A 72089-nucleotide genomic window follows, 5' to 3' on the forward strand; every position below is an offset into this window, starting at 1 on the left:
TAGTCACCACATCAGAATAAAAAACTTTAATTATGTCCACGTATTTACATGAGAACCTTCTCTTCTCTAAAATATTCTAGATTAGCTCTCTAGGGACTCTGTCGTAGGCTTTTTCTAGATCTATAAATACCATAAGGTCTTTTTGCCCTCTCTATATCTTTATTGCTCCATTGAAGATCTTCCTAGCATAAATCCGAATTGTTTTTCTAAAATAGTAGTCTTCTTTCTCAAGTGAATTTCAATAACCCTCTCTCATAACTTCATCGTATGGCTCATTAGCTTTATGCCTCTGAATATCTCCTTTGTTTTTGTAAGTTGGGACCACAAAGCTTCTCCTTCATTCATTCATCTAGCATTTTCTTAGTGCTCATAATCTTATTAAACAACTTGGTTAGCTAGGATAGACCACAAAGTCCAACGTTCTTCCACACCTCAATTGAGATCTAGTCTAAGCCCGAAGCTTTGCCGACCTTCTTGTTGCTTTTTTTACTTCAACCATCTTAATTTTGCATACATATCTATGCGAAGAGAAGTCCCTATGAATGACATTTTCTGCAGTTGTTTAAGTTTCTACAATAAAGAATTCTTCTTGTTACCAATCACTGCAACTCTTCATAGTATACAACCATTTTGCCGATAGTTTTCCTTCACTGTGGGTGATGAGAATCTAATCATTGGGGAGTCATTATTCCCTGTGCTCCCTGTTATACGAAGTCTGAAATGTCCTTGGCACTATTTTAGGAATCCCATTCAACCACCAGAACTCGAAGATTAAGAGATTCTCCCTCACCATGTGTGAAGGAAAACTTGGTTCAAAATGATGTTCACATTCCTAATAAGTTATTTTCTTATTGTTCATATGTAGCAGTAATAGCAATAGAGAAACGAAGTACTCCTTTCACCAAACTTGGTTTTCAATATCACATTTTGTTTTATATGAGTTTATTACCATGACATAAGACTGCTTGGCTGAGCTTGAATTATCAATCTCAAAAACCCACTAATCCAACTTTTATTTCTTAATCTTTCTTTGTATAGCTTATTATTTGTATTATACTTTAGTTGTTCCTTCATTTTTCATCCCATCAGCCATGGAATTGACCAATGTAATGATAAGTTTGGGTAATGCAATGGCATCATCTCCTGCGTTTCCAACATCATTAGTCCTAATATACCAAACCCAACCTACTTCACCCGCTTCCATCTCTTCTCAGTCATGAAGTTATGACATATTCATTTAAGAAATAACTGGCCTTGTCACATATATCAAATGATCTCTTTTATGCTTATCAGGGATTTTCCTAAACATAAATGCATATCTATGGAATCAACTGGAGTGGATCTAATCATAGTGTTTAACAACCTTGGCTCTACTTTCTTATTTATTTCTTAATTTATTTGTATTCATTCTAAACTCATCCTTAGAAGAATTTAGTTTGATTGACATGGTTTTCGATATCCAATCTGATGGAGGAACTGCCTAGTTTGGCTACATAATTTGCCAAAATTGGGTCCCAGAACAAAGGTGCTTTAGGGAATTAGTCAAGTGGTTATGACTGTTTCATATGGCTTGCTTTTAGGCCTATTCATGCCCAATTTATCAATGAATGAATTGTGATGACAAAGCAATTGTCCCTCTGTATTCATGTTTTATGATCCTCATGCTTGAGCATCAGAAGCATTGAGTATGAGGAGAAATCCAGCTCAAAGAGTTAGGCCAATAAAGTTCCATTTTCTGTTGATCAGTGAATCACATTGATAAAGAACAAAAATGAGAAACTAAGTTCCTTAATTGAAATGAGGTAATCATAAAATGAGAGAAACATAACAAGGACTGACACCACAGGGAGGTATTAAAAGAAAGATACTGTGTTAATTAATGTGCACTAGTCATACAAAGGAAGAAACAATGTTAGGTACAAGAAATAACAAGGCTGCAACATGCGAAAAAAAGGTAACAACGGGCACAAGTAACTTTTCTATGATCATCTAGTTGGCTTCATGATGAAAAACCGGAATATGAAGAATCAAAGAAATGAGGAGGTGACTATGTTTAATCAACCTATCAACAAGCTCTCTGAGATTATCCATCATCAAATGCTAGTGTTGTTTAATGGAATTGATTTTCATGTAAAATAAAGTGGTTTGAAACCTGACCTTGAGTGTGTGTACTAACACAGAAGTCCAGACTGCAGGTCGAATGTGCGTATTAGCCAAGAAAATTAAGGTCAATGCTGGAACTAAAACTGCAAGCAGTGTTGGTACTTGGCAAAGTATTAATTATATATTCATTTTAGTTTTCTTTGTCTTCTGCGACATTCAAAGCAATCAGAACATGGGCTGAGAGATTTAATTCTTGAGTTGCTGACTTGGAGCTTGTTATGTGGAACTTTCAGTTCTTCCACTAGTATCTGACGAAGCTTTTCATTTTCCTCCATTAGCTCTTCAATAACTTGTTGATGCTTCAATACCTGAAAAGATAGATATCATATCCCAGTTCGCTGATACTATAACACATGATGGAAGATTAATAGAATGATGAGACATGATGGCTGACAACCGACCATATCTGCCAGAAAAGGGGGGGGGGACCATGTCCTACCACCTGGCGTATGGAACCTTCCCCAACAGGTGGGATGATGGATTCAAGGGGACACAGAAAGCATCTAACAATCTTTTTATCCTTTTCTAGGTTATCCTACAGTGTGGTGGTGATCTAAGCTACTCATTGACTTTACAGTGTGAATATTTGCTCTGATTGAGTATAAGATATTATCTGAGAAAAATGTCTGTATACAGATTGAAACATTGAACAGTGAGTATATTGATGTTCATCACTTCATCTAACTAGCCATTTTTCTGGGTAGGTTACCATCCACATTGTGTTTCAAGGGTTTAGGTAGATGTGATTAAAAAGATGTCATGTTCTAAAGAGAAAGAAACAAGTATTTTGTTCTACTTCATTTTTATCTTTTGCAACTGAGTACTACTCGGTGATATTCATCTAACTTGCTGAGTTTGAAGAAAATGTCACAAAAACCACATTGTTTTGAAGGCCTATATGTAAACAGGAAGTACTATTGATTCAAATAGACTTCAAACACTGACAAGAGGATATCAGCCAACAAAAGCTCACCATTTGAAGAACATTGTTTTCTGAACGCAAGCGCCCAGCCTACACAATAAAAAAAAATCCAGGCATAAGAATATCATCTTCTCATAGAAATAATACACCTCATGTCAACTATCGATAAGCTTTGGATAAAATGAAACATTGTTTCCCTTATTAATTTACAAACCTGTGGTACCTATACCCTGACTAGAGTGGACCAAGGGATTAAAGGGATTGCAGAATCTGTAGACAAATTAGTTTTTTTTGCAGATTTCCTTGTAAAATGCAAATATGCATCTCCAGTTAATGAAGATTCAAATTGAAACTGATTCCAAGGTGATTTATGTAATTAAGAATGTGTGACAGACCAGTATTAAGGATGTCTTAGAAACATAGTTGTCAAGGCATCACCTAGGGGTCTAGGTACCTTCGGGGTGTCGAGGCGATGCCTCACCTTACTAGATGTAGGTAAGGTGCCTTGGGTCACCTGGGCATTGCCTAGGCGTCACCTTAGATGCCTTGGTCTGTCTAGGTGGCGGGGCTGGTGCCTCATGCTGTTTTTTTTGTGTGTATGTGTTTTTTTTTTAGTTATATGTAGATTCTTTTCCTAACCTTATTATTTGACAGTGTACAGGATTATAATGCTTGCGATACATGGAATCAATGAATCTTAAACCTTGTTATACTGTTGTATCTAGTTATACAGTGACAGTTTATTGCTAATTCTCTCATAGAAACTATTCTGATCCTATGTGACATATCAAATATCATTGAACTAAATTACTGAAATATCTTCTTTGTTCAATTTATATTTAACTGCTGGTTTTTACAGTTAGTTTATTGTGAACAATCAGTCAGTCTTATAATGGATGTTAATTTATATGTGGTTCTGTTTAATTAGATGTTAATTTACTTATAATGTTTGTAATGTGTCCATACTAGATATATACGAATAGGGGAGGGACACTAGGGTGCCTTGTCGCCTAGGCGCCCCTCCACCGCCTTGGGTCGCCTTGACAACTATGCTTAGAGCAAAAAAAAAGAATAATTTTGTTTAAGGATTATTTTCATGTCAGACAAATTAATTTTCATTAAAAAAACAGAAAGAAAATGTCAGATAGATAACTGGTTTAAAGTTAAAGTACCCCAGCCCTGACAGAGATATACCTTCCTATTTTATCACACCTTTCTCTCTCAAGACTTCTCATTCCTAGCTTGCGTGATCAGAGAAAGTAATTCTATCCTAACACAGCCTGGAGCCTTGGAGAGCTGTCTTCCTTTCAACAGTTTCCCCTCACAAAAAAGAAAAGGAAGCTCACATGGTTGTTTAGACAATAAATGAAGAAGAAACCTCAAAAAGGGTTCAACAGGGATTGAAGATCCTACCCAAGGTAGCCCATTGAAAAAACACAAACTGATAAGATAAATGGGTTTCCTGCATCAGAACTACTTCTGACCAAATAAAAGTATACTCTACAGTCAAGCTATTGCAAAATCATGAACACCTCAAACATGCCCTCATCAACAATGAAAATCATGTCACCCGATTACCCCTAGCATCAAATAAAGTGATCGCCAAATGTCTATGAATGTCATCTAGCCGTTTCCAAAAGTAGATAAAATTGAAAATATATATACACAAATGCTAGACAATTTTAGGAATCTGATGTGTTAATGTTAACCTGAGGCATATGGTTCATAAGGCAAGGGGTAATTTGAGGTGACAGAAGATCGGGAGGGTATTTTGGAACATACTAAAACCCTAGGAGGGGTTTGTGAACCCTAGAATGGTGAGTGAATCGTCCTCTATGGGTGGAAGAAAACTTTGTCCTAATGGGAATGTAGTGAACAATAAGTACAGATGAAACCACAAAGTACAATATTGTTTGTGTCACATACCAATTCATTAAGCTCCACACCCTCTTTCAGAATGGGGTTCTGCAAGAAACTGCTGACAACTTTTTCTGACTGAGTGCCAAGGAATGTATCCACTGAAGCTCCTTTAGATGTAAAAGCTTCGTACTTAGTTCCCACCCTTGATAAGCCTTGAGAAGTGTGTTCCACGGTTTTTGATGCTGATTGTATGATATTTACAATTGGATTTTGTATTGAGGTCTCACCTACCATGCTCATGTTATTTTGCAAGGAACCCAGGAGGACATTCTGACCAACTTGTAAGCCAGGAACAATCCCAAACTTCAGCATCAAGCTTGCCATTGCTTCCTAGAAAAAAGGAGATTAATTACAGCTATATGAATGGAAAAGTGATGCAGGGTATGAAACAAAATGAGAGAGAATCGCATACTCCAAAACAAGATTGAATATGTTGCATAACACCAGGCTTTACAGCAAGGCCTGCCATAAATAATAAATATTTTAGCCCAATCGATAATAAACTGAAAAAGTGAATCTTATTGTATAAATCAGTGGACGTCAGAAAAGGTTACATATTGACTTTGCATCAAAAACAAAAATAAGTTGTATTGATATATGTTATAAGGATAAAAGGCATACAAAATGGGAAAAATGTCTTTCCCAACATATGAACTACACTGTACAGTATATAGGTGTAGTTTTGTTAAAGTTTGTATCATGGGGTGGTGTTCCATGGACATCCATGGAACAGTGTACCGTAGGATCATATCTAATAGCTTAGTTGTCTTTAGTTGTTATATCTCTCTCTAGTCATTTCCTTCTGATTGGACCACTGTCACCCTATGGGAATTCTTCTTCACACAGTTTCTTCCAGAGCTTTTTATAACTGCGGTTCGAACAGGCAATCCTTGGTAGCTGATATCATTTCTGATAATGATCAGGACCCTCCCCCCACTTTTCATCTTGTTTTTAATTCTGTGTGGGATGCCCTGCCTTCCATCCCTAGAAAACCCTCTGGGAGGGATAATTGTGTCTTGTGGGCCCCCGCAACCTCCAGCCTATTTAGCTCCAAAGCTGCTTGGGATCTCATTCGTGCCACAGGTCCTTTGGCTCCTTGGAGGAAGCTTCTCTGGTTCAAGCATCACATCCCCAGACACTGCTTTACAGCCTGGTGAGTCTTCGCTAATTGCCTTCCAATGCAGTCATTTCTTCGCCATAGGCACCTCTCCCTTTCCATTTGGCAAGGCATCCTCAATAAATGCTGGCCCCGTAGGCGGAGAATCCTTCCTTTTGCAAGAGAGTGGATTTGGGTTGATATGACTTTTGATGGTTCTTCAATCTATGACACTGGGAAAACTTGCCTTTTGTGATGTAATCAATCACATCTGGATGGAATGTACCATCAAGAAATGAACCTCCAACTCTCGGTCTCTTGTCAGATTTGGGGGGCCATTTCTTTCGATATTAAAACAAAGCTCTCTGCTGTCCAATTTTTTTATTTTGATACCCAAGGAACAGGCATATTGTTGTATCCTGGGGCCTTCCCATTTCCTCTCTCCAACCCCCTTCTTCCTCTGTTTGAGGTCGGGGCTGTTTGTGTATTTGTGATTTGTTTGTTTTTCTTTCCCCTTGCTGGGGTCTTTTGTAGTCCTCTTTCTTCTTGGTAATGAATTCTTTTTTTCCCCCCAAAAAAAAAGTTATTTGGTTCTATTGTTATTAGTCATATATTGTAATTACTAATTAGTCATCCACTCTTAGTAGGATCCCTACTAAGAGTCGGTAGTTTATCAATATAAAGCTATAGCTGATAACGACAGAGGCAGTTCTCTCTATCGTGTTCTGGTTCTTCTCCCTCTCTCAGTTTGATGTAGATCCCTTCATTGGGCTACAATACTGCAGGAAGAAGAAGCACCAGACTAGCAGCTGGTCCAACCGAGCCTGGGTTAGGTTGGTCCAGCCCAGCCCTTCTAGAAGACCCAAGTTGAAGACCAAAATACTGTTCACATGAACAGTGTCAGCCAATATTTGCCTTGTTTGAAAATGATTTTTAGAAGATCTTGTGGGCCCATTGGAGATATCAAGTCGAGTTTGACTGCAACACAAGCAAGAGTTGATTGGACGGCTTCTAGAAGATCTACCTTCTATTTTTATACTTTCTATTTTGAGTCTTCTAGGAGATTTCCCTCTATTTTTTGTTATTTTCTAAATTTGAGTCTTGCCTTAGGCTGCAAGTATTTAGTTTCCTTTTTATGTTTGTTCTATTTTTTAAGTTTCCTAAGTTGATGTAACAATTGCTTGGATAGCAAGCAATTCACTTTTCTATTCTCAGCAGTCAGCACTAAGGATCTATATAATGTAATGGTCCTTAGAGACCCCCGATTTAGTTGAATGAAAAAACTTGGTTTTAGCAAATTGATTGTCCTGAAAGAGGCTGAGAGACTGAGAGAGTCTAACTGGTGAGAGACCAGGGTTGAGAGAGCCACCTATCCCCATCCCCTTCTCCTACTCGATCTCCCTTCTCTCCCCTACCTTCTATTTTTGGTTTTTTGTCCTAAACTAAGCAACTGAGCTCTTTTGTGTGGAGTTGACAGTCTCCTGTAGAGCAAACACCAACCAAAACTCGAAAGAAAACAAAAACAGAGCAAGATGACATGGAGATTTAACGTGGTTCACACACCAGTATGGTGTGCTACATCCACGGGCAAAGGCGAAGATGATTTACTATGCAAATCGGAGAAAATTACAATGGAAATCTCTCAAAAACACCCAAAACGGCGCTGCTGCTCTCTCCCAAAAACTCTAAAACGAAAACCCCAAATCTCACTCATCTTTTCAATAAAAGCAGGTAAAGAACATAAACACTCCTCCATCGGATTCGGGTCGATCACGGGGCTTCGCCTCCGCACCCCCAACGAGATCAGTGATTGGCTCCGTGCTTGGGCCTATCCCTCCGCTACCATCACAGATCTCAAAAAAAGTTCCATTCGGGTAGCTACCAAAAATGTCGGAGCGGGTCATTCTTCAAAACAGGTCTAAGAATTCGAGACATACATAACATCTCCTTTGAACTTCAACTCGAGGTTATACAATTGTTGAAACCCAGTTGCTGATCTGTGAAGTCAGAGATACCTGCAGCCGGCTAGTTTCTAATTTAAAGTTGTTGATTCAACTTGTCCGGTCTCTGCAACCAGGGCCTCTTTTGAGCTGTTGTTTTGGGATTCCATTCCTGTTGGTTGAACCGTGGGTTAAAGAGAGGAAATAAAATAATTGAATGGCTTGTTATATTAATAGGTAAGCCCCTCTATTTATAATAGAGGGGAAATTACAAATAGTCTAAGCTAGGCGATGTGGGACTAAAACCCACATAGCCGACATAAGATAAATACACTTAATAACATAAAAACTACCCCAAAAGGACCAGAATACCCCCACGGTATTCTGGAGTATATATTCCAACACTTCCCCTCAAGCTGGATTATACAAAGAATTAAAGAAAGAAAATCCAACTTGAACTAAAGGAAAAAAAAACTTCATAATAATGCTAACACTCCCCCTCAAGTTGGCGCATACAAGGTACTAATGCCCAACTTGAACAAAATGGGAAAAAATAAGTTGTAGCAAAATCCAGCTTCAAGACGAATGCAGCTCCCAAATAAACCTTCAAGAACTTGAAAAAATAGATCTTCAAAACTTGGGCAGACTTGATCAGCAAACCGGGACTGGAATGTCTTCCAAAAAAGGCAGCTTTCACCAATCTTCTATTGCTGTCCAGTGATGAATCTCTAAATGATAATCTTGAAGATAAGTAACTAGGGTAGCGAGCAGATGAATCAAGCAGCAAAAAAGATCAAGCAACGGAAAAAATCAACCCAACTATAGAACCTCATATAGGCAGGCAATAACCAAACATCTTCAATATTTAATACCAATCTCCCCCTTACGGCAAACTCACCCCAATAACAAAGTAGATACCCATTGGCAATGGTGAAAACTCTGATCTTCTATGTTTTGCACCAAGTGTTCCTGCAAGTTTTGCTTTCTACAATGGCTGCAGTATACTGTACATAATCCCCCCCTCACGTGTAGTACACGTGGACATAACAGAGATGATGTACGTGATAGGGCAAAAACATAATATTCCAGAATTTTCCAAAAGGTGCCAAGGGCAATGGAAAGAGAAGAAATGGCAATTTAGAGAATACCATAAACTTCCAAAGAGGGTATGGGTATATGCCAAAGGTATGGTTTGAGAGGTGGTGAAAGGAAAAGAAGCAGTGGGATAATGAACCATGGACAAAGCAACACAGTAATTTACAACCTTCTTTCAATCGATCAAACTAATTCCAAAACACCAATCTCCAATGATCAGATCTGAATTATAAAAAAAACAGGTCTAATTTGTAGAAGGAGAAGGTACCATTCTGCATAAACTTGATCGATCTTCATACAAGGAAGTACTAGTGTGCAAAATTCCAAACTATAAACTCCCACATGCTAAATAGAACTGACAAAGATATTTGGACAACAAAGCTTGGATCAGATCTGAATTTGTGAACAATGCTAGGATCAAGCTCTCAAAGTAAGCCGGATATGAACCAGAAAAGCTTCACATAACTGAATAGGTTCATAGTTGCAACCAATAACCTGGGAACATACTGTTGTAATCCCAAATAAGCTGATCTCCAAGGTAGTAGATTCGAGTCTTCAATAATGAAAGAAATTCGATCTCCAATAGTAGGATACTCAGTCTCAATAATAGGGCAGCAGTAGTCCACATAAAGGTAGCAGTAACATGTCAACCAGTCATGCTTACAGAAGCCAATCAATAGAACCAGCAAGGTATGTAGTTGTTAGTTATATTGGGCCACAATACCGTGGGGTATTCTGGACTTTTTTCCTTTATTATTTGTTAGTTTCTTATGTGGTTTAATCCCACATTGCTTATGTAATTATTTTTACTATTTCATTATAGTTATAAATACAATGTGCTTGGGATGAACTAATCATCCAAGCATTAACCTAATTCAAATCTGTTTATACATGGTATCAGAGCAGATTTCAAACTAGGGACACCAATTTTTCTCGGTTTTTGTTCTTCTTCTTCTCTCTCGATCTTCTTCTCTTCTAGTTCTCTCCTTCTTCTCCCTTGTTCTTCATTCCCATATAGGGCAGCACTGATGAGGTAATCATGCGATCCAGTTGCTACCCCCATTACCTCATTTATGACTTATAATTCTGTTCGACAGACTCCAATCAACACTGCTGCGATATTGGTTCTTCAGTTCCTTCTTGGAGATTGCTTCTACATCAGATACAAGGGCTCCTCTCCTCTCTTTGAAGACCAGAAGCTGCTGCAGAATTGTTGTTTTATTGGTTCAGAAATTATTCCTCAAGATTGAAGACTTCCTTGAGATCAATTCCTCCATTATCAGGGTTTTTTTCAAAACCCTGACATCTATCGATCTTAGGGTTATTGCTGCCCACTGTTGCTGATTTTTTGCAGGTGTTTTCTTCACTTATAAGGGCTCCTTCGACAGCTATATCAGCTTCTACAGATCTGTTTTTGGTGTGTGAAGACCTTGAGATCGATCTCATCATTACAGGGTTTTTAAACCCTAATTCTATCGATATTGGGCTGCCGACTGTTTATTTTGGATCTGATTTTTCTCGAGATGTGTTTCTCTTATTAAGGACTTCTCTACCTCAGTTTTTCAGCCACTTTGATATTATTTATTGCAGCCTAGGCTCATCCATCGATTCCATCACTTTAGGGTTTTGTTCAAAACCCTAAAAACCATAATCGATCAAGGTTCCTTTTTGGCTGCTGGTTCTATTTGTTTGGGCCTTTACTTGAAGTTGTTTGGCCTTTCTCTACTGCCGGTATGGGTGACTACCAACTCTACTGCTACTTCTGTTCATGATGGCAATCACAAGACAGATTATCACAGCTGTCCACCTAACCCCATCAAACTGGATGGCTCAAATTACCTTCTGTGGTCCAGATCAGCCTCGTTTGCCATTGCTGGCCGTGGCCTCACTGACCATATTGATGGCACTATTGTTAAGCCTAGTGATAAAGGCCCTGATCAGACTAAGTGGCTGGCCAATAATGGTGTTCTCATGTCCTACCTCACAGGCTCTATGACTTGACTTTACAAGATAATTTTCTTCTTCTGATATCTGCCGACCAGATTTGGGCTGCTTGCAAGGAGACCTACGGACAGCTTGGCAATGATGCCCAAGTTTATGAAATTCGAAAGAAGGTCCTTCACACTACTCAGGGAGACCTTTCTGTTTCGGACTACTATGCTTCTCTCCGTAGCCTGTAGCAACAGTTGGATCATTACTCTGATTTTCACCCCTCTACAGTTGCTGATATTGCCTCTTATAAGAAACATGTGGGCAAGATCAGAGTCTATGATTTTCTAGCTGGTTTGAATATGGAGTATGATCCCATTCGTGTTCAAGTGTTGGGCCATACACCTTTTCCCACACTTGAACAATCTTATGCATTGGTTTCTTCTGAGGAGAACCGTAGGGCTGCCATGTTACATCCTCCTATTACTGACAGATCTGCTCTCAAGGCTGTTGTCCCCATCACTCCTACACCTATTGGCACTGCTTCTCTTGGTGATTCTACTACAGGGACTGTTGTTTGTGAGCACTGTCAAAAACCATATCACACCAAGGAGAGGTGCTGGAAACTTCATGGGAAACCAGCTGACTTTGAAGCAAAACGGGCTGCCAAGACCAAGACTAAGACAAAGCCCAAGGCCCATCAGACTGAGACTGTTACTACAGACCCTACTACTGACCCTGGTCTATCCCAGGATGAGCTACAGGCATTTCGACGTATGCTGAGGTCTTCTGCTGCTGCTACCTCTACTACATCAGCTACTGCCAATTCTTCCGCTCATTCAGGTTCACACTTTGCCCAATCAGGTATTCCTTTTGGCGGTCATTGTGCTTCTGTAGCCTCCCATCCTTGGATCATAGATTCTAGGGCTACAGATCATATGACCGGTTCCTCTAGTTTGTTTCATCGATACTCTCCTACTTCTGGGAAGGACAAGGTCAAAGTAGCTGATGGTTCTCTTTCCTCTATCTCTGGAAAGGGAATCATCAACTGCACTTCCTCCCTTCCATTAACTTCTGTTTTGCACATTCCTAATTTTACTACTAACCTTCTTTCCATTAGTAGTATTACTCGTGATCTTAACTGCAAAGTTACTTTCTTTCCTTCTCATTGTGTGTTTCAAGATCTGGCCTCTGGGAAGACGATTGGATTGGGTAAAGTGCACAGTGGACTGTACCTGCTTGATGATGGTCGCTTCTCTCCACCACCTAGGGGTGCAAGTTTGGCCCTGTCGGCCCGAACCCGCCCTAGCCCACCCTGAGCCCAAACAGGGTCTGGGCTGAGATATTTGGCCCTGAGGGCGGGTCAGGGCTGGAAATTTCTGGCCCTGAGTTAGGGTCGGGTCGGGTTAGGGTTGAGGCCTTGAGCTAAGCTTGGCCCGGCCCGGCCTGACCCTGATTTAAGTTATACTATAAAATATATGTTGATATAATTTATACATTATAAACTTTAAATTTCACCCACATTTTTTTATATAATATACTATATATGAAGATAATAAGTGTTATAATATAATTTATTATATTATTATTTTATGTAAAATTAATAATGTTCTTCCTAGCCCATTCCAGCCCATGCATTTCTTTTCCCCTCCCCATGATCAAGGCCAATCAAGGTCGGCCCGGCCCGACCCTGAGGGCGGGTCAGGGTTGGATTTTTTTGGCCCTGAGTTAGGGTCGGGTCGGGCCTGGGCCCAGCTAAGGGGACTTAGGGTTGGGCTACCGTACTAGAAAGCCCGGCCCAACCCGACCATGTTTCAGCCCTACCACCACCATTACCTTCTCCACTACACCAGAACTTCATGGTCTCTTCTGAACTCTACCAGTGGCACTCTAGGTTAGGTCACCCCCCTTTAGGAATTTTAGCACATTTATTTCCTAGTTTGGTCACCCTACATACTAAGGATGACTTTTTTTGTGAGGCGTGTGTTCTGGCCAAACAGACACTTTCAAATTATCCTATTTCAAATAAAAGAAGTTCTTCTTGTTTTGAGTTAGTGCATTCTGATGTTTGGGGCCCTAATCGTAAACCCTCTATTTCTGGCCATCGGTGGTTTGTCTCTTTCATTGATTGTCATTCTAGGAACACATGGGTCTATCTCTTGCACACCAAAAATCAAGTTTTTTCATGCTTTCAACACTTTCATAAAATGGTCCAAAGTCAGTTCCAGGCTACTCTCAAAATATTGAGAAGTGATAATGGAACAGAGTATAAAGAATCACAATTTCAAAAATATTTGGCTGACCATGGAATCATTCATCAGACTAGTTGTGTTGATACCCCTGCCCAGAATGGTGTGGCAGAAAGGAAAAACCGCCACTTGTTAGAAATGGCCAGAGCATTAATGTTTGCGAGGAATGTCCCATCTCAATATTGGGGGGATGCGGTTATCACGGCAGCCTATCTCATCAATAGGCTGCCATCTCGGGTACTTCACTCCCGTAGCCCCTCTGATGTTTTAATTGGTAATTCCTCCTTTACTATGCCTCCCAAGGTGTTTGGTTGTGTGTGTTATGCTCGAGATACTACATCTCCCAGCAAACTTGAACCTCGAGGACTCCATTGTATTTTCTTGGGTTATTCTCCAACCCAGAAAGGCTATAAATGTTACCATCCCCCTTCCTGCCGTACCATGGTTAGCATGGATGTTGTTTTCCATGAGTCCCTTTCTTATTATTCTTCGCCACCTCTTCAGGGGGAGAGTGCTGGCGAAGATGTAGCTTTCGAGATTCCTCTACCTGAGGAGCCTCTGGCTGCCCAGCACTCTTTACCACCCACGGCTGCTGTCCAGCCCCTTTTGGATGCTTCCCATCCACCCTTGGATGCTGCCCATCCTACTTTGGAGACCTCCCAACAACCTCTGGCTGTTCCTTCCTCACCTAATGGGAATCCTTTACAGGGGGAGACCATAGAAAACAGTGTTGTTAATATTCCTACTCAGGGGGAGCAGACTCCGGTCCAGAGAACTATTGGTGAATTTCAGAAGAGAATTGACAACTCCAACATGATCACCTATACAAGGGGAAGGTCCACAAGAGGGCAGTTGCATCCCACTATAGCACTAGTACCCATCCAATTGCCGGCTCCAGACATAGATCCTACATCTCCTGGTAATCCATCTCCTTCCGACCTACTTATTGCACTTCGCAAAGGTACTAGGACTTGCACTTTACATCCCATATCTCATTTTGTTTCGTATAACTCTCTTTCTCCCTCTTTTTGTGCATTTGTATCTTCTCTTTCCTCTGTTTCGGTTCCTAGAAATTGGCAGGAAGCATCTACAGATGGAAAGTGGAAGACAGTAATGTTGGAAGAAATGAGAGCACTACACAAAAATAATACGTGGGATCTTGTGGCTCTTCCTCCAGGGAAAAAACCAGTGGGTTGTAGATGGGTCTTCGTAGTAAAACAAAAGGTTGATGGTTCGGTGGACAGGTACAAGGCACGTTTGGTTGCAAAGGGGTTCACTCAGACTTATGGAGTTGACTATCAGGAGACCTTTGCACCAGTGGCAAAGCTCAACACTGTCAGGGTGTTATTATCTTGTGCTGCAAATCTTGGGTGGGATCTTCAGCAGTTAGATGTCAAAAATGCCTTTCTCCATGGGGAGCTTGAGGAGGAGGTATATATGGACATTCCACCTGGTTTCTCTGATGACAGGACTAAGGGCAAGGTTTGTAAATTGAAGCGTGCCCTTTATGGCTTGAAGCAGTCACCCAGGGCCTGGTTTGGCAAATTTCATAAGGCTATGATTTCAGCAAGTTACAAGCAGAGCAATGCTGATTACACTTTGTTTATCAGACGACTTGGTGACAAGGTTACTCTTCTCGTAGTCTATGTGGATGATATTGTGATCACTGGTAATGATGATGCTGCAATCAGGGATTTGAAAATTCTTCTTGGCCGTGAGTTTGAGGTCAAAGATCTTGGTCCCCTAAAATATTTTCTAGGGATAGAAGTTGCTCGATCTTCAAAGGGCATCTTTCTTTCTCAAAGAAAATATGTCCTTGATCTATTGACTGAGACAGGGCTACTTGGCTATCATCCTTCATATACTCCTATGGAAGCTACTACAAAACTTAGGGAGAAAGAGGGTGAGCCGGTTGACAAGGGTGCCTATCAGCGGTTAGTAGGCAAACTAATCTACCTTTCCCACACACGCCCTGACATTGCAGTTGCTGTGAGTTTGGTGAGTCAGTTCATGCATGATCCATATTCCTCTCATATGGATGCGGTCCGTCGTATTTTGAGGTACTTGAAGTCTACTCCAGGAAAGGGAATTCTTCTATCTGCCAATGGTCACTTAAAGGTTGAAGCCTATACTGATGCCGATTGGGCTGGTTCTCCTGACAAGAAATCTATCTCTGGCTACTGTTCCTTTGTGGGTGGAAACCTTGTCACATGGCGGAGCAAAAAGCAAAATGTTGTGGCAAGGTCTAGTGTTGAAGCCGAATTCCGCGCAATGGCACAAGGAATTTGTGAACTTCTGTGGCTTAGAGGGTTATTGCAGGATATTGGTGTTGCTGTCCATCTTCCAATGATGCTTTATTGCGGCCATTAGTATTGCTCATAACCCTATCCAGCATGATCGCACGAAACATGTAGAGGTTGACCGACATTTCATCAAGGAGAAGCTTGAAGCTGGCCTTGTTTATGTTCCCTTTGTGAAGTCTTCTGATCAGCTAGCTGATGGGTTCACTAAGGGATTGAGTAGCAAGATGTTTCATCCTATCTTAGTCAAGTTGGGCATGCATGATATATATGCTCCAACTTGAGGGGGAGTGTTAGTTATATTGGGCCAGAATACCGTGGGGGTATTCTGGACTTTTTTCCTTTATTATTTGTTAGTTTCTTATGTGGTTTAAGCCCACATTGCTTATGTAATTATTTTTACTATTTCATTATAGTTATAAATACAATGTGCTTGGGATGAACTAATCATCCAAGCATTAACCTAATTCAAATCTGTTTCTACAGTAGTAAAGCTCAACAAAACCAGCAATATAAGATAATCACTCAGCAGATCCAATAGGTAGTTGAAGCAGCCAGCCACATAAGAACAAGGAAAATAGGTTGATAATTGGAAAAATCGAGCCATAAGAATGAACCTGAATTTTTTCCAAAAATAACTGATGAATGATGCTGAAAAATGGGTTGAATACTCCTCTGATATGTATAAGACTCTCCTCAAAATATGAGCTTGATAGGAAGACCCTAACCCTAAAATCGATTGTTGTCAAGGTTTTAGAAAACCCTGAAATTGAGATCAATTTAGGGAAAGGGCGCTATAATTGCTGATGTAGACATGTAATAGATGTTGACCAAGGCTGCTAGAATGAAACCTCCAAGGTGAACAATCAATCTCTAGTAAGAGTGAGACCTGATCTTTAAAGAGGAGAGACTCCAAAAATCGCGAAGTAGAGCAGGGCAGCATTAAAGACTACACCAAAGATAAAGGACCTTCTTCAAGCCTTGAACTAATGAAGGAGAGTTCTCTTTTAATGCTAGAACCACCTCCAAAGCACTCGAACAGCAGCAAACATCCCTAGCCCAAATCGATTTTTATTAGGGTTTTGGAAAACCCTGAAAAGAAGAGATCGATTGGGGTAGGGGTCTTCAAAAAACTTGGATAGGTGCAATATTGAGGTCGATTGGTCTTTGAAGTGGGAGTAATCAGCCCTCCAAAAATTAGCAAAAACTGAAACCTGAAAGTCAGGGTTTTTGGCAGATAACCAAATTAGCAGGTTAAGGAATTTTTGCTGTAGAAACAAATCTAACCATTAGAAAGGGTCCAAACTTAAGTCGAGTAGGGCTTGTAGTAATAGAGAATCACCCCCAAAACATCAGCTGCATCTGAAAAAGGAAACACCAAAATCAATTGGAGTCAGGGTTTTGAAAAACCCTGACAAGTTGATATCGATTAGGGTATGGTGGCTGGAATTAATTAAAGCTTGGAGAAAAAGGAAATAGGGAATGAGGATAATGGAATAGGGTAGAAAGGGGCTGGAGAAGGGTGCATAGGGAGCTCCAATGGTGGAAGGTCAGCCTTCAATAGTAATAGGAAGTCGATCTCCAAAAAATTCTGGAAAACCCCAAATCGCAAAGATGATTCCAGCAGTATTTTACTATAAAAAAAGTAGATAGAATGGAGGAGGGCAGCAACTAAATCATTGGTCAGGGATTTTACCTCATTAGTGCTGCCCCCTTACAAGGAGAAGAAGAAGAAAACCAGAGAAAGAGAAGCTGAGAGAGAGAGAGAGAAGGAGAGGTCGATTGGAGAGATGGAGTAGGGTTTTTTCTCTTTTTCTAACCGAGATCAGACCAGCTCTGATATCATGTTGGTTGAACCATGGGTTAAAGAGAGGAAATAAAATAATTGAATGGCTTGTTATATTGATAGGTAAGCCCCTCTATTATAAATAGAGGGGAAATTACAAATAGTCTAAGCTAGGTGATGTGGGACTAAAACCCACATAGCCGACATAAGCTAAATACACTTAATAACATAAAAACTACCCCAAAAGGACCAGAATACCCCCACGGTATTCTGGAGTACATATTCCAACAATTCCCCTGTACCAGAGCTCCCTTTGATCCTTAAGAGGGCCTGATCTAAGGCCTGTTTTCGAAAAATCTGAAATAGTTCAGCACCTGCGGGTCTCTATTTCTTCAAGTTATTGCTGCAATTTCAATTCATTATAACTCAGCAGCCTTCGATCCATCAAGGCTCATATTTGGAGGGATTTACTGGAACCTCTACAGCTTCCTTCAATCCAAATTTGACATCAAACTACTGTCTGATTTTCCTGGAACTGTTCTATATTGGTGTTTACATTCTAATTCTGATTTTCTAGCCTAGAATGGCTTTTAGTTAGGATTTGTTGCTGCATGCCTTTGTATTGTGGGGATTATTTTAGGGTTAGTTTATTCGTAGATTAACCTTACATTACAGTTTCTTCTCTCTTCACTTCATCTTCTTCTTGTCTCCATTGCTGGTTCTCTAATCTCCAATATTATCACATGGTATCAGAGCTTTGTTAGCTTCACCTTCTCTCTCAATAAATTTTTGGTTTGGTTGTCCAAAAAGGATCCTCATCCTTGGTTTGCAGCAACTTAAGCTGACTTACCTAGTACATGAAACCCTAGTTTGAGTATATGGAAATAAACTAGGGTTTCCCTTCTATATACTACAAGAAACAGTGATTCAATAGGCTCATCTACTTACAAGTATCATAATCCCTCTTCATAGCTGCTGGTGGCACTCTGTTTTCTGGGCATATTTGGCAGAATTTTGATGTGATCAGATCTTTGCATCTAACCAGCAGATTGTTCAGAAATTTTAGGTCATTATTGAACCTTCTAGTAAGAGCCTTTGACCCTTACTTGATGCTAATCTCAGCCTCCTAACTATTGCAGAATATCTTTGTTTTTTTTTAATGTTTTTTTTGTTGATTGAGATTCTCTTGGCCTGAGAATCCAGCCATTAACTGAAGCTGATATTCTGGGAATTATTTCTCCTATCAAAGAGGCCTCTTCAATTCTGGTTTGGTGTTAATCAGACACCTTGTTCATCTGATTCTGAAATCACCCAAAAAATCTGGGTGTGATTTCAGAATTGATCTTCACTACTGCTGATTTCTATATCTTCATCGGAACAGATTGATATTGTGGGATTTTTATCCCCTTATTACCTACTATATATTACTTGATTTCGGGTTACATCAGACAATGTTCTTCTGGAATTCTGTTGCCGATCGTTTCTGTCCAGATTTTGACTTTATTGGTGGCTGGTAGATTGTGTGGTGCTATATCTCAAAGGTTATTTCATTAGTACTTTGCTTCTTCTTACATCTGCTTATATCTAGTTGATATCGTTCATCTGTCGTGGCTGATTCAAAAACCGCAGCGGAGTCCAAATCACATCTATCAAACTTAGTGGTGCATCCAATCATCTTCTATGGACACAGGCGGTTAGAGTTTATATCACCACCAAGCGGAAAATGGATTTTTTGACTAAACCACCACCTGTTATCACTCCTACTGAGTATCCTGAATGGACAGCGGACAATACCACAGTATATTTCTGGCTGTGGAATAGTATAGAGCCTTCTGTGGCTGCCAATGTTATGTTTTATACCATAGCCTAGGGTGTCTGGAATGATCTCAAAGAGAGTTTCTCTCAAGACAAAAACATGTCCAAGGTATTTGGTTTATATGAGAAGTTTATCTCTTTCAGGCAGAATGGAAAATCTGTTAGCAACTACTACAGTTCCTTAAAGGGCATGTGGGAGGAACTCAACATATATCAACCTTTGTCCACTGATATTGAAGTTCTGAAATCTCAACATGCTGAATTTCAGGTGCTAAATTTTTGTTTGGTTTAGACTCTGATCTTCAACCAGTCAAAACCCAAATACTTGCAGGCAAAAAGATACCATCAATAAATGAAGCTTTTTGTCGGATTCAACGTATTGTGTCTCCCTTCTTTGCAAAATCTAACTCCACATACTCTAAAGATAATTCAGCTCTTGTTTCAAACAATGGCGGTTGTGACCGTCGTACTGGTTTTCCTGGTAGAGGTCATGGTTCATGGGGAGGCAGAGGTCGTGGTGGTGGTCGAGGCAAAGGACAGCCACCGGATCAAATCATGTGTCAGTGTACACATTGTGGGATGCAGAATCATACTCGATACATGCTGGGAAAAGCATCTGCTAACATTGTCACTTCTGATTAGGGTCCTACAGTGGTGTCACCTTCTGATGCCAACGTTGCTTCTATATCTAGAGGTAGTCAACATGCTTCTCCATTAAGAGATGAATTAAATCAGTTACTAAAACGGATTCAACAAATTGAGACATCTGCATCTAAATCTACATCTACTGCTACTATTGCAATCAACATGTCTCTTCATTAAGAGATGAATTAAATCAGTTAAGAAAAATCGAGACATCTGTATCTACATCTACATCTACATCAACTGCTACTATTGCTTACTTAGGTACTGACACATTCCTTGCCTCATCTTCCTCCACACCATGGGTCATTGACTCACGTGCCTCTTCTCATATGACTGGTAAGTCCCATGTCCTTTCTTCTTTTCAGAAAATTAAATACCCACCTGAAGTCATACTCATTGATGGCTCCTCTACTCAAGTTTCCGCTTCTGGTTGTGTCTCATTACCTTCTTTTTTTATGTTAAATTATGCTCTTCATATTCTTAACTTAGCTTTATATCTTCTTTCTGTTAGTCAATTGATGAAATCATTAAATTGCTCAGTCACCTTTTATCCTACTTGTATTTTTCAGGATTTCCAAACAAGGACGACGAACAGTGGAGGGCGTGAGAAGGATGGCATCTATTATTTTGACGGAACCACTACTACAGTTGCTTCTGCTACCTCGAGTGTGTTTTCTCCTCCTCAGTGGCATTACCCATTGGGACACCTTTCTCTTTCTAAGCTCTAGCAACCAAATTACAAGAATATCTTTTGTCTTGAGTGTGAAGCCTGTGAGCTTAGAAAGCATTATCGTACCTCATTCTCGTCTGTTAGGCAATCATGGGCTCATCTTCATGGTCGCTCATGGGAAACCAATAAAAAGGAATTATGGGTTTGGTATAAAAATTTAACAAACCCTTCTCTTTTCTTGTCCCATAAAAATTAGGGTTTAACAAGAAAAGAAAAGATCATCTCTTTTCCATCTCATGGAAAGAGGAAACCATCCCATACCTGAATAAACAGCAGAAAGAGATCGATTCGGGTGTTCTTTCGCATCCCATGAATATCAAATAAAAGAAACTAAATGCATAATTAAAAACATCAAAATTCGCTAACCTGGAGAGCCTCAAGTGTTGCTCCTCCTCCAGATAATGGTTCTTCTCCCAACGAGCACTTCAAGAAACCCTTTCTTAAATCTTCTTGATGCAACCAAAGATTCCCAAGTCAAACAACCAGCTTCTCCGAAAACCAGAAAGATCCAATCTTTCACAAACACCAGGGTTTTCCAAAACCCTAATTGGCTCTCCACTCAAAGAGGACAAGAGCACAAGAGAGAAGAGAGGAGAGAGAAAATTCGTGTGGAGGGGGGAGGCTGGAAAATTCGGCCAAGCATAGGCAGCCGTCCCACCCTCCTTGTGTTTATATAGTCTGACACTTTCTCTCCTCTTAATTTGACTTGAAACTAATGGGCTTTCATGACGGGCTTCTAATTGGTGAAGAAGAAGAATCTAAAAGGGAAATAAAACAATTAATAGATTTAATTTTAATGGGCTTTTAATTAAATGCATCAAACTCATTTAAAATTAAATAGATCAATTATTAATTAGCAAATCCCAGAAATACCCCGCATAATAACAACTTATTATGCTCCAACACTCCACTAAACAACATCATCGTTATGGAATCTAGGGCATATATCTCAATATTGCAAAACCCCGTTCCATAGTACATGTCTATATTAGTATTTTGTGTACGTGATCGGAATTTGCAAAACACGATTAAATTCTTTAATCAAATACATAAAAAAAATTTATCATTTTATATGAAAATAAGTTTTGCAAACCATTTCTAAAACGGTACAGGATCCTGATTCTCATTCGACCATCCAGAGACAAACTATCCTTGATGTTCCCCAATCGAGCAGTGGAGACCATGTTGAGTAACTCTTTCACTCACAAAATGTTCCCGCATTCCCAAAACACCGGCTTCGGTTCTCTTGAACTTTAGTCATTGACAAACCACGAATGCGTTCTCATTTTGCAGTGACAAGGCCCTCTCAGGTACATCCAGTAGTGATACATGAGGGAATGAAAAAAAAAAGATTCTTCGCCAATACACATTAATACGTTTACTCACATTTGTACCCTGACATTACCATGTCTAGGCATACCCAATGTGACAACCACATGATAAGGGTGTCCAGCCCAAACCCTAGTCGTGACTACCATTTTAAGTTTAAACTTATAGACATACATTGCTCAAAAAGTTTATATCTCATGTGATAATATTAAACCAAAATGTATAAAAGGTTCAATATAAAGTAAACCGAGTTTGATGGACATACATATCCAATACTATGATGCTCCATGTTAATGTAAGACTATATTAGGGTTAACCTAGCCCCAAATAAACCCACAAACTCATGGCAGTTAATCAAAAATAACCCTAACAGCAGGGTACAAGCAAGGGCTGAAAGTCAGATGTAAGGCCTAGGTTGTAATCCAAAATCCAGCCACTCAATAGGGTTGATAGCAAGGTTGAGTGCAGGTCCTAGGGTATTCAGCAAAACCCTCTAAACTGGGACAGAATAGGATGTCCAGATCACAAGTTATCAACAGGCCACAAGATTAGAAAGAACTCAGTGGATAAAAACCAAACTAGCAATGGGAAGACACCTAAACTTGGATCAAGTGGAGCAGGGACAGAGGGAATCTCTGCTGAAAATTTCAACCAATTTCAATGGCTAACTTGTGAGATGTGAAGGAGTTTCCAAATTCATAGGCTAGGGACTAAAGGCCAAACCAGTGAGAAACTGGGCTTCAAGTCAAGGATCGAATGTAGCCTTTGATGGCGTGATTCAGCCTTCCAAATATCAATTGATTTCAGTGGTTGGTTGGGGATATATCCCAGCCTAAAATCTGCAGCAAAACCTGGGCAGAACAGCAGAGCCGCAAAGTATTCAAAGTCTCCCTTCGAATTGATGCAACAGCAGCAGTTCTGGTCTTGTTTGAGACTTGATTCTGATCTTCCAGAGGTCTTCACAGCACTTGAAGAAATCTTAGAATGACAGCAGCAGTAAGAGAAATCGAGCAGGCAAGGAAAAGAGGAGAAGGGAGAAGAAGATAGTAGAAAAAGGGGGTAGGAGAATGGCTTTCTCAGCATGGGTCTCTCACCCACAGCTATCCCTGCTGTTGAAATAAGGATAATATCCCATAACCAATGGCTAGCATAACCTGAAATTCTATTCTTCAAAATCTGTTTCTTCCTTACAATAGGGGACCTATTAATAGCTTAGGCAAACTTACAATAAAAATAGAAACTAATTGAAAATAGAAAGTAGGGAAATTGAAACTACCTAAAATTAGAAACTACTAAGGCTTTATAGTTCAGCCAACATGCAAGAAACAGAATTAGAAACTAGTAAATTTAGTAACTACTAAAGGTTGCAATCATGAAAATAGAAACTAAGGTGCAGCAATCCTAGTTGACTGGTCAAGGGAAAAGTCTGTCAAAATCATGGAGCATCTTCAGGCAGCTTCTAGGAGCACTGCTGGGCTGGCTCGAGTTGGTCCATTTCTGGCCCAAAAGGACCTGATTCGAAGGGCCAGCTGGGTCTCGTTCTTCTGCTTCTTCTGGCCAGGATCTACATCACACGTATTTCTTCTTTGTTTTCCTTAGTTCACTCTTATGTATGGAGACCATGTCATGTCAAGAGTCAATTAGGTTTTGTTTATTTTGCTACCTTTGTTGATGATCACTCTTGGATGACGTGGTTATATTTGTTAAAGGATTGTTTTGAATTTTTATTTACTTTAAACAGTTTTATTCTGAAATAAAGTCTCAATTTGGTGTGTCAATTAAAGTTTTTCGCTCAGATAATGCTTTAAAATATACTCAACGTGAAATATCTAACTTCTGTTATGATCATGGAATGATACATCAAACTAGTTGCACTTATACTGCCCAACAGAATGGTGTAGCTGAGCGGAAATATGGAACATGCTAGAAGTTACTCGTGTGTATCGTGGGGTGGTGTTCCATGGACATCCATGGAAACAGTGTACCGTAGGATCATATCTAATATCTTGGTTGTTTTTAGTTGTTATTCTCTCTCTTTAGTTGTTTCCTTTTGTAATTAGATTTAGGAAGTTATTTGGTTCTATTGTTATTAGTCGTACATTGTAGTTAATCAGCCACTCTTAGTCTTAGTAGGATCCCTAATAAGAGTCTGTAGTTTATCAATATGAAGCTATAGCTAGTAATGATAAAGCCAATTCTCTCTATCGTGTTCTGGCTCTTTTCCCTCTCTCGGTTTCTTCTTTCTTCATTTCATCTTCTTCTTCTCTCCATTGCTGGTTCTCTAATCTCTGACGTTATGACAATTTTCATTGGGGTAGTTAAAGCAGACTACAATTGTGTAAAGAGACCAGGCAGGAGCAAATCTCAAGTCTACCCTCTAAAGGCATGCTATTTGTTCCACAATAGGGGCACTTCATTGTACAAAATGTTGACAAGTCAGACATGATCATCACCTCTATTGGGGAAAACTTTATAGATGCTCATCTTTACTGCTTCAACAATTATTTGGAAAACAGTCATAAAAATAATGAGACAGCTATTTTCTCCTTTAGCAGTACAAAAGGATGTTATCAAGTGTACATTTGCATAGATCATCGACTTCAAACACAAAAAAATGGTGCACCTGCCTCCAAGCATGATAAGAGCACTGCTTTTGCTAGATCATTCTTGATTTCTAACCAGAAGGTATCTGGATTTCCTCAATTTTATATTTTTACAATGAAATAAAAATGCTAGCTTTTCGTTTCAACACAGCTGTTAAAGTTCAAGGACAAACAGTATTTAGTTCTAATTCTCAACTCAGAAGTAAAAAACAGAACATACCAACTCCAAAGCCATGACCAAAACCAACTCCACAACCAATACCAGCTTCAATATTCTTTGCTCCCAACCTTCTCAACTAAAAAGATAGAAGGAGCACCATTAGACCCTTTTAGTCATACAAGACTTAAAAGAATACAAAAACAGAAAAAGAAAACACAGATTTGACTTACAGTGCTATTGACATGGCTCCCGACACCAGACAAAGCATCTGTTGCACCTCTGGTGGCACTCATAACTTGCTGCAATGCAGGAATTGCACCTGCATCAGATCAATTCCAAATTTAGTTGGCAACTGAAATAACCATGAAAAACACTAGCCAGAAACTTTGTTCAGTGACAGCATGTCATTTATCAATTAAGGCTACTCAGCCAATTTCATCCAACCAAATAAAGAGATTCTTGGGTTATGACAAGAACATAAAAGAGATGTTTATTCTTTTGTCTCTCTATCCTTCTATAAGGTGCAATGGAAAATTTAGGGGCCTACTAGCAGTCTACAGTGCAGTAATCACAGACAATGATTTTTACCAAAAAAAATTAGCAGAAACTGGAATAATAGATTCCAGACCATTAAGAAAACATAAAAATGAGTGGTACAGATAGGATTTTGAATATTGAAAAATAAAAATAAAAGGAATATGAATCAGGAAGGCATTGTGGCCAATCTAGGTCTCACAAATATTCAACTTGCCTTAAGAACACCCAGCTGTGTTTTATCACGCCAAAAAGAAATTTCCAAGCAAAATATTTGACAAAAAATGAATCATGTCAGTCAAATCAATAGAATTGGTTGATAAGGCTATGCTATGAATGACAGGAAGTGCTTGAAATGAAACAATAAGTATCACTTATTGACATAGAGATGTTGACAAAAGCCATAGGATTCCTCTATTTAGTAGAAACCATGGTACAAAATTTCGCGAAATTTCGCCAATATATCGGTGAATTTTGGAAATTTCAGTAGTGCCGAGACGAAATGTGAAAACGAAACAAAAAAAAGTACATATTTCGACAATATTTCAGGACATTTCGGAACATTTGGGTATGTCACCGAAATATGGTATATGCCACTTAAAGGGTCAAGTGACCCATGCTATAAATACCATATCTCGCAAGTCTCGGTCGAAATTTCGACCGAGACCTGCAGAGACCTCCATAACTCTATTTTGCTTCTGTTTTTGCTTTCTTCCACTCTTCCAACTTGGATCCAAGCATTGTTCTTCTTCATTTCCGATGGATTGTCACCGGAAACACGTCAGAGCTTCATCCAAGCTCATCCTCCAAGGATTTTTCACTTCTTATGAGTTTTAATTCATTTGTTTAAATTTCTTTTATGTCTTTGACTGCCTTATCAATGTGTATTTAACTATTTATACATTAGGGTCAGCGACCGTATATTGTCAATCAAGGGTGCAAGCCCAAAACACCACTTTGAGGTCATTTTTTTGCAATATGAAGGTTTAAATGTGTTTATTTAGCTTAAATAAGGGTGTCCATGAAGTATCAGGCCTAGATTTGGCCACAAACCCACCGAGATGGACTGCCGAAATATTGCAGAAAAAATGCAATATTTCGGCGAAATTTTGACATATCTCGGTAGGCCTGAGATACCGATATATCGCGATATTTTATACCTTGGTAGAAACTACATGAACTCTCTGTCATTCATGCACAGTTTCAAAAATGAGGAATGACATACAATCGCAACAATCTATACATGATGCTCTGGCGTTACACAAATAAATATAATTAAAAATATATATAATTATAGGTCTGATATTCATATGTTAGAAAATTAAATCTTTAGTAATATTTTTCATTCTTTAAGTACAGAACTATTAAATTACGATGAATAAATAAGCAATGACCACAAATCAACCATTACTATCAATAAAATTGAGGGTAGGATTTTTTTTTTTTTTTTTTTTTTTTTTTTTTTTTGGGGGGGGGGGGGTTTGCATGGTTTAAAGAATTGGAATCGCAACTGGCTGACTCTGATTCCAATTAATGCCGAATCCTACAGCCTATTTGAAATTGGCCATGAATGCTCTTTGATCTTCATTTTTTACTATTTTCCCCTTCTTTTAGTCAGTAAGATAGCAGAAAATCAATGAACCTTGCCTATTGTAGCTAAAATGTAGAAGACTCCTGAATAAAAAAAATTCAAAACTCAAACATTTGTGACAATTTTTGCTTCTTCTTCCCAAGACAGTTTCTTAGGGTTTTGGAAGATGTCAAATGATTCCACTCCAATTCAAATAGAAATCGGTGGCAACTTATCACGTGTCAGGTTGCGACTTATAAAAATGGGGGGCTCAGAACCCTACATCTGCTTAATATCAAAACACTGGGTTAAAAGGTCCAATGTAGCACCCAGAGCAACTATTTGAGCCTCAATAGCACCACTTGGTTATAAATGATTGACTACATGAACATGTTCAAACTTTGATCCATCAAAAAGAAGAGAATTACATGAAGCTGATCTCAAACAAATACTTTTTGGTGAAATTTAAAAACATATTTCTTGTGACCGAAAAACAATATACAGATAACAATGCCATGCTGTTGAGAAATGAGTTCGGATATCATCATCCCTTCTGAGAGGTAAATGAGAATATACATTGTCATACCCCTGGTGGCACACTATATGTATGTATAAATGTTTCTAAGAGTTATTCGAATGTACATAATGAACGAGTGGTTCATTATATACTATCTGATATTCTTACTCCTCCTCAGATAAATCAGTAAAACTCAATTTAATTATACACGGAAATCCTCAAAAGAAAGAAACTTAAAAGACAGAAACAAGAGAAGAGTTTACATGGGCTGGAACCGCTTGATTTATGTTTATTTTCACCATCTGGGTCACCGAGAAATCCCCGGAAGTTCATGTTTAGAGACACTTTAGATTTAGTTTTGGAGGAGGAAGGAAAGAATTACCCAAGTTTAAAGGGCGTCCGACGCCGATGCCAACACCACAACCGATGCCAAAGCCAGTGAAAACTTGGCCCACCTTCAAAGCGAACGGATTCTCTACTTGAATTGCAAGCTTACCAGGCGGTCTACCACTTTTACTTTTCTCCATTCACAAAAGGTAAGATTGTCTCGGCCACTGTTGGCCTCTCTCTCTCCCTCTCTCGCGGCGGCAAAGCAAAAGGAAACACTGACACTGGAGAATAGAGTCAGTGCGGCTTTTTACAAATTACGACATTCCAATTTCAATCCCCTGAGTAGCTGAACTTTTGTTTTTCCCGACCCGACGACCCCTCACTCCACACTGAAACTCAAAACCGAGCACCTGAACCTGCCCTCGTTGTCCTCTTCACCATCGGACTTCCTCTTGCATCAAATCGCACCCCGAGGATGCGACTTCAGTTTGAACATGAACATTCCCAAAAGTCCATAAAGACTGATTTAACTAAATTTGTATCCCTCTGGTGCGACTTTTGAAAGTTAAGAGAACCCAAAATGAATGAATATTAAGGCAAAAAGTAATATGGACGGGATCTTTATCCTCTCGGGTCCCCTGTCCAGTGCATTTCGTCCGGTTAATCTCATAGGATCAGAAATGACCAACTTACCCCCTGCCTGAACACACTGTCTGGGTGAGATCCACCCCCCCTCTTATTAGAGGTACTAGGAGACTGTACCGGCCAGAGAACCTAAGAGAATAATTTTCTATATGGATGTGGACCATTGGTTTTATGGGCATCTGATGGGGTATAAATGCCCTATGGAAATGACCAAAAACATTTGATATATCGTTGATGCCCCTCCCTTTCCCATACACGAACCCCTTCCCCCAATGACTAAATGGAAAATGGCTTCCTCGCTGTTGGGGATCGGACTCCTCTGCACGCTGATCGCACGGGTAGGCGACAGCAGAGGATCATGATCCATGTCCAACGAGGCATCCAACTGTGCTGGGCTGTTGGGCGCGTGGGGATGTGTGCTTGTGTGAGGCCCGACGCATATCCTGGCATGCCCAGCAGCCCAACACCGTGGGATGCCTCACTGGACACTCCCTAAGTGTTGGGCTCGCAAGAGAGGAGCCCGATCCCAATGTTGGTATTATGAGCCTCTCTCACACTTTCTCTTTCCTAACATGTAAAATTCATGCCATAACCATTAGGGGTAGGGCAAGGCTCCATTTGGTCCTTACTTACATTTGTTTTTTGATAAATTTCTTTCAGTCCCCTATCTTGCACATATATTTACCCAAAGTCCATTAAGGAATATTCTCTGATTCTACAAGTTTGGTGAAGAGAGAAGCAGAAACAGTGCTGGCACAGCACTAGCCGCGTTAGCGTGCCCATCCTTTACTCTGTTTTTTTTTAAATTTCATTTTCTTTACTCATAAAATTAGTTTATTTCACTTCATTTAACTTCAAATCTAACCAAACGAGGCCTACATGATTGAGGCAGCACGTACAAGTGGTTGGATCTAGCCTCATGGTGTTGGCCAAACAACGGTCCAGGGATCAAACCATGGTTCCCTAGGGAGACCAAGATATTTATCTTTAGGATTTTGCACGCCCTGGGTTAGCCCATGGTGTCCCATGGGTGCCCCATTTTAATTTTAGGGTTTCCCATGGTCGCCCATGGGAACCCTGGTGCATCCCTATTAGGGTTTCTCCTTCCCTATTGCATTCCATAAAATTAATTATCACAATAGGGACGGAGAAACTCGTCTCTAGTCCATCACATGGCAAGAGGGATCCATCCCATACTCGAATGCGCAGCTGAAAATAATCGATTCGAGTTTCTTTCGCATCCCATAAATATTAATAATCAATGAAGAAGAAATTAATAAAGAATCGCTAACTGGTGAGCCTCAAGTGTTGCTCCTCCAATAGAGTGGTTCTTCCTCCAATGAGCGCTCCAAGCAAAGCAGTCTCGAACCTCCAATGGTGCTACCAAGGTTCTACACGCCAATCCCGGATGCCCTCAAACTCCTCGCCACGGATCTAGGGTTTCACAAACCCTAACTCTCAATCACAGGTGAGAGAAGCAAGAAGAAGAAGAGAGATCACAAGAGGGAGAGAGAGAGAAACCAAAAACGTAGGAGAGAGAGTGTCTGCTCCAAAAACTTGGAGAGCTTCACTTCTGCATATTTTTGGTCCCCTATTTATAATAATAGGGTTTAATTAAATCCTAGATAGATTTAATAGAGCCCTAGTGAGAGTCGACTCTCTCTCTCTCTCTGAGCGATTCTGTTTAAACTCAAAGTGCTACACGGTGAAGAAGCGAGAATCTAATAGGGAAAGTATTAATTAGATTTTTTATTTAATTATTAATGGATAATTACAATTAGCACCAAATCCATTAATTAAATAAAGAGCCAATTAAATTAGCAAATTCCAAATAACTCCCTATATGATAACAATTTATCATATACAACCCCCCCACTAATCAACACCATCATTATGGAATCTAGGGCATGTACACATGTACTGCCAAACCCCAATCCATAGTACATGTCCACATAAGAGCGTCTGTGCATCCGATCGGGTCCCGCAAAACTCGATAAAACACTTTATTTGAAATAACTATAAATAATGTATCATTTTATGTAAAATAAATTTTGCAAAAACCATTTCCAAAAGCGATCTGGATCCAAATTCGATCCGACCATGCCTGACAGTCTCTATCTTGGTGTTCCCCAATCGGGCAGTGGTGACCGTGTTGGATAACTCCTTCACTCACAAAGTGTTCACGCATTCCCAAAACACCGGCTTTGACTCGCTTGAGTCTCAGTCATTGATGAACCAAAGAATACGATCACACTTTGCAGTGACAGGGTTCCCTCAGGTATAGGGTGTCGGTGACACATGTCTATCCCTTCCTACATCTTGTAGTAATACATGAGGGAATCGACAAAGTAGATTCTTCGCCAATGCACACATCAAACATGTGAGCACTCGCATTCGTACCCTGACATCACATGTCTAGGCATACCCAATGCGACGACCATATGATAAGGGTGCCCAGCCCAAACCCTAGTCGTGACTACCATTTTAAGTATAACTTACGGACACATAATGCTCAAAAAGTTTATATCGCATGTGACAATATTAAACTAAAATGTATAAATGTTCAATACAAAGGTGAACCGGGTTGAACCGGATCGAACCGGGTTTGATGGACACACACTTGTCCAACAATCATCCACTTGTACACCAAAGCCAATTCCCCATACATTTTAAACCCATGCCCTCCATGTGTTTCTCAAACACTCCTGATGACAAACCCTTTGCTCATGGCATCGACACATTTTCGATTGTGTCCACTTTGGAGATACTCACGCCACTCCTGGATAATCTCTCCGATGAGGTGATACTTCGTTGCACGTGCTTGTTCTCTCGATGAGCCCTAGGCTCCTTAGCTTGTGCAATGGCCCCTCTGTTGTCACATAACAGGGGAATAGGGCCATTGACAAGATCAGGGACTACTCCAGAAATGTTAGGAACTTCCTAACCCAAACACCTTATTAGCCGCATCACATGATGCAAGGTGTTCATAAAAATATGGATCGGCTATAGATTTCTATTTTGTACTCCTCTATACAATGGCACCTCCACTCATTAAACTTGTATTGACTCACAATACCCTGCTGCATAGCGACGTCCGACCTCGTGCGCAATATAGCGTACATTAGACTTCCTCTTGTTGAGGCATAGGGAATCCTCTTCATCTCTTCAATGTCCGTCTGAGACTGAGGACATCGTGATCTGGAAAGACTGACTCCATGTCTGAAGGGAACACTTCCCTTCTTGGAGTTATCCATACTAAATCTAGCCAGGACTTTGTCTATATAGGTAGCCTGTGACAAGCCTAGCATCCTTTTCTGACGATCTCTTACGAGTTTGATCCTAAGGATATAGCTAGCTTCACCAAGGTCTTTCATCGAAAAGCGTTGTGGATAACCACTTTTTCGATGAAAGGAATCCTACATCGTTACCAATCGGCAATATGTCATCTACGTATAAAACAAGAAAACACATCGCCCTCCCACTGATCTTCTTGTAAACGCATGGTTCATCCATGTTTTGATCAAAACCAAATGATTTGATTGATTGATCAAACGATGTTCAGCTCCGGAAGCCTGCTTCACCCATAAATGGACCTCTAATTTGCACACCTTTCTTTCTTCCTCCAAGGAAGAGAACCCCTCGGCTGTTCCATATAGATTTCCTCTTAAAGGAACTCATTTAGAAATGCGATCGCACATCCATCTGCGGATCTCATAATCAAAGTGTGCTGCGATAGCCAATAAAATCCTGATGGATTTCATCATCGCTACTGGTGAAAAAGTTTCCTCATAGTCTATACCCTCTTTCTGGGTATAACCCTTTGCCACCAGTCTCGCTTTGAATCTCTCGACCTTTCCATCTGCGCCCTTCTTCCTCTTGAAGATCCATTTACATCCAATCGGCTTGACGCCAAGTGGTGGATCGACTAGAGTCCAGACCTTGTTGGAATGCATCAAATCGATTTCAGAGCGCATTGCTTCCAGCCACCTAGTGGCATCAACATCCATTAGAGCCTCAGAGTATGTCATCGGATCATCATCCGATTCAACCGATACCATGTGGAACTCTTCCACTGTTTCCTCTTCGGTTAGAAGAGTTAGCCTGGTGGGTGGTCTAACAGTCCTCCCACTGCGTCGAGGTTCCTTAGGTGTTGGTATTTCGTTGGTATGTCGATTGGTCTCACTTCTGGAAGTGACGTTTCTGAGCCATCTGATAGCTCTTTTATGACTACTGGTTCGAACCTTTGGGTCATCATTTCTTCCTCCAAAAATGTGACATGTTTACTTAGAATGACCTTTTAGTCAAGCTGGGTCATAGAAATAATAGCCTATCGTGCCTTTGGGGTAGCCTAAGAAATAGCATCTCAAAGTCCTGGATTCTAACTTTTTCATCTCATTGCTTTCGCACATGTGCTATGCAACCCCATACCCTAAGGTGTTGAATACTGGGCTTTCGCCCTTTCCACAACTCAAAGGGTGTCTTGGCTACAAACTTAGATGGAACCCTATTCAAGATATATATTGCCGTCTCTAAAGCGTACCCCCCAGAAAGAAAGAGGCAGCTCACTATAAGTGAGCATCGTCCTGACCATATCCAATAGGGTCCGATTGCGTCGTTCGGATACACCATTTTGTTGTGGTGTGCCTGGATTAGTTAGTTGACTAACTATCCCTTGGGATATGAGATGTTCTTTAAACTCATCCGATAGATACTCCCCTCCACGATCTGATCGTAAGGACTTGATGCGTTTATCGAGCTATCTTTCGACCTCGGCTTGGAATTCTTTGAATTTATCAAAGGCTTCCGATTTCCTACGCATCAAGTATATGTAACCATATCTAGAGTAATCATCGGTGAACGTGATAAAGTACTCATACCCATATCTTGCTTGTATGTTTATGGGTCCACACACGTCAGTGTGTATCAACTCCAACAGATCTGTGGCTCTAGCACCTTTATTGCTAAAGGATTTCTTGGTCATTTTGCCCTGAAGGCATGACTCACAGGTGGGGAATGGTTCCACCCCCAGACTCTCTAAGGACCCATGCCTCACCAATCTACTGATTCGGTCCACATTAATGTGACCCAATCTTAGATGCCACAGATATGTTGAGTTCACTAGAGCTACTTTCCGTTTCAAATCAACATTTGAAACAACATTCGTTCTAATAGGGCAATCTAGAAAATACAAACCACTTTGCATATATCCGGATGCCACAAAAGAATTATTAAAACGAATAATCAATTTAGAATTAAAGGAAAAACTATATCCGTCCAAAACAAGTTTTGAAACTGAAATTATCTTCCTCTTGAAAGAGGGTACATAATAGCAATCCTTTAAAACTAAATTAGCGAACTAAAATTTAAAATAAAAGTTCCCACAGCCAACGCCATGGTCTCAGCTCCAGTGCCCATCCGAAGACGCACTTCATTTCTTTCCAGGTTCCTTGTCTCCTTGAACCCCTGCAAATCATTGCAAATGTGAACAGTGGATTCACTATCCACCAATCAAGAATTGGTCGGTTCAAAAGACAAATTAGACTCACAAAGAACGTGAACATCACATGTACCTTCTTTAGCAGCCTCTGTTTCATCTGGCTTCTTGTCTTTCAAAGTTGCTAGGTAAGCACGACAGTTTCTTTTTCAGTGACCCTCCTTCTTGCAATAGAAGCACTTGCCTTTGCCTTTATTGCCAGACTTCCCACCCTTGGCTTTCAGGGTCTTGCCCTTACTTCCCTTTTTCTTCTTCTTCCCATTTGAAAAAGGTTTTGCCTCAGTTGCATTGACCTCAGCCTTGTCCTTTTTCAAGGACGCTTCAGCCTCTACCAGTGCATTAGCAAGCTCGGTGAGCTCCATCTTCTTCTCGGACATCTTGTAAGACATCCTAAAAGGTGCGTAGGCAGAAGTGAGTGACGCTAAGATCACATCAGTCTTGTATCGCAGGCTGAAATCAGTCCCCATGGATTCTAGTTTTTCAAACAGATTGATCATTTTCATTACATGATCCATCACTAGAGTCCCCTGAGACATCTTGGAGTTATGGATTTGACTCACCGCATCAGAATGTGCGTGTGTCAACTGCCTGTTGAACAATTCAGCAAGCTTAGCCATTTTACCCCCAGCAGTGCGTATATCCTTGACTGAGTCTACAACTGATTTTTCCAACGATCCTAGGATATAGAGTGATGCCTTGGAATCCCTCATGAGGAACCCTTGCATCTCTTCATTTACCTCAAAATTGTTCGGGTCGTGTTGAGGAGGAACTTGTTCATCTCGAACTGTGTACAGTCCTTCAGCAGTCAGGAGCAACTTAATGCTCCGGTACCAATCGACATAGTTTGTACCATTAAGTTTGTATTCGCTAATGAGTGTTAACAGGTTGGAATTAACGGCAGTCATCGTATATTAATCTACACATGCACAAGTAAATAACCACATGCTAATTAATGACCATTGAAAATAATAAATTGAGCACACACACATCAATGGTCTTTCATGATTTGGGTTTCCCTCATAACCCAAAAGATGAATTGGATACCTACAACCCTTGCATGCATAACTTACCCTGTCGGAGTCATTATACACACCATGGTAGTGTGGACTAAGCTGTCCGCCTCATGGGCTTCCAATATTTTTGGCCACCGGGTATCATGTCCGGATCCGTCGACGACATACACCCAAGTCATGTACTTACCTATCGCATTAGTTAGAATCATGGAATCATGAAAGATGGCCCACTGTCGCAGTGCCCTCTCACTATCCATACCCTAACGTATCTAGATGGAGGTAAATATAGATAAATGCGTGACAGAGGTCCTAACAATGTCCTGTCGGCTTATGCGGGGTCATGTCACACATTTTCTACATTTATCTTTAATAGGAGGTCATTGACATATCTACCGATTAAGACTAGTCCATATCATACATGTATTGTGACTAAAGAGGGATTAATTAACTCTCACATACATGGATAGATTTAAACAACATAATTAATCAACATTAATTAAAAGTGATTATGGGATGGCGGCATTTTTATCAGAAGCAATTAAAGAACCCTCCCAATAAAAATAAAACTAATAACTTTGGGTGCATTTATCATGCCATGGATGCCACGTCTCGATCATCTCCTCCGCCTGATCACGTCTTCAAAGTAGGTGACTTGCATCTCCATAAGCTTTGAGCACCATATGTGGATCACCATCTACATGCCCTGGGAGTCCTAACTCCTCTAAAATTACAATGGAAACCTAGAAAAATTCTATACACTTTCCTTTCCATAATAATAAAGAAACCCCGCATGGAGAAACCAACCCACCATTTGGGTTGCCCATGGGGTGGAGTACATTTGTTTATAAAAAAGAAAGGGGGAGAGAGAGAAAGAGAGAGAAGCATCACATCCACCCATAAGCCCATGTATCACATACATAAACAATCCATCCATTTATTAGAATGCCATTCCCATAATCACATCATAATATAATTTCATGCATGGGCATTAAAGCAAGTGAACCAAAAATTAAAACATGGATTCCTTCAATTATTGAACCACCACATCGCATGTGATATCATGTATCCAAGCCCATAAAATTAAAATCGCATTTTAATTGCAAGTGGGTAAAGAGAGAATCTCTTCACCCATCATCATTCTCCAAAAACAAAACAAAATAATAAAATTCTGTTTTGAAAAATCTTTTTTTTTTTTTTTTTGTTAAGGGAGGGAAAACAAGGGGGTGCATGCAGCCCACTTGCGCAGCGCAGCACTCCTGCGCGACCCATAGGCACGAGGCCCAGACGACAGCCTTGGGTTGTAGGCCTGCCTGCTGCCCATAGGCTAAAGCCCACGGACAGCAGCTGCGCTCGCACCCGCAAGCTTGCTGCCCTGAGCAGCAGCAGCCCACAAGGATGCGCACAAGGGTAGGTTCATGGGGAAGGGCGTGCACAGAGGCTTGCAGCGTGCGCTCCCCACATATAGAACATGATTAAAAAATTTTAAAATAAAAATTAGTAATCACAACCTAATTGGATACATGCTTCAATAATTGGAATAAACAAAACAAACCAAATCCATCATCACATTGGTAGGTTGTTACACTAACAACCTTGTAACTACCCATGTGCACATGGGAAGGTTGTTACAACAACCATATCCTAACCACCCATGTGCCAACTTGCATCCCACTCATGATAATCATATTAACCATTAATTATCTAATATTCATGGGTGGGAAAGGTGGCTCTGATACCACACTGTTGGCCAAACAACGGTCCAGGGATCAAACCATGGTTCCCTAGGGAGACCAAGATATTTATCTTTAGGGTTTTGCACGCCCTGGGTTAGCCCATGGTGTCCCATGGGTGCCCCATTTTAATTTTAGGGTTTCCCATGGTCGCCCATGGGAACCCTGGTGCATCCCTATTAGGGTTTCTCCTTCCCTATTGCATTCCATAAAATTAATTATCACAATAGGGACGGAGAAACTCGTCTCTAGTCCATCACATGGCAAGAGGGATTCATCCCATACTCGAATCGTGCGCGAAAATAATCGATTCGAGTTTCTTTCGCATCCCATAAATATTAATAATCAATGAACGAAGGAATTAATAAAGAATCGCTAACCTGGTGAGCCTCAAGTGTTGCTCCTCCAATAGACGGTGGTTCTTCCTTCAATGAGCGCTCAAGCAAGCGATTTGAACCTCCAATGGTGCTACCAAGGTTCTACACGCCAATCCCGGATGCCCTCAAACTCCTCGCACAGATCTAGGGTTTCACAAACCCTAACTCTCAAACACAGTGAGAGAAGCAAGAAGAAGAAGAGAGATCACAAGAGGAGAGAGAGAAACCAAAACGTAGGAGAGAGAGTGTCTGCTCCAAAAACGTGGAGAGCTTCACTGCGTATTTTTGGTCCCCTATTTATAATAATAGGGTTTAATTAAATCCTAGATAGATTTAATAGAGCCCTAGTGAGAGTCCGACTCTCTCTCTCTCATCTGCGATTCTGTTTAAACTCAAAGTGCTACAGGTGAAGAAGCAGAATCTAATAGGGAAAGTATTAATTAGATTTTTTATTTAATTATTAATGGATAATTACAATTAGCACCAAATCCATTAATTAAATAAAGAGCCAATTAAATTAGCAAATTTCAAATAACTCCCTATATGATAACAATTTATCATATACAACCCCCCACTAATCAACACCATCATTATGGAATCTAGGGCATGTACACATGTACGCCAAACCCCAATCCATAGTACATGTCCATATAAGAGCGTCTGTGCATCCGATCGGGTCCCGCAAAACTCAATAAAACACTTTATTTGAAATAACTATAAATAATGTATCATTTTATGTAAAATAAATTTTGCAAAAACCATTTCCAAAAGCAGATCTGGATCAGCATTCGATCCAACCATGCACTGACAGTCTCTATCTTGGTGTTCCCCAATCGGGCAGTGGTGACCGTGTTGGATAACTCCTTCACTCACAAAGTGTTCACGCATTCCCGAACACCGGCTTTGACTCGCTTGAGTCTCGGTCATTGATGAACCAAAGAATACGATCACACTTTGCGGTGACGGGTTCCCTCAGAGTGCAGTGTCGGTGACACATGTCTATCCCTTCCTACATCGGCAGTAATACATGAGAGAATCGACAAAGTAGATTCTCTTCGCCAATGCACACATCAAACATGTGAGCACTCGCATTCGTACCTTGACATCACATGTCTAGGCATACCCAATGCGACGACTATATGATAAGGGTGCCCCCCAAACCCTAGTCGTGACTACCATTTTAAGTATAACTTACGGACACATAATGCTCAAAAAGTTTATATCGCATGTGACAATATTAAACTAAAATGTATAAATGTTCAATACAAAGGTGAACCGGTTGAACCGGATCGAACCGGGTTTGATGGACACACACTTATCCAACACATGGGTCACACACCTCACAACATAGCATATTTGAAAGAAAATTTCTGATCTTACTCTTTGATCTTAAGAGTTTCAATGAAGCTTTGCCCCTTGGCAATGTCATTGGCAGAGAGGAAGTTCAGAAAATCTCTGAAGCTGCTTCCCTTGTATCCTCTGGGACGTAATTGTTCATCAACCAGTTCTTCTGCACACTCCATTTTCTCATCAATGGCCAAGCTATGGAGACTGGCAAGAGAGAACCTAGTCCTTTGAGAGTTAAGGGTAACCCTATGGATCACACTCTTATACAACCCATTGCTTAAAACCTCAAGATGATCTCCTACATGAACTTGTAGAGTTCCTTGAACTCCCTCAGGGACCAGCTTCCAAGTGTTGTTGTCTCCCTCAGGGACCATGACTTGGAGACCTGAGCAACTCTGGAGAAGTATGGTGATGCAGCTGTAATCAGTATGTGGAGGAAGCCCAAGTGTCATATCCGGGTGTGGGCAAGGTGGATAGCTGTTAACGGCCATGACTTGCGTACCTGGCTCCATTTTCTTACTCAAATATGTTGGGCTCAAGCCCAGGCTCTCTGTGATGGCCCCCATTACTTCTATTGCTACTTTTTGCACTTCCACACAGTATCTCCCCATTTGCTCCCTAGAAATTAAGAAGAAAGGTAGTATGTATCAAACTCAATAAAAGAAGAAATAGATCTGTGAGAGTGCGGTCATGGTTCAAAGAACCGGATCGAATCGGCTATGAATGCACATCTTCATTTGTGATAATTTTTTTTTTCTTTTAATTTATGAAACTTGTCTAATGCGTTCGATTCGCATCCGTATCCATTTATGGGCATCTGTATTTGTTAAAAGATATTCGGAAAAAAATCCAGTTACTCCAATAAAAATCCGTCCGAAAAAAAATTTTGAATACTTAATAATAAAAAATTAAATAAATAATTATCTTGAGGATTTTTGAAGATTCAACAGGTTCTAGATTATGAAGAAAAGAATCATGATCTAAGAGATATAGATTGAGAGTGAATTGTATCCGCTAGGGGGAGGAAGGTCTGGGTTACATAAGGCAGAAAAGTAAACAGATAGTCAAAAATCCGAATTCGATCGGCATCCAAATCCGTTTAGAGGTATCCGTATTCGACAAAGAAAAATCCGGATCCAAGCACATCCAATCCATATCCGAGCTGAATCCGATCTGTTTATAGGCCTAGTTGGTGATATGGCAATCATAACGCTATGGCACTACGACAATATGACGATATTGCAACATGATGATCATCATAGTGCTCGGCGTTAAGGGTGATATGCTGTTCTGGCAATTTTTTGATACGGAGCTATGACGATATGATAATATGGCGTGCATCATAGCGCTATATTGACGCCATGATGATATGGTGATAATCGTAGCATTATTTTCTAGTCAGTGTATCAATATCGGATCGACTGAATCAGCCAATATATATCAGTATCGATTTCTTCCAATCCCTTATTGGTTTAACGGTAAGTATCAAAGGTAGGAAAACTTTAAAAAAAAAACAAAATTCAAACTATGTCGATACCGAATTTTGGCTGATACCATCCGTATCAGTATCGGCGGAGATTTTTGGCCGATTCCGTATCAGCCAAAAATTTGGAAATAAGAGAGAAGGGGTAATGGGGAAAGGACAAATATAAATAAATAAATAACTAAGGGAAGTCGGATGAAAGAGAAAGAGAGAGAGAGGTAAAAAATAGAGTGAGAGAGAAAAATATCCTAGATGGATAGAGATATTTATAGAGATAGAGATGGGGTTTAACCGGTATCCAGTTTTGTGAAAAGCCACACGTCCTATAGTTAGCGTACGAGAGTGGAACTCGGGTTCCTCTGATTGGCTAAAATACTATATGCATGGAACCTATGAAGGAAGGGCATCAGTGACAACAATAGCTAAGGGTATCAAAGTTTAGCCCGAACCAGTCAGACAGATTGAAACCATTAGTTTAGCCTGGATTGAATCGAACCTTTATCGGTTTAGTTTCGAGTCAGGTTTTTATGAAATTGGTTGACACTGAAATCAAAGTAAACCGATCAAAACCAAAATGCGGACTGAATCTGATTTTTTGAAAAAAATTGAACCGATAGTAATCCGATGTGATACGAAAGCTCCCCAAAAACATAGAAGTTTCCCCTTGATTTTCCTATGTATACAAGAAAATAAAAAATGGATCGGACCGAAATCAAAAAGCAAACTAAACCTGAAAAAACCAAAATACAATTAGACCAGATTAAAATCGAAAAACAAACTGAACCTAATAAAAAACCAAAATCAAACCAATAGTAACCCAATAAGATACCGAAAAACCCAAAACCCTAGAATTTTCCCTTTGGTTTTTCTATGTATACTTTTAAAACGAAATCGAACTAGACCAAACCTAATAGTAGCTTGATTACAGATCAATAACAAAAATCAATAAGAAATCGAACCAAACTGAACCAAAATGGAAACTGACATCGTTAAATGCGACTAAATGTAAGACAGAAATAGACGAGTTTATGACATAAAGTCATCAATTCAAGGCCTAGCACCGTAGAAGGAGTTGAGGTTCCTTATCTCTACTGAAACCCTGGAAACCACTTATTATCTAATTAAATCTTCCACCTCCAGAATTTCTGGATCGCTTAGCCTGTTCTTGTCCAGTAACACACACAAAAAGTCCAATTTTCAATAAAGTGCCCATCTCACCCAGACCATCCAAAGTCTAACCCTTTATCCAATTCTCACTACTTAGTTAAAACAAAAAAAAAAAACAAAAAAACCTGTGTCCAAGAATGTGGCCTAAGCCGACATTCTCATGAGTTTATCTATCTCCTTTTCATGTGAAAAGACATTTTTACCCTCTTAATTTGAAGAAAAGAGAGATAGGAATTTCGTTCCTTTACAGCCGGGTAGGTAACAACCATTATGATGCCTACACCCAGGCAAGGATGTGAACCCCACCGGGGCAGGGTGTTGGGCAGTGGGTAAGCCGGTCATTTCACCCCTATCTGGATGTGGGCTGCCCGGTCGTAGAGGAGCCAAATCCTACAGATGGACATATAAATACATGAAATGAAGGTTAAAGGTACCGAGTTCAAAATGTTGTATATGACCCACCTGTAATGAGGAGGTTTTGCTGGCCATGACCCGACCCATTTATCCAGAGGATGAGCATAGTGTTTGAGGAAGAATCTCCGGAACTGTACACCAGCACTATTATCTACGCCGTCCGGCAGGCTTGTTGAGTATCTAACCGGCTTGTGAACATCTCTGGACATGAACTTGTTTTTCTCGCCGGCCGGAAGATCGAAGAAATCCGAAACCGAAGTGAGTGTTCCTTCCATAACCGATTGGCTTATCCCATGATTGATAATCTGTATTATATATATATATATGAAGTAGTTAATATATATTACTATAAACCAACTAGTTAACCAAGCGTGCAATACTTACTTGAAAGAAACCTATTTGCAGGCAAGCCTTCCTGATTTGTTTGATGATAGAGGACCTTTGGTGAGGACTCTGGTTCAAACCAGCAAGGTCTATGATGGGCACATCAGCTATGTCGTCGACCAGGCTAAAGTTGTTGTGACGGTGATGATGTCCATGGGGAATAATGTAACCATCAGGGATGACATGTGACATACCCATCATCATCATCATCTCTTGAGCGTTCTTTACCTTCTTATCATCTTCCATGTCTGAGACTCTGAGAGCTTTCAGATAATGAAGATAGAATTAAGCAGAGGGAGAGAGAGTAGGGAGTTCAACTAGACACAGCCATATAATGTATATATAATGGGTATAGCCGTATAGAGGTTTTCTTACCTTGAAGATATTTATTCTTCTGCGGTTTGTATTGGAGTTTTACCCCCAAAAAAAAAAAAAAAAAAAAAAAAAAAAAAGGAGGGGGGGTGGGTTGTATTGGAGACAGTACCAGGTGCTTGCGGCGTGGTGTGCCTATAATATATTCTCCTGCACTTAAAAAAAAGGAGAGGGTTCTCTTTGGGGGAGCGTGGCCCCTACACGTGTGAGGACCAATGAGAGGTGGCACAGAGGCATTTCGGGGTGGGATTTTCATATTTCACGGGGTGAGGTGGTCATTTTACCCTCATTGTGTTTGAGCGTGGGTGATGCAGTCTCTCACAAAGAACTTTTCTCAAATGAAAATGGAAATCTAAACGGGTCCAAACCATGGATTTAGTAATCGCGTATTGGATCTATCGGTCGATATTGATATGGATAGTGTACTAATTTTTTACTATTTTTTAATCCCTATTGGTTGTACCAGGTATCAGTCTCAGGTCAAAATCAATGCCAATCTCTATACCGATTACTAAATCTATGCTCTGAGGGTCGGATCCCTCTATTGCCGAGATGCTCCAACTTCTCTATTGCCACAGACATAGTAAGGCACACAATGACCGCCTTCCCCCTGCCCAAATTCCTTGTCCGAGTAAGAATAAGGGGATCATTTTCCGGCCGACAGCAGAGGATATCCATGCTCCGAAGTGTGAATGCATGGTTTTAGGTATTGGGTATTGGGTATCGGGTATTGGGTATCGGATTAGATACCATACCTATGTCATAGGGTTTTTTTGTTTTTATCAATTATACCTTAGTGAGTGGTCATAAAAAAAAACCCGTAGTGAGTGTGACTAGTAATAAGCTTCTTTTAAGACGTGGAGTGTTGGGGTTGAAACAGCGGGACAAAATATATAGTGCGTGCCACTATCATGACTCAGCGATGGCCAGTTGGCCACTCTATGGTGGATCCGCATCAGATCAGGATAGGGTAGTTCGGAACTCAAAATATAGTGGAGATACCAAATCGTACAGAAACCGGATCGAAACCGTGTAGGAACCAAACTTTAGAATCGAATAAGAATTGAAGCCGTACAGGGTCAGTATGAGTACCAAATTTTAGAACCGAGGCGGGACTTGATCCGGATCTGAATCACACCCGGTTCCGTGCCGATTAAGAGTCTCAACTCTCAACCAATCAACCACTCTTAATTTTTCCCGGGAAATTATTGCCAAAGAATCTGATCGTCGCAACGGGAAGCATCATTATTTATGCAACTGGATCTCATAGCGACCTGCTCATTTTCACTCTCACTCATCATCTCATACGATTACAACATAACTGAAGCAGAAATCGTCTCGAGAACCTTCTCAGCTCCTCTGCTTCTGCATTTCTCTGTCTCGCCTTGTCTCTCCCGGGATAGAAAATATACCTCTACAGAGAAGAAATTTGTTTCGATCTCGAACCAGAAAGAGATCCTTTTGTTTATCGTTCGTTGAAGTCCCTTCCTCATTGTCCCTTCATAGATCAGTTCTTCTAACCCTCTGATTTACGATGGAGATCCTGAACTTTTTTTTTTTTAATTTCTGGATTTTAGTTTTCGTGGAACTTATGAGATTGTCTGGGTTCTCAGGCTCGGAGTACGGTTGCCTGTGCTCGAGCAGATGGAGTCGCTCCGGACCAGCACTGACGCTCTTTAAGAATGGATGGAGAGTGTTGGTTGCAATCGGCGTTGGGAATGATCTCAGGACCCAATTTCTTGAAATCCATGGTAAAATTACTATTCTAATTTCACATTCTCTGCACCAGTTCAGACAAATTTGTTAGCCTCAATCCATCTGGATATGTTACTTTTAAGGACATCACAAAGATGAAGCTTATCGCAACTTTGATTTCAATCCAAGTAATATGAAAATACTTCTTGAGGGAAGAATCGAATTTGGAAATATCAAGCCTTTTTAATCCTTAATTGGAAAGTCTGAATGCCCAATTTTGGAGAACTTATCAGTTTTAGTATTCAATCCATTGTCTTAGGGGAGGTTATCCTTATTAATTAGGAAAAATCTTCCCAAATATAGCATTCCTGGCCATAGTAGAGTAGGGAATGTATTAAATAGCTCAACAATATATTTTTAATAGCTCAGGATTGGCTCTTGCTTTTTCGCAGCATTGTAGATGGTTACAACACATTATAGCTGAAAACCAAAGCCTTCTTGTTTGAGTTATGAAACCCTAGGAAGTTCTTTATTCTCTTATTGCCATCATATAGAGATGACTCTCCTGTTCTTGTAAATTTACAAATTTGTAAGAAGCCTCGTGGTATCTATTGTATTGGTGGTGGGAGATCTGGAATTTGGATAAGACAATTCAGAGGGGACGGGGGGTGGAAATGATTGCAGATAAAAGCAGGGTTGCACAAGATATTGCAATGAAGAGATGAAAATGGTGCAACAAACTCAAGAATCTGCCTGTTTCTTGAAAAATTCCGAGATCTTCCAAAACCTCAGGCAGGCAAAAGTGTGGGTGTTATAGACCAGTTATTTTCTTCTCCAAATGGTGTGATACCAGAAGTTCTCCTATGCTGGGTAAGACCCTTACCCCTCCCCACCCCCCACCTCTGTCTCTTTCTGGTGGCAACAACTACCAACCCCTCGGGGGCAAGATGCACAGTTATGTACACATTCATGATGTGCCAATTGATAACAGCAAACTTTCAATGCTTCATCATCATGAGAAACATAAACTATTTCTGTTTCATTGTGTCCTGGAAAACTAGGCATAGAAGCTTATTTAGTGCTTTGGTTCATTGGGTCTTCTTCTTTTTGTCAACCTATTGATGGTATCAACTGTGCAGGATGGTGGTAAAATCAGAAGATGAGAGGACACTGCTGCATTCCTTTGAGTTCAAGGAGGAAGCTGAAAGGTAATAAATATTTCTGTGTCCTATTTTCAGCAGTTCATGTTTTGAATTCAGTGAAATTTTAGAAATCCTCCCCTCATTTTTCTCTTATTCGGTGAGCTGAAGCTCTTCTTATTCCTTTCTTGTACTTTAATCAACTAATGGAACAGCCAAAAAGTCCCTGCTGTGGAAAGGAGGTTACTTTTGGAGTCTCTTGCCAATCTGTTGCCATCAGATTCAATTTGTTTTCATTCCAAGCTGGCAAAGACTGAAAAGAGTGGAACGGGTAAACTTTGTTGGGACCTAATTGCTTGTAAAAGTACCTTTCACCACCTTTGTGGTAGCCAGTAGAAATATTGATGACCTTGTATTAGCATGGTATGATGACCTTTTCAAGTTGGGATTTTCTTTTCCTTTCACAAATCATCAGTAGAAAAATTTGATCTAGCTGGCCAATTTATATACATACCTCTTCAAAAATCCTAGTTACCAGGGTTAGACCATAAGAATAGTTTAGCAATGGCATAGTGATAATAGTTGCATGCCATGCAGGGAAATGGGAAAGCCTTCATTTAAATTGGTCTCAACTAGGAAATATCCTTGCACAGTTAAACTGTTGCCATCAGATTCAAACAGATGGTAATTGGTTGATATCAAACACAGTTACAAAGTTTGACATCTTTATTGTTCTAGCTCGAGTTAACTGTTTAAATACATATTTGATGATTTCATTAATCTCGTTATGTTGAGATGGGATTTGCAGACTCGTAATGTTGGGTACTCTGCCTTTAGTGGGCTTGGATTCTACCACAATGGCCAGTCATTTGAACCTAATGAAAACTATGTCTATGGAAGGGGCTTGTGTGCATGTTTCATTCCAGTTTCACCCACAAAAGTTTTGGGTACGTCTGCTTCAAGAGCCCAACTCCATATCTTAACTACTAAATCTTATCTAGAAGTTGTCAATTTGGTCAGATGATGTAATCAGCCAATCTATTTGACTACTTCTGGGATTATTGCTGTTTTCCTTCAATCCACAAGGATGTAGGAAATAGGGAGATTGGTGTCATCCAGGTTTTTTCAGCCTACAGGACCTCTCCTTGGTGAGAGACACTAGTTGAATATCCCTCAAGTGAATGACATAGCCACTTTTTTTTTTTTTGTAATACCCCTTTTCAAAAACTGAACATGGTCCAATTGAAAATGGCATATGCACCTAAAACTTAGGCTTTTCTGTTATTTGTAATATTTCTAATGCTCTGTCAGAGGCTAGGATCATTTGATTAAGTTGGTTTTGGAGCCATCAAATAAGCCTTTTTGATTAGATACTCTGTCTGCTCTCCACCCCCCACCCCCACCAAAAAAAATTCATTTCTTAAAACCCTAACATGACCCTGTGTCTTTTATTATATTAACATTTTGGTGATGACTGATGACCTGTGCAGTATATGATGTAGCAAACTAAAAGTGTAACAATTTTTTCCATACAAGAACAACCTTAGGAACAAGTACCATTTTCACCCTGTTTTTCTGTACTCAAATAAACAAAATACTAATTAGAACCTTATGTTGTTATATGGAACATGTTTGTTTTGTAGAATTGTTCATCTGATAAACTAAATCATATCCTATACCAGGTCCAGGATCAGTGACCCATCTATTTTGAAGAGCTTCAGAAGGAAGCTCGGGAGATAGATGATCAATGGCTGGCCTTCAGAGTAGTTAAATATCATTGCCATGAGCACCGAGGACACCTTGCATAGGACGCCTCTCATGGAGCGGTAGTTGTGGCCAATTGTGAGCCCTTAAACAGCAGCTGGTGGAGTTGTGTTGACAGGTGATGCATGGCAGTGCATGACTCCCGATCTTGGGCAAGGGTCTTGTTGAACCCTGGTGTTTGCCTTGGTTCTATCAACAAATATTGCAGGTGCACTTAAGTCTGGTTCTGCATCCGTGGATGATGCTTTTAGATATACAGCACAGAGAGATGGGCACACTTCTTGTACAGTGGGAGAATCTGTTAGTTTTGTGATATTCAGAATAGCATTGTTGTGCCTAAGCAAGTTAGGTTGTTTCCATCGTTGGAGCATACATATTTCAAACTTTGAGCCTTTGAACTAGGCAGATTAGAGCCAGATTCAGTTTGATGGATTATGTTGCTGGGGAAGATTTATGACAGATTACACAGTTCAAATGCCACTCGACAAAAGCGCATTCATATTTTTCCCTTTATCAGAGTAAGAGGCTAAGATCAAAATTGTTGATTGCAATTTCATGTTACAAATACATAAATATTTTCAGTTGCAAAAGAACAGGAACTACCAAGAGCTTGTTTGCTCTTTTGTACACCTTAATGGGGTAAGTTGAAAAACAATTCTGTTTCATCAGATGATCTCATATGTGTGAATCACTCAAGAAATTGTACTCTGTATGAAGTTAGAAATAGAACAATTTTCATAGAGAATGAACTTGGATTACATTGCTCAAGCTCAATCTGAAAGCTTGTCATCCTTCAATAGGAAAACAAAGAACAGAGAGTTGAGGTTTGTTTTGAAGACCCATTACTCAGATTCTCTCCCTGCAAACATTCCAGTCTTGGGATCTGACATTCGAGCCGGATCCAAGTCTTCCACCTCCAAGGTATTTGGCAAGCCAGTCTGACCATTGCCGTTGTCGATGTTACCGTCTATTGTCAACCCCTTGATTCTGGCAAGAATTGAATCATCTTTATGCACCATGTCAACTGCTGTGTATCAAAGCAATAGCCATGAAGTTTAAAAAGCAGATAGTATAATATTTCCATTTTATTTTATTGTCTCTAGAGTTATCATAGATTGTCTTTAAGATTAGAGAACAAGAACAATAGAGAGCAAAGAGAAATGAGAACTTAAAAATGATCATCCAATGGTTTATATCCAAGAACGAACAGAGGTAAATCAAGAAACCAACGACAATATCAGTTTGTCATTTCTCAAGTTTAGGAATGCAAATGATTTAATGAACACACCTCCTTCACAAATCCAACGATTTCAAAGGTACCTCGCTGTGACGCTTCCCTAATTGATAATTTGAATCATGAAAAGTTCCGAAAAGAAATGAAAGTGAGCTAATCTTCCTGACAGAAGCCCAAGTAATCCAGAAACCAAAGAAGTAAAAACTTTCATCCATTCAATCTCAGTTCCCAAAACTATTGCCGGAGCAATTCAAAAATCAGAAATCGAATTTATAGAAACAGAGATTTCATTTCACATCAAGTTCGTCCATTTCTTTCAGTGTTTAGAAGAAGAAGAAGAAAAAAATGGGTTCATAAAGATCTTGAAGGCAATACCTGGGTTGGAGAAAAACCAGAGAATAATGGCACATAGGACCAGCACAACAGGTATGACATGGATGGCGTTCTCCGCAAATTTAATACGCGATTTCTCCTTCTTCGCCGCCTCGGACAGGGGATCATAGGTAGGCAACTCACTGTTCTCTGAAGTTCTCCCGCCCTGAGAACCCTTCGATGATGACAAAGGTGACGAGAGGTGAGCGAAGAATTCCTCAGCAGCTCTAGATGTGCTCGACGATCTATGCATCTTTTCTTAACAAAGAACTAAGAAGAAAGAAGAAGAAGAAGAAGAGGAAGAACGAAGAAGACAAAGAGGTTTTGAGGCCTTGAATCGAATCGAGAGATGCTTGCCGAATCCACTGAAAACTAAATGGTCAGGAGGAAAGAAAGAACGGGTTGGGGTAGCAGAGAGAGCGAAAAAATGGTGGTGAAGTTCAGGTGGACTGCCGAACACGTCTTATTTTGACTTTTATGATATTTTGTGCCAAACAAATTTCGATCTCCTCTCACTTGCAACCACGTATTGGCTTTTTTAAGCGTTAATTGGTGAAATATCCTTCTACTTTAATGCACATAGTACTACGGGCGTTTTGGGATCTTAACAATTGAAAGGTGGGGCCCACAAGTAGTTGTAAATCTTGAGAATTTTGTTGTCTGGTTGATCCTAAAATCCTAAGATTTTATCACATCATTAGTTTTTTTCTCCACCTATGGTGAAGTAAGAATCTCTTTCTCCTTCCCATTTGATTCTTTGACTAGATTGGTAAAGGGTATTTTGGACCATGAATAATAGACGTGCGAGTTAATGATAAACCTAGAGTCCAATCAAAGCAACATATCGCATCAACATTGAATAATTGGATGAGGGAAAACTTAATCCATTAATTAGGGTGATATTTTGCAACTAATTCATTAATTTTTCCACTTGGCATGCAAATGGTAGTAAGGGACAAAAATTTTTGGATAAGCAAACCCCATTGGCTCACATGTTAAATTTCAACTCTAACAAAGTCCTCCAAATTCCAAAACAAGATTGAAATTTCAAGACACGGGGAGAGTGCATATCAGTGGTCGGAGTATCGTAGGAATGTATGGACATACGTATAGACTCATGTGAGTACAAGAGATAATATTTGATTAAATTAGGCTCTAAAATTTTACAAGTGACTTAATTCAAATTATGTATTATTTCTCTAACTATCAAAATTGCAATATCAATTAACTTATCAAGGCCAAGTTGCTCAATTGAGCTTTTCCTTCCTTGAAAATTGAAATGGTGACTTTGATGATAAATGATTTGGATAATTGAATCAAAATAATGATTATGGATCCTTCTAAGTGGCACCAAGCTATAGATAAGCTACTCATGATTGCACATATCTTCAAACAAATTACCTCTTGTATGTAATATACAATAATTTGAGGATTGAATTGGTTTCAGCTGATCTTAATTGAGTTATTTCTTATATATTTAATGATCGGGATCGACTATCTAAATGACACCTATATGGCTATATATGTGTATTTAGTACTTGACACTTTTTGATTATCCATTATATTATTTTTAAAATTCTTTTAAGTCATGTATAAGAAAAAAATTTAAATAATTTAAAAGTGACTTATCATTATGTTATTATCAATAGCTATTATTGTCTTGCACATATTTTTAATATATACGTGAAATTACAAGATTTATCCTTATTAAAAATATATATTATACTAAAAAAAAGTAAAAAAAATAAGGTCATAAATGATTTGACACCTTAAGGGATGTTAATAAGAAAATCCCTTAATAAATTTTGCAAATAAAAATTTACGTGTATCGTTAGATGATGCATGTGCCTTAAGAAATAGAGTATAATCCATCAATAAATGCATACATATCGCTAGACCATTTTGTGATCCGTCAATTTGATTTAGTGTGTAAATTGGTGGTAATAGAAGCATGGGATAAACTTCTTTGAGCTGCCAGGACAGGGTATGCTAGCACCTTTGTGTTTATCTCCCTTCTCCTCACGTGAAATGACCTTGTTGTCCTCCAACGTACAATATTGTTTTGACGCACCTCTTTGGTCCACTCCTTTAAGGGTGTCAAAACCTAGCCAGAACCATTATGACCGATTGAAACCGATCGAAAAAACCCAAACCGAACCGAACCGAACCGGTCTTTATTGTATTGGTTTTGGACTGGGGTATGACGGGACCGGCTGAAAATCGGATTGCACCGGATCGACCGATAACAAACCGAAAACCGAACTGAATGAAACCGATAAGAAAATCATTGAGTATAAGGTTATGAATCGGTTAATTGATTATCCATTGATTTCAATATTAGTAAGCAAATTTATGGTTGTAAGGGGAACTTGTTACAAATCAATGAGTATGAGGTTATGAAACAAAGGAAATTGATTTGTAACCCTGCTTCTTCCATTGATCTTCTTGTTTACTATACAAAATTAGTTGATTATCAAATAAATGATTTGATAGTAGAGTTCATTTTGTGATTTCAACATTAATTATCTTCTCAGTGATTATTCATTGATTTCAATTTTAATTATCTTTCTCTTACACTTAATGATACATATTTATATGATTTGTAACAATGATTTCACTACAAACTCTATTAATCCATTGATTTGAATATTAATTATATTTCATTTTCCCCCCATATAATTTATTCTTCTATGTTCAAATTACAACATGAACATATCAAATCAATTTTCTTATTTGTGGTTGTATACTTGTTTTGACTTAGGAAGGTGAATTGAAGTGTTTTTATCGAATTTTTCCTCACTACAAATTATGAATTTAAGATTTCATTGTGGCTCAAACCCAAAAACAAATTGATCTAAACCGGTATTAACCCGATATTGAAAAATCGAAATAAACCGAAATCGCACCGGATCGAAACCGAAACCAACCGAAAACCAAAGTTTCTTAATGGTTTGGTTTTGGTCCCACCATTCCAAGACCAAAACCGATTCAACCCGACCAAAACTAAGCCGAACCGACCGTTTGACACCCCTACACTCCTCTAGGCCACTTGCTCAGAGAAACCTCTCCCTAAATATTTATAAGGGGTATTGCTTATCAAAAAATAGTCTTTCGTTAGAGATGTAAGCTTTGAGATATAAAAATTACAAAAGCACACGTAGAAATGTCGTATCTGAATGTGTTCTCAAAAGTATTGCCTTAAAAAATTTAAAAGAAAAGTTTATGTCAACTATGGAGGGTAGATAATATTTATAAAAAAAAAAAAAAAAAAACTATGGAGGGTAGACTAGAACCTTCTATTTATCTCTCTCCTAGTCATATGAAATGACTTCATTGCCCTCCAATTTACGAAATCTTTTTGTTGCTCCTCATTGGTGCTTCCCTATGCCACTTGCTAGATAACCCTCTCCCGAATTCTAATTTCTTCAAGGCCAGATATTGTTCAAACTCATGCTTTCAAGAGTAGCAAAATCTAAAGATGTATGAGGTGGGGAAGACCTTTATCCGCTCCAGTACAGCAGCCGTTGTTGTACGCATCGTACGGTGAAGCAGTGGCCATGTCTGCACAGTGGGGTCCGCTATGCACACATGGCCGTTGTTGCACCGCACGATGCATACAACAACGCTGCCTGTACAACAGCAGATAAAAATTCGGGGAAGTTCTTTTGCCTGCTCAAGGAATCTTTGCTTTATATCCAAAGAAGATGGTTACTAGGGATGCAAATGGTTGTTTTAGATCTCAAAATAAAGTGGATTGATATTGGCCAAGTCTCAATCCCTTCCTATTTTCTTTGTGATCATTTTGTGTAATGAAGCAGTCCTACAAGGGTGTCAATTAAGAACCCAAACCGAAGCCGAAAACCAAAATTGAAATCGAAACCAGTAAAAACGAATCAAATCAAACCTAAACAAATTGATTCAATTTAGAATATAGTTTAAAAAAAATGCAATCTTTTCTTGTTTCAGTTTGGTCTCAGTTTCATGGCTAAAACCATCGGTTTGAATAAAACCAAATCAATAAGGAACTGAATAAATTCTATTCCATTTTTAATTTTTGGAAAAAGTTTGGTGGATTATGATCCTAACAAATAATTTTATTTTTATTTTTTTGTGGATGAAGATGTAAAAAGTTTGCCAAAACACCTAAAATAGTGCTCAAACCAAATACAAATTAACCAATCAAAATCGAATAATAAACAAACCATGTCAGTCAGTTCGGTTTTGATTTGAAAAGGAGGCTCCTATTAGATTTCGGTTGCCACATATTGAATCTTGAACCGAACTAAAACTGAATGGATTGACACGCTTACCCCCTACTAGGGGTGCCAGTTTGACCATGTCAGCTTGAACCCGCCCTGGCCCGTCTTGAGCCCAAACAACGCCTAGACTGAGATACCTGGCCTTAAGGGCGGATCAGGGCTGGAAATTTCTAATCCTGAGTTAGGGTCAGGTCGGGCCAGGATTGAGGCCTCGGGTTGAGCCTAGCCCAGGCAAGTCCAACCCTTTTTAAAGTTATACTATAAAATATATATATTGATATATATATATATATATTATAAACTTTAAATGTCACTCATATTTTGTTATATAATATATTATATATTGAACATGATAAGTGATAATTTATTTTATTATAGTGTTATTTTTATGTAAAATTGATAATTTTCTCTTTGACGCAGCTCAACTCAGTCCAGTCCATACACCTCTCCCTTCCCCCACTCCATGATCAGGGCCAATCAGGGTCAGCCTGGTCCGATCTTGAGGGTGGGTTAGGATTGAATTTTCCAGGTCCTGAGTCAGGGTCAGGCCGGGCCTGGGCCCAGCTAAGGGGACTCAAGGTTGGACTGGACTTTTAAAAAGCTTGACCCAACCCGACCTTATTGCAGCCCTACTCCCTACTGTGGAGGCTTTAGCTTTTGTTTGCTTTGCTATTTGATAATTTAAATGAAAATTTTCTCGCCAGAAAAAAAAAAAAAAAAAAAGGAGAGAGAAGATGTGGAATAGTAAGCTTGCCTCAAGTCCATTATCAGGCCCATTTAGAGATAAACATCAGTAGGAAAGAAAAGGGAAACAAAAGGATACGCATGTCTTTCTGTAGGTAAATGAGATAAGCATCCATTCAAAACAAATGGATTGTCCAGTCTGGTGGTGCATTGAAAAGCAAGAAAAAGCATATTACGTGGACCAAACTCTAACTTAATTTCCTTACTTTCCTCAACTATTTATTAGGTTGCTTCAAACCTTATTAACTTTGATGCCAAACTTCAAAAAGAAGACCAAATTCAATATCTTTGTTATCTGGATAGACCCATCAATGCAAGTCTGATTATCTCATTACTTCCCAATTGCCCTTTTAAGATTGGGTAAATTACAGATCACCCCCTAATTTTCAATCAAAACTCCGATCACCCCTTGGTTAAAACCCCAAAATGCCAAATTAGTCTCTAACGTTAGTTTTATGCTGTTAAGTGATGATGTCACCCAGTTAAATAAATTCAAATCCCTAAACTACCCTTGATCATGTGTAGAGTTACTTTTTTACCCTTGATCTAAAAACCCCAAAATCCATGAACCCTCTTCCTCACATAACCTGCAACCCACCGCTACCGGATCTGCAACCCTAAAACCAAATCTAATGGGTTTTGGGTTATGGGAATAAAAGAGATGAAGGTGGTTCGGTGAGCTCTGTTTGGGTTTTCGGTTAGTGGAAATGGAGAATGGGAGTAGGGAAGGGTATAGATTAAGGGGAAAAGGTGGATCTGGTGAATGGGATTCTCGGATGGGTTTTAACCATTGGAAGAGAGGTGGGAGATGGATGGGATTCTCGACTGGGTAATGGTTCAAGGTGTTAGGGGAGTTAAAGAAAATAAAGGTGAATGGATTGCTTGAGGTCGGTGATCAATGGAGGTTGGAATAAAAAAGGGTTTAGATGGATTTCACCAGAGAAGATTTGTATCTATTGGTGAGAAATCCAACACCCACACACAGGGGCACAGCGCACGTGGTGGAAATAGCGTGGGCGTGTCAGGGCCTTTGATGCAAGCCCAAACGGAACTGCAAACGGCTTGTCTTAGCTTCCGACCGAGACAAAACAGGCCTGTTCTACCTTCAAATCGAGACAAAGCGATCTATCCTAACTGGTGAAACGGCCTGTTCTAAGATGTCAGAAACAGCCCGTTTTGACTTCGAATCAGGACGAGAAGGGGATCCTTCCATGCCTGAGTAGCTCTAAGGTCTTTTGGGTGAAAGCAAATCACGATGGACAAAGCAAGGAAGAAGATTGAAGATCAAATTGCTTACTTGCAGTCTGTATCCGTTGGAGTCATTACAACTTACGAAATCTGACATTGATGAGACATACAACTTGACATTTACAATACAACTACTTTAACGGCCTGTTCTAAGACGAAACGGCCCGTATATAGTAGAACTACTCTACGACCAAATCGCATAATCTCAAATAAACGGATTTGATGAAGCTTCATAACTCTGCCATAGATTGATGGAGCTTGCAACTTGATGTTAATGGTGGTTGTTTTCTGAAACACGGGCCAAAAGACAAGACTGTTGGAGTTGTTCTCCAAGCATCTCCCAAAAACGATCTTGATGAAGGTTCCACAACCTTGCCAGCCTCGGACTAATGAAGTTCGCAACTCGATGATGATGGTTGTCTTCTGAAACACGGGCCAAAAGATATGGTTGCTAGAGTTATTCTCCAAGCAAGACCTACATGAATGCCCCTTGAAACACAAGCCAATGAGGCATTGGTGGCTGGAACCCAACTCCAGCAAAAATTACAGAAGGGATGAAAGATTACATCCTGAGAGATAAAAACTGGAAATGTTAAAATAAAGATAAAGTGCAGATGGGTTTTGTTGATCCGTTGAGTGCTCCCTTCTTCAATGAAGACTTTTCCCTTTTATAGATGGATCCCATAAATGCTCCTACTTGGTAATTATCATAACTACTGCACCCATGTACCTACAATCCCTTGTTTCAATGCCACATGTCATTGATATTTGCCCATGACCCCTTTGTGAAGTAATTCCCACTATTGCATCTCCTACTTTTCAGATTGCTTCCTAGTGTGGTGGGCCCCTTTCATTCCAAAGTAATAACCTTCTGTGCCATGTGACCATGTGGGGTTTGTAACCTCCCACCATCTATAGTCATGGCGGATCCCACCTTTCCACTTGGTTATTCAAATTTAAAAGGGTAACTCCTTGATGGCAGCGTGCAATGCACGACCTTATGGCACGTATAAACAAATCCCAATTTGTGAAATTGGGGTACAAAAAGTATCCTAAATCCTAGTTTACTGTTCATATCAAGCCAAATCCAGGAAGGTTGTGTCTGAGTTCTGATTGATAACTTAATTTCTGTGGGAGTTTTGATTGTTAAATTCAAGATAGTTGGTGGTCCTTTTATCTCTCAATCAATCTCTAATAACAGGAAGCGTCTGATCAGTTTAATTCCAGATTGAGGGCTTAATTGTATACTCTGTTTTCTTTTCTTTTTTTTGTTTTTTTTTTTCTCAGCATAGTAAACCTTCAATTATACCCAGCCCTCTGATCTGTTTGCTGTGAAACTTTTGGAGCATAAAGCCCCACCTAGGGCCTCCATTCAACCTGCTTTTGGAGGCATTCTGATTGCTGGTTAGTGTGCTACTTAAATGACTGATCAGATGCAGTCCGTGCCTATATGATTTGTTTATATGTGAAAATAGACGTAGAGAGAGCAGACGCTAAGGAATTTGACACTAACGAAATGAGTTGAAATGGAGGAGAGAGGAGGAGGTCAAGGGGATAAAATAAAGGGTAAATTATCAAGTGCAATAAGAGGTCAAGGGGAGAGGGGGAAGATGCATAGGTCGGTGCCAGTGCCAGTGCAAGTGCCGGAGGAGAGAGAGGTGGAATGGTCCGAGTGGAGGATGTAGGACCGGGGTTATATAAAACAATAGGTTAAGGTTAAATGTGTCATTTCACTTTTAGTTTGATTTAAGTTAACACTATTACTGTAGAGGGGGACGGATGAATTTTTTCAAAAATCAGGGGGTGATCTGTAATTTACCCTTTAAGATTTGATTTGGAAGAATCATAAAGAAACTGAAATGTGTCGGTACATACAAGATCAAACAACCTTTTATTGGCACTTGGGATCTTAAGTTTTGCAAAGATTCATGTCACATGACTAGAACTCCCAAACTGGTTAAAAAAAAAAAAATAGAAACCACCTATTCCTACATTGTACCAAGCTAATTTTGTTTGTAATTCCTCTGTTAATTTTTTTGTCCACACTAATCAGTTTATCCTCAAGATTTTTCGTTGGATTTTGAGGGAAGATAAAGCTAGTTTACCAATTTTTAGAATGTAAATTTTGTTAGTATCATTTTAGCGAGGTTACTTAATTTTAATTTTGAGTGAGTGAGTGATCTGTTTCCTCTGAGTAGGGGTAAGGCGAGTTATGTCCCCCCTTCCTTTGTCATTCATTTATTTTATTGTATTTTAATAAAGTTTAGGGACTTCCTGTCCCAAATAATATTTGAGGTAAAAAAAAATTATTTAATGCATGGGTCAAAAAGGGTTTTCAAAAAGATAAAGTTATTTAATGTAATATAAAATACATTATTTATGTGAATGATTGGATTTATCCTCATTGGAAGGAAAAAAAAAAGTGTTTTAAACTAGACGAAGCAAAGAGTGAGGTTATGAAATTTTTTTTGTCACAACCTTAGTTACAACAAGATTTTTCCATTATAATTTCATTTGTTTTACTTTTTAGCATATAAGGCTTAATTTTGGTATAGTAGTTCTAAAAAGCAAGAAGAAGCTGTAAAGTTAACCCATGATGCTTTTAACCCAAAGTTCTATGAAATTTAATCTAGTAATTTGAAGGTGGAAATATGAACTCAAGAGTACTAAGTCTATGCTCCATTTTTTTTTTAATAAGTAAAAATGTAGAAAATTATATATCAGAATAGTGAGAGATCATGCTATCAAAAAAATATATAAATATTGAGAGATCAAACCTAACATTTTCCTTTATGGTAGAAAAATTTTCAATCTATCAAATGCGTAAAATTTTCATAGACCTGTAATAGAAATTGTTAGAAAAATTGACGGGTTGAGTCATGTCCCTTAACACTGTCTTTAAGACCATAGACATCAGACGAAATTTTGCTACTATACTCATAGTGATGAGGCATAAAACACCCCACCAATCAGAGGTTGCCACGTGGCTGACCTGACCTCAGTCCGAGAACCGAATTGAGCCGAGCAAAAAACCGGGCCGACCCGACCTCCGATAAGTCACCAACAGAGCCGGACTCGCACAAGTTAGCCGGTGGCTGAGGCCGAGCTCTGAGCAGAGTTCACACAGGTCAGCCGTAAACTCCTGGCCGAACTGACTGCCGAGACCAACCTCTCCGGCCGACCTCCCAGGCCGAGGTGACTGCCAAGGCCGACCGACTAGGCCGACCTCCTAGGTCGAGCCCTCCTACACGGAAGCTACCATAGCACCCCACCGGGGATTGCGGGGCCACGTCAGCGCATCTCGAGAATCATGGGATAAGAATCGAGTCACGATCCCAGCGCGATACGAAGTCACACTCTACATGGACTCTTACCTTAATAAGAGCCCGGCCCCGAAAATAGCTCTCCACTCCACTCTACACGAGAAAGCCTTCCGAAAGAAGGACTCCTACCATACTAGGACTCTCCCAACCGCCTCATCTCATCCTCACTCTATAAATACCCAGGTATGGAGTATCATTCCTCATCTCGCTTTTTGTTAGCTGTTACGCTGTTGCACTGGTGATCTAACTTGAGCATCGGAGAGTCCTAGGCCGGAGCCACACCGGCCCTCTTGTGCTCATCTCTTGGTCCTTGCAGGCTCCTCCATGGGCGAACCAAGCGTCGGAGATTTCCACACGCAACAGATTTGGCGCCGTCTATGGGAACGACATCAGCAGGTCGTCGTCGTTTCTACCAACTTCAAGAGCAACAATAATGGTGCACACGAGATCAAGGCAGCATGGCTCGACTTCCCGTACGGATGAGCCACAGGTCGTTGGGCAGACGAGACGATCACTGCCCCCCGAAGCCTTGCGGCAGGGGATAAACAGAAGACCCCCTCGGGCAGGGGGTGCGCAGCCCATCACGGGCACCACGATCAGTCCCATTCCCCCACTAGAGGGTGGGAATGGGGGAGGTGTGCTAGCCACAGCCGCGGTTGACCGGGTACAGGCCAAGCCAAACTTGGGCGGGTTGGGCCTACCGGCGCCGCAGCCCTTATCGGAGAGTTTGGACCCCGAAGCCCCAGTAAATAATTGACAAGTTATGGACTTGCAGTTACAGATGCTCCACACCAACGAGATGCTGCGTACCTTCATGAACCAGATGGCCCGAGGCAGGCTGATGGGCCAACCACTGGTCGTGCCCCCTCCAGCCCCGGTCCACGCAGAGAGAAACTTACAGCAAAATGGTGGCCGGCGTAGGGCCGAGCCTAGCCGAGCCGCGTCCTCACACCCGTCTCGTCAGAAGACTCCTCCTCGGCGCCTTAGTAGAGGCGCTCGACGGGATGAGCAAGAGCATCGCCGAAGCCCGGGAACAGGGCAGGAAATCGAACCAGCAGGCTCGGTAGCGAGGAGGTCGGTATTTTTTGGACGACTCGGAGAGGACGGACAGCCGAGGAGAGTCTGAGAACAAGGGAACGAGCCAAATGAAAGACGCGCTGCGAGACAAGGAGAAGGATCTCGTCATACCCCCCAACGTCAAAGCTCGCCTCCCCGAGAAGAAACAACAGGGGAGCCCCCGTGGGTCCAACTTCCAGGTGGAAAGAAGAACAAGGAAGGATGGTGCAGACCGAGCTGACCAGAACGGCCGACCATAATGGGATGACTGAGCCTACCGACCTCGGGCTGAGGAACCAAATGGTCGACCTAGGCCCCCGAGCGAGCAAAACAATTTGTACCAGGTGGATGAGCCGATTGGACGAGCACTTGAAACCGAGCTGGAGAGGCGGCTACGAGACTTGGCAGAGCAAGTGGAGGGGTTGAAGAAACAAGCGACCCCGGACGCCTATTCGTTGGTCGGGCGTCACCCGTATCCTCCTGAGATCATGACCGCGTCGCTACCGATAGGGTTCAAACCTCCCCCGTTCGACCGATATGATCGGACGACCGACCCGACGGATCACATCAACTACTTTAATGCGATGATGACCATGTACGGGGGAACCGAGATCGTTTCTTGTTGAGCCTTCCCTGCATCCCTCAAGGGCGCGGCAACCTCATGGTTCTCCTGGTTGCCGCCGAACTCCATAACAAGCTTCGCTCAACTCTGTCGAGCCTTCGTCACGCGCTTCCAGTGTAGTATGAAACACAATAAGACAACGTTCAACCTCCTCAGTGTGAAGCAAAGGCCCGATGAGTCGATCCGAGCTTTCGTCTCCCGCTTCAATAAGGAATCCTTAGACATCAAGGATTTGGATGAGGCCACGGCCCATACGGCTATGAGCAATGGGCTCGCCGACATTGACCTCATCAAGGACTTGGCCCGGAAGCTGACCAAAAACCTGGCCGAGCTCTTGGAGAGGTGTAATGAATTTGTAAATATGGCCGAGGTCCTCCAGGCCCGGAAGGGAAACGAAGGCCGAGCCGATAAGAAAAGGCCGACAATCGATGACCGCAAGGAAGATAAATGGCCCAGGATGGATCGCCGAGCTGAGAGATCGGATCGAGCTCGGAGCCCCGATTACACCCCACTGAATACCTCGCGCAAGGAGATTTTGATGCAAATACAAGACGGTGGGTACATCCGCCGGGCCCGACCTATGCAAGCGGGGTCATCTCGGAATCCTAACAAATATTGTCAATTCCACAACAACACCGGCCACGACACCGAGGATTGTTATTAGCTAAAAAGAGAAATTGATGAGCTGATAAAAGTGGGCCACTTGAAGTGATATGTCAAGGGAGGTCGTGAAGAGCGTGGGGGTCGGCGACCTCAAGAGCGCGATCAAAGAAGAACCGAGCCAAGACCCGAAAATAGGCAAATCGAGCGAGATGAAGATAAAGCCCGAGCTGAGAAGAAAGAGGACGGGTCCGGGCCGAGCCGTGACAAGGGAGCTCCCATATACACCATCCTCGGAGGGCCCGGATAAGAGACTACTTGAAAAGCCAAGGCAAACGCACGGTTTATCGGAGTCACCGAGATGCCCACCAAGAAGCTCAAGCCAGCGGCGACGATTGCCTTTACTGAAGCCGACCTCGAAGGTATAAGTTTGCCTCATGACGATGCTTTAGTGGTGCAGGTAGAAATTGCAAAGAGACCCGTCCATCGAGTATTGGTTGATACCGACGCATCCGTGGACCTTATGTCGCTAGACGTGTATCGGCAATTTGGCTTCGGCGATGAAGCACTCAAGCTGGAGGGCACCTCACTTCATGGGTTCTCGGGAGCTACCGCGACCATTAAGGGTTCAATCGACCTGCTGGTCACGATCGGGCAAGCTCCATGCCAGGCGACAATCCAGGTCAAATTCATGGTAGTACGATCGGTAGTGGCTTTCAACGCCATACTAGGCCGCCCTTCACTGACCGCTCTCCAAGCCATCATCTCCCCGATGCACATGAAGATGAAGTTCCCCACCGAGAACGGAATCGGCGAAGTCCGAGGCGACCAGAAGAAGGCACGGGAGTGCTATGCTACTTTTGTCAAGCAAAACAAAGGCAATGTCCGAGGAATGGCAATGTGCATCGAACACCTCCCAAAGGATCAGTGGGATGAGCTCATCGATAGGAGAGGACGACCCGTGGAAGACCTGACCCCATTCATCCTCAGCGATGAGGACCTAGCAAAGGTGGTCCAGCTCGGATCATTGCTGAATGAAGATCAGAGGAATCGACTTAGAATTTTCTTAAGGGCAAACGTCGATGTCTTTGCCTGGTCGACTGCCGACATGACGGGCATACCCAGGCATATAGCTGAACACCGGCTCCACGTAGATTCAGGTCGGAAACCAATTCGGCAGAAGAGAAGGAACTACTCACTTGATCGACAAACCGCGATCAAAGAAGAGGTGGAGAAGCTCCGTCGATCAGGGTTCATCCGAGAAGAAAAATTCCTGACCTGGTTGGCTAACGTCGTCATGGTCCCCAAGCTGAACTGGAAGTGGAGAATGTGTGTCGACTACACTGACCTCAACAAGGCTTGTCCAAAAGATGAGTACCCGCTACCTCGGATCGACCTCTTGATCGACGCCATGGTAGGTCACTAGATGCTGAGTTTCATGGACGCATATTTCGGCTACAACCAAATCATGATGCATAAGGAGGACGAGCCATACACGGCATTCCGAACCGACCAAGAAAATTTTTGCTACAAGGTCATGCCGTTCGGATTGAAAAACGTCGGAGCGACATACCAGCGGCTCGTGAACTATATATTCAATGAGCAAATCGGAAGGAACATGGAAGTCTACGGGGACGACATGTTGGTGAAGACCTTGAAGGCCGAACACCACTTGGCTGACCTGGTAGAAGCCTTCGGCGTATTGAGGAAGAACCAAATGAAGCTGAACCCCGCCAAGTGTGCATTTGGCGTGACCTCGGGAAAGTTCCTTAGCTTCATGGTCTCGGTCAGAGGCATCGAAGCCAATCCTACAAAAATTAGGGCCATCCCAGAGATAAGCCCTCCAAGGACGATCCGGGAAGTACAGTGGCTAAACGGACGAGTGGCGGTGTTGGCACGATTCATGTCGAGATCGGGCAACAAGTGCCTACCGTTCTTTAAGGCCCTCAAGAATATTCGGAACCCGAAGGACTTTATCTGGTCGGACGAATGCCGGTAAGCTTTTGAAGAGCTAAAGAAATATTTGGAGAACCTGCCTCTTCTCAGCCGACCCAAGCCAAAAGAGGAGCTTTAAGTTTACTTAGCCGCTACCCCTGTAGCGGTCAGCGCGGTGTTGATTAGGGAAGAAAGTCGAACTCAAAAACCCATATACTATATCAGCCACGTTCTTGTCGACGCCGAGACAAGATACTCCGGGTTCGAGAAAGTAGCATTTGCTCTTGTTACGTTCGCAAGGAAGTTAAGGCCATACTTCCAAGCTCATCCGATCGCGGTACTGACCGACCAGCCACTCAAGAAGATATTACACAAACCCGATGTTTCGGGACGGTTGATCACCTGGGCGGTTGAGCTGAGTGAGTACGATATAAGCTATTGTCCAAGGACGGTGATAAAAGGACAAGCCCTTACCGATTTCATCGCCAAATGCACAAGGCCCGACCTTAAAGTCGGGGAAGAAAAGACAGTAGAAGAGGTTGGGGCTACGGCTGACCCGACTTAGACCATGAATGTCGATGGCTCAAGCAACTCCGGAGGAAGCGGGGCCGGCTTGATCCTGGTGAGCCCCGAGGGGTTTCTAATCCAATATGCCCTGAGGTTCAAGTTCCCCGCCTCTAACAATGAGGCCGAGTATGAAGCCCTCCTAGCCGGATTTTGAGTCAGCAAGGCAATGGGCGTAAAGCGTTTGAAGGTGCGAGGAGACTCCCAACTCGTGGTCAACCAGGTCAATGGAGACTATGAGGCGAAAGACGAAAGGATGATACCTTACCTGAGCCGAGCACGAGATCCAATTTTTGAACTCGAGCACTTTGAGATGACTCGAATACCAAGAAAAGAGAATGCCACGGCTGACTCCTTGTCAAAGTTGGCCGAGGCCGACCTCCAATATCTGAGTCGATCAGTGTACATAGAAATCTTGGAGAAGCCCTCCTTACAAGAAGAAAGCGTAAAGCACATTGAGGAGGACGGACCGACTTGGTTGGACCCCATTGTCAACTACTTGGAGAATGACCTGCTCTCAGAGAACCGAGACGAAGCAAGAAAGGTCAAGATCCGAGCTGCCAAGTACACCATGATCAATGGAGTGCTCTACAAAGGAGCAATCTCAGCCCCTCTTCTCCGATGCCTTGGACCGAAGGGAGCCGAGTATACCTTGGCCGAGGGGCATGAGGGAATATGCGGGAGTCACATGGGTGGCCGAGCTCTTGCATACAAGATACTTCGGCAAGGATTCTATTGGCCAAGAATGCAAGAAGAGGCCATGAGGTATGTGAAGACATGCGAGAAGTGCCAACTATTTACACCAATCCCGAGCCGACCAGCAACAAAGCTAACCTCAATGCTGAGCCCAATCCCTTCGCTATGTGGGGAATGGATATTCTCGGAGATTTCACCCTGGCATCGGGAAACAGGAAGTACGTGGTAGTGACGATCGATTACTTCACTAAATGGGTCGAGGCCAAGCCCCTTGCAACCATCACCGAGAAGAACATGGAGAAATTCTTTCGAGATAAGGTCATTTATCGGTTCGGACTACCGAAAGTGCTCATCACAGATAATGGCATGTAATTCAATAACCCAGCCTTCCGAGAGTTCTGCGAACACTTCTACATTGACTTCCGACCCGTCTCAGTAGCTCATCCACAAGCAAATGGACAAGTAGAAGTGTCCAACCGAACATTACTCGTCGGCATTAAGAGAAGGTTAGATGAGGCCAAAGGAAGATGGGTGAAAGAGCTCCCAAGTGTCCTAAGGGCATATAGGACGACAGTAAGAACACCAACCGGGGAGTGCCCTTTTCGCCTCGCTTATGGAACCGAAGCCCTCGCCCCGGTCAAAATTATGGCATCGTTGTACCGAGTGCTCAACTTCGATGAGAAGACCTATGAAGATGGACTGAGAGCCAACCTGGACTTCCTCGACGAAGTTCAAGAAAATGCACTACTCCAGAACACGGCATACCAACAGAGGACGGCAAAGTACTATAACTCAAGAGTAAAAGAGCGGCACTTCCGTCAAGGGGACCTTGTCCTCAGAAAGGTTAGCGCATCCCAGCCAAGGCAGCAAGGAAAGTTAGCACCAAACTGGGAAGGCCCGTACATAGTCTCCAAGCAAATTTGCCCCGGGACATATCGCTTGCAGACTCCGGGGGACAAGAAGGTACCGAGACCTTGGAACTCAAAAAATTTGAAGAAATTTCTTCAATAACTGAGCATGCTTGTATTCGGCTTCAGCCCCGACGTTTGATTCAATTAAATAAAGTCTTTCTCCACCACTTAACGTATTTGCAAGCTCCTAAATCAAAGTCGTAAGACCGGTCCTCATAGACCTGGCCGACCTCGAAGATCGACCCTCATAGGTCGGCAACCAAGTCGTAAGACCGGTCCTCATAGACCTAGCCGACCTCAAAGACCGGCCCTCATAGGTTGGTAACCAAGTCATAAGATCGGTCCTCATATACTTGGCCGACCTCGAAGATCGACCCTCATAGGTCGACAACCAAGTCATAAGACCGGTCCTCATAGACCTGGCCGACCTTAAAGACCGGCCCTCATAGGTCGGCAACCAAGTCGTAAGACCGGTCCTCATAGACCTAGCCGATCTCAAAGACCGACCCTTATAGGTCGGCAACCAAGTCGTAAGACCGATCCTTATAGACCTGGCCGACCTCTCAAGAGCAAACTCCCCCCTTGGCCGAGCCTAACAAAGTTTGAAACTAAGCTAAGGCATTACGCTCGGCCAGGAAGGCTGCTCGGCCACGCGTCCGCTTATATGATAGCCAGTCTAATCGGACCGATGGGAATGGCGAATTAACTAACCAAAGCGAAAATCACCTTGACCTCGGGCATGGCATGGCCGAACCGACGACCACGTGAAGCATGGGTAAAAAATAGACAAGTCCCTAAGCTCGGCTAGCGGAACGAGTCGTCAGTATGGCACAACCTCAAATGGAACAACATACACAAGGAAAATGAGGCTAAGAATGCCGAGCTAAAACACTTGGACAAATTCTGGCAAAAATAGATTTTTTATTCAGCACAGGCCGACTGCTTGGCATGGTTACAATGAGGGCAGTTCGGCCCAAAAAAAAAAAATAAAAAAAAATTTATATCTCAATCTCCTTGGCGATGGACTTGGAGGCGACCTTGGCGACATCCACGGCGACAGGCTCGGCAAGGGGGTCTTGGGATTCAGCGTCAAGGGCGAAGAGGTCGGCCTGCGTAGGTTCCTTAAGGGGCAGAGCCTAGGTGATCTTGGCTCCCTCCTCATCTCCCAACTCCCCGACAAAGGTAGTCGCGTCGTCATCAAAACGTAAGAGATTGAGATCGGGATAGACCGCCTTGATCTCGGCCTGCCTCAAAACCTTTGGGGTAGGGAGGCTTCCTGATCTCATGGCACACATCAGCGTACTCCTTCGATTGGAGATAGTCGCTGATTGCCTCGTCCCGAGCCATGGCCAGGTCCTCTTTGGCCTTCTCCCTAGCCTCGGTGAGCTGAGCCTGCAGAGCCCGGACCTTCTCTTTCTGCCTGATCACCTCGGCCTTAGAGCTCTCCACTTCGGCCTCGGCGGCAATAAGCTTCTCTTGGGTCTCCCGACCCCTCTGAACGGAATCCTGGGCATCCTGGTAGGCTTTCTTACACTGGACGCCCAAGGAGTGGTTCTCGGTCAAGAGCCGCTCAAAACGAAGCATGGTCTCCATTGCCTTGGCGAAGCCCTGCAAAAAAGCATGAGAACAAAAGTCAGGACAGATTACACAGGTCGGACCTAATCACAAGAGCCGACTAGGAAACTTACCATGTTGAAATCCTGAAACAGGGTGGAGAGGAGCTCAGGGTCAGACAACGCCTCGAGCTTCTCCCTGTCAGCTGGAAGCTGACCTGCGTCCAGCCATTCCTTGGCATGTGTGGCCGACGTCAATGCCGAGTCCCCTGGGAAGAGGCGCCAAGTCGGCCTCACAGGAACGTTACTGGCCGAGGCCCTCCCCAAGACATATCGGGAGATGTTGGGGGGTGAAGCCACGGGCGGAAGGCCACCACTCGTCAGATTGACCGAGAGCTTCTGACACTTGGTATCTTTCGGCGGGCTCCTCTCGCCTTTTCGGCCCTTCCCTTTCCTCGGAGACCCCGTTGGGCCCGTACTCTTCTCAGCCTCAAGGCCGACCACAGCGTCTGGCGGGCTCGACAACACGGCCTTGCCCTTGGGGGCCTTGGAGGACTTGCCCCGGGACTTCTTCTCAGCATTTTTCTTCCTTCGATCCGCAAGGGTCTCGGCCTTTAGCCGAGCTGTATCCATAGGGAGAATGTGGCCGACCACTGCATGAGAAACCAAACGTCAAAAACAAATTAAAAAAGAAACGAAGACTAAATAAAGAGGACAGCTCGGGAACAGAAACGGGCTCGGCTCGGGCTCCTACCAGGGGCCATGTGCCACCTTTGAAGAAACCCCTCGTCCTGAAGCCAAAGGACGTCAAAGGGCGAACACTGGGGGATTAAGTCAAGCAAGGTCAGCTCATTCTCGGTTAGGGGCAGTACCCTATTGACGTAGTTCAAGTTCATCTCCTTCCACTCGGTTCGGAGAGGGCTGTTTGGAATGGAAGCAAAGAAAAAATGAGGCTTCCAATGCTTATTGAAGGTCGACGTGAAGACCAAGAATTTGGGGCTGCCCAGGGCCGTACTCTTCCCAAATCGGCGGCTGAAATAATACCACCCCTTCTCTAGAGACTTCTTCAAGAAAAAGAACCGAGAGAAAAGCGCCACACTTGCACCTCAGCCCATCTCGTAAAATATGGCGTAAAACCCGTACACGGCCAACCAAGAGTTCGGCACCAGCTGACCAGGGGACAGGTGGAAGTGGTCCAAGATCTGGTCCACTAAGCCAAGGACGGGGAGCCTGAACGCGAACTTGAAAGGTGTCTCGTACAAAGCCACCTCACTGGGCCTGATGAAGCAGGCCATCTCCCCGGGGTTAGGAGCTCGGAGCTGAATGTCCTCGGGGATGGCATAGGTCGTCCTCAGATAGTCGAGGTCAGCATTCGTGATCGTTCTCAGAACGGTTCCGACACTCCCTTCTTCGAGCTCAGGGGTGTCAGCGGACGAGCTGACCAAACCAACCCCCACTTCGGAAGAATCTCCCTCACTTGACTCCTCATCGGATGAGGACGACCCAGAGTTCTCGGCTCGGTCTGTGGCAATTGGTTGGGCCGCATGGTCGAACTCCAGGAGCAATGAAGGCTCGGCCACCTTGGCCTGACGAGGCTCCACTACATCGGGCTCATCCGAAGTCGAGCCCAACAAGTCTATGGTGGGAGAACGAGCGGGGAGCTCTCGGCTCGAACTCGCGCCCTCTGTCACCCCGGTGAACAGCTCACCCATGGGACTACTACCAACTAACATACTGGCCGGAGAAGACTTACTGGTTGAAGAAGAGCTGAGGATGAGCTGAGCGTGAACGAAGTAAAGGCCGAGCTGATCACGAACCAGAAAGCACCGAGCGCTACAGAGTTGAAGAATCTGAGCTTGCCGAGAAGTCAATAACTTGGAGCAGTGAAGAATGAATAGTTAGGAGTCGCCTATTTATAACTCTTGGGTTGAACTGATCCAACGGCCGAGCAGAGCTCAGCATAATTCAACGGCCCAGATCAAAGGACATTTCGAATTCCTGAGCCTGCCATAATGACTCTGCTGACGTGGCACTGATGCCCAACCGTCAGACCGTGCAATGTCAAATCCACGACAAAAATAAGCTTGGCTCGGCCGTAAAAATCTTCCAGACAAGCAGACCTGAAAACTTCACTCATCAGTGCCGAGCAGACCCCTGATGAGTGGGGGGGCCTGTGATGAGGCATAAAACACCCCACCAATCAGCGGTTGCCATGTGGCCGACTTGACCTCAGTCCGAGAACCAAATTGAGCAGAGCAAAAAATTGGGCCGACCCGACCTCTGATAAGTCACCAACAGAGCCGGACTCGCACAAGTTAGCCGGTGGCTGAGGCCGAGCTCTGAGCAGAGCTCACACAAGTCAGCCGTAAACTCCTGGCCGAGCTGACTGCCGAGACCAACCTCTCGGGCCGACCTCCTAGGCCGAGGTGACTGCCAAGGCCGATTGACTAGGCCAACCTCCCAGGCCGAGCCCTCCTACACGGAAGCTACCATAGCGCCCCACCGGGGATCGCGGGGCCACGTCAGCGCATCTCGAGAATCACGGGATAAGAATCGAGTCACGATCCCAGTGCGATACGAAGTCACACTCTACATGGACTCTTACCTTAATAAGAGCCCGGCCCCGAAAATAGCTCTCCACTCCGCTCTACATGAGAAAGTCTTCCGAAAGAAGGACTCCTACCATACTAGGACTCTCCCAACCGCCTCATCTCATCCTCACTCTATAAATTCCCAGGTATGGAGTATCATTCCTCATCTCGCTTTTTGTTAGTTGTTATGCTGTTGCACTGGTGATCTAACTTGAGCATCGGAGAGTCCTAGGCCGGAGCCACACCGGCCCTCTTGTGCTCATCTCTTGGTCCTTGCAGGCTCCTCCGTGGGCGAACCAAGCGTCGGAGATTTCCACACGCAACACATAGCAAGAATGTTCTTGCTACAAGGCTGGCAGCCAAGGAAATGTAATAATTCACGTCCCCTTTGGCTAGTGTAGTAGCCAAGGCTGCTATACTAGTATTTTTGTATTTTTTAAAATACCCTTTAAGATCCCATTTTCTTGGTTATCAGCCTTATGGTGCAAGTGTGCAACTAAGAGTATTGCAAATTTATCTCCAAGATAAAATAGCCCATGGATTCCCCTATTAACCATGCACTCGACTATTACACGTTTTCAAGTACGACAGAGTTGTATTCAAGCTAAAAGAAAATCACTTACAATAGTAATACTTTTAAAACTCAAAAACAAAGAAGAATAGAATAACAACACATATACACGGATGACTCAAAAGGGACTTGATTTGATGCTTCAAAGGTTAAAGACCCCCTCTATTTATATAGATAGGAACTAGGAAGATTTTAAGAGAAGAAAATATGAGTCTAAAAATTGAAGAGTAATGTCTTTAGGAGTTTCAAGAGGAGGTTACGTAAATACTCTATCAACTGAGGAGATTAATAAGAAGCATTCTTGGGGAGACAATAAGAATCTTCAAAAAAATGAAGAAACAGGTGTTCTAAATCTTTATTTATTTTAAAATTTTATTAAAACTAATAATTTTCCCACATGATCCAAAATTCTGATAAAAAAAATAGTCTAAGTACATCATACTGATAGAACACATCATTGCAAATGTCTTTCTAGTTTGAATCTACACTAGATTTGATAAAAGTGTTAAAAAGTACGGGTGAAGTCAAACCCACTTGAATCTTCCGTCATTGGTGTAGCCGATTAACTTACCATCCATATCCAACTATCTTACGCTATAATTTTATTTTTTTTAATATTATGGACATTTTGGCCTTGTCCTCATCTTGAAATCATGAATGTGTAGAGAATTTGTCTGTTAAATTTTCATCGGATATAACCTCACCCCTTACATCCACTTAGGTCAGCCAATAGTATGCACAACAGTTAACATACCCGGATATGACATGAGCCTTGGATGATTAATAATCTTATAATTCATCCTCCTGTTCATTGTAGTGAATACTATCTTCCACATTTAATTCAAAATAAACATATTATGATAGTATTAGGCAAGACATCTAGTGATTTCGTTTGTACCATTTGAACCTATTTCTAGGGATCTCCTATCACATAGGTTGAGTGTCTAATACCTTGACTTATGACATGGGCCTTAAATCTATTTCTTTGTAAGCATGTCTCCAACATTTCTCTCGTACTTTATAAAATTAATAGCAAATGTATCATTATTTATATATTCTCTCACCAAGTTATGTCTAAAATATATATACCTTCTCTTACTATTACAAATCTTATTTTAAGCCTTTGCAATGATTGTTTGACTGACGTAATGTAGATATATTGGAGGCATCGACGTAAGTCATAATGGTAAATCTGCTAGATTCCTTAGACATTTGGTTTCAAATCCAATTTTATCAAAGCTACAAATTCAACTTTCATGGTGGAACCTATATAATAGATTTGTTCAACCGATTTTCAAGAAATCGTCCCACCATCTAGTGTGAAAACGTATAACCACCTATAGTCAAAGATTCATTTATATTAAAAATCTGATTTACATTGCAAAAACCTTCAAGCACAACAGGGTTACCATTATCATTTATAACTTATAGTGTCTTTTAAAGACCTTAACAATTTGATTAAAATATACGTACGCTTAGTTTTTCAACAACAATTGCAATAGCAGGTTTTTTTTTTTTTGGGTAGAAATAGCATGTTTATTGCAATTTATCGAATAAGAGATAGAACCAATAATTTGAGAATATATATATATATAATGGCATGGTTTACCCTCTCTTTTTTTTTGTCAAACGATCATCAACAAGAAAAGGTGTCACAAATATATGACCATGTTCTTTTTTATTAACATTATGAGCTTGAAAATTTATCTCATGTTGTTCTCTAAAGATTTTATTTTCTAAAATCATATCACATGCCTTTAAGAGTTTAGGAGGTTACTTGTTGTTTTTATAACATCTTCTGTAGTGTCCATCATCAACATGATGGACTTATGGAATTGTTGGCAACAATACAATGGTTGAAGCGTTTGAATAGTGCCTAGGTGTTTGAACTGATTTGACATGTGTTTGGTATGGTAGATGATGTGTTATGATGCCATAATGTTCAGTTTAGTTTTAGTCTTAATTGGATCACTTGATCCAATCTTTATAATCAAGCAATATAAATTGGCATAGGTAAACAACTAAGACGACTTAATTTGAGTCTCCATTGACTCAGTAATTTTAACTACTCAAAAGAACCATGGTTAGATCCAAGTGGGTCAAACACAAGTTTAATCCCAATTATTTAATTGGATACTCCTACTTAGATGCCTATGTTGAATCCTTACACAATAGTATTGCCAAATCCAAAATCATGACTAATAATGATCAAAATAAAATATATGTAAATACTCTTCTTAGATATATATACTGTTATTGGACAAATTTCATTCTATATTTGAATCTAAAAAATGAAATTTGATGTTTCGAATTCATCACAATATATGAATCAATTTTCAATTTATAAGAAAAAAGTACATTGCTTGGTCATGTGGCTCCTGCGCCCAGACACAAGAGCACGTGAAATTATCACTCAGTCCCTACTGAAATAAAAAATCCCATCCGTGTTGATACCCAAGTCGACGTGCTCATTGGTCACCGCGTTGGTGTTAGGGGTGCAAGTTTGGCCCTGTCGGCTCGAATCCGTGCTAGCCCGCCCTAAGCCCAAACAGGACTTGGACTAAGATATTTGGCCCTGAGGGCGGGTCAGGGTTGGAAATATTTAACCCTAAGTCGGGGTCAGGTCGGGCCAAGGTTGAGGCCTCAGGCTAAGTCTGGCCCGGCTCGGCCCAACCCTGTTTTAAGTTATAGTATAAAATATATAAATTGATATAATATATATATATATATATATATATATATATATATATATATATATATATATATATATATTATAAACTAAACGTCACCCGCAACGTCACCCACATTTTGTTACATGATATATTATATATGAAGATAGTATGTGACATAATACATTTTATTATAATGTTATTTTACGTAAAATTGATCATTTTCTCCCCGGCTTATTTCAGCCCATGCATTTCCTTCCCCCTCCCCATGATTATAGCCAATCAGGGTCAGTCCAGCTCGACCCTGAGGGCGGATCAGGATTGGGTCGGGTCTGGGCCCAACTAAGGGGACTCAGGGTTGGGCTAGGGTTTTATAAAACCTAGCCCAACCCAACCCTGTTTCAGCCCTAGTTGGTGCAGGGGCTACAAGACCAAGCAATGACCGTTTGCCCATAAATATATTAACTTTTTAAAAATCAGCTTG

General features: G+C 41.4%; 3 protein-coding genes and 1 pseudogene across 5 annotated transcripts; 1 reads left to right on the forward strand and 3 right to left on the reverse strand.

The window, feature by feature from the left end:
* Positions 1-2152: 2152 nt before the first annotated feature.
* Positions 2153-27865, reverse strand: LOC122660935. Of its 2 annotated transcripts, XR_006332808.1 has the most exons (9): positions 27686-27865; positions 24913-25001; positions 24743-24818; positions 5418-5467; positions 5051-5335; positions 5012-5020; positions 4464-4526; positions 3137-3175; positions 2297-2471 (listed from the first exon to the last, which is right to left on the reverse strand). XR_006332808.1 is itself a non-coding variant. In XM_043856196.1 (8 exons), exons 1-8 carry the CDS (start codon positions 27828-27830, stop codon positions 2289-2291), a joined length of 876 nt encoding a protein of 291 aa, XP_043712131.1. In that variant the 5' UTR covers positions 27831-27865; the 3' UTR covers positions 2153-2288. The 2 variants fall into 2 exon arrangements, 1 of the variants encoding a protein (XP_043712131.1); XM_043856196.1 differs by lacking the exon at positions 4464-4526 and having other exon boundaries at positions 2153-2471.
* A 10403-nt stretch (positions 27866-38268) lies between these two features.
* On the reverse strand, positions 38269-41793 carry LOC122648690 (2-oxoglutarate-dependent dioxygenase 21, chloroplastic). Its single transcript, XM_043841911.1, has 3 exons — positions 41688-41793; positions 41352-41608; positions 38269-38857 (listed from the first exon to the last, which is right to left on the reverse strand). The coding sequence occupies exons 2-3, from the start codon at positions 41576-41578 to the stop codon at positions 38269-38271; spliced, it is 816 nt and encodes a 271-aa protein (XP_043697846.1). The 5' UTR covers positions 41579-41608; positions 41688-41793.
* A 1188-nt stretch (positions 41794-42981) lies between these two features.
* LOC122653163 lies at positions 42982-45397 on the forward strand (annotated as a pseudogene).
* A 1974-nt stretch (positions 45398-47371) lies between these two features.
* LOC122659020 lies at positions 47372-48650 on the reverse strand. Of its 2 annotated transcripts, none has more exons than XM_043854187.1 (2): positions 48267-48650; positions 47372-47684 (listed from the first exon to the last, which is right to left on the reverse strand). In XM_043854187.1, the coding sequence occupies exons 1-2, from the start codon at positions 48514-48516 to the stop codon at positions 47500-47502; spliced, it is 435 nt and encodes a 144-aa protein (XP_043710122.1). In that variant the 5' UTR covers positions 48517-48650; the 3' UTR covers positions 47372-47499. The 2 variants fall into 2 exon arrangements, with proteins under 2 accessions (XP_043710122.1, XP_043710126.1); XM_043854191.1 differs by having other exon boundaries at positions 47372-47681; positions 48267-48647.
* Positions 48651-72089: the final 23439 nt, after the last annotated feature.

The sequence above is a fragment of the Telopea speciosissima genome, chromosome 1 (genome assembly GCF_018873765.1).
Source record: "Telopea speciosissima isolate NSW1024214 ecotype Mountain lineage chromosome 1, Tspe_v1, whole genome shotgun sequence".
NCBI lineage: Eukaryota > Viridiplantae > Streptophyta > Magnoliopsida > Proteales > Proteaceae > Telopea > Telopea speciosissima.

Coding starts and splice junctions, on each gene's coding strand:
- LOC122660935 (XM_043856196.1), bottom strand. CDS start 27,830: ATGGAGAAAAGTAAAAGTGGTAGACCGCCTGGTAAGCTTGCAATTCAA. Junction 25,002..27,685: donor CGGACGCCCTTTAAACTTGG/GTAATTCTTTCC, acceptor GATCTGATGCAG/GTGCAATTCCTGCATTGCAG. Junction 5,336..5,417: donor ATATTCAATCTTGTTTTGGA/GTATGCGATTCT, acceptor CCTTTTTTCTAG/GAAGCAATGGCAAGCTTGAT.
- LOC122648690 (XM_043841911.1), bottom strand. CDS start 41,578: ATGGAAGGAACACTCACTTCGGTTTCGGATTTCTTCGATCTTCCGGCC. Junction 38,858..41,351: donor GCAAAACCTCCTCATTACAG/GTGGGTCATATA, acceptor CTTAATTTCTAG/GGAGCAAATGGGGAGATACT.
- LOC122659020 (XM_043854187.1), bottom strand. CDS start 48,516: ATGCATAGATCGTCGAGCACATCTAGAGCTGCTGAGGAATTCTTCGCT. Junction 47,685..48,266: donor CTGGTTTTTCTCCAACCCAG/GTATTGCCTTCA, acceptor TTTGATACACAG/CAGTTGACATGGTGCATAAA.